Below are 72,089 nucleotides of genomic sequence, written 5' to 3'. Positions count from 1 at the left end.
GTCGGTATATGCCTGACATGGGACACCGTACAAATAGTGTCGCTAAATCTTCAAGGCATGAAAAATAGCTGCCAATTCCAAGTCGTGGACCGAATAGTCCTTCTCATGGGTCCTCAACTGCCGAGACGCGTAGGCAATTACCTTACCATTTTCCATCAACACTGTGCCAAGGTCAACACGTGATACATCACAAGACATAGTGTAAGATCCTGAACCCGTAGGCAACACTAATAGTGGGGCTGTAGTCAAAACAATCTTGAGCTTTTGAAAGCTTGCCTCACACTCCTCGAACCATCCGAAAGGAGCACCCTTCTTGTCAATCTGATCATAGGTGCAATAATAGATGAGAAACCCTCTATGAAATGACGATAATACCCGGCCAAATCAAGGAAACGCTGAATCTCAGTAGCTGGCGACGGTCTGGGCCAACTCTAAACTACTTCAATCTTTTTCAGATCTATCTTGATCCCCTCACTCGACACCACATGACCCAAAAACGAAACTGAATCAAGCCAGAATTCACACTTTGAAAATTTTGCATATAACTTCTTCTCTCTCAAGGTCTGGAGCACAATCTTCAAATGTTGTTCGTGGTCCTCCCGACTACAGAAATACACCAAGATGTCGTTAATAAACACAATGACTAATGAATCAAGATATGGCTAGAATACACTATTCATCAGGTGCATAAATGTTGTTGGGCCGTTGGTCAGCCCAAATGACATCACAAGGAACTCGTAGTGACCAATCTAATGTCTTGCCCCGACCTCGGGGAGGGCGACCAAAGCTAAACTGATATAACCCAGCCAAGCATGCCTGTACAATGCCTTCTACCCAAACTCACCCAAGAATAAAAAGAAGATATATTTGATTAATTATACAATGAGGGGTCATGTTAATAACACCAGTTCATTACCATTAGTTCCGTTGTTAACAAGTTTCAAAATACATACACTTTCATAGTTTGAAGTGGAATATATGATACAAATATAACATATTTAGTTTGACTTTTCCAAAACAATAATACCACCCACACTATGTCTACAGAGTCTATATTAGATACAAAAGAGTAGCATGATGGTGCCAACAACAAGGCTCCGGCTATACCTCAAAATATTATACATAGAGGACAGGAGATACAAGACCACGAAATGAAGTGGGGCTCACCAAGTTAGTTAAGGAGGGGGTGTACTGCTATCACTGATCAACGACTAGTTAGATTTTGGGTCGTGACAGTTTTATTTGAATTACTATTTCCACTTCATATTATGAAAAATGTGTGGAATTAAGACTTTAAAAATGATGAAAACTATTGGTAATGAATTGGTGTTATAGACATGATCATGTTTTTGTATAATAAATGAATCTATGTATTATCTTCATTCGTGGACGAGTTTGGGTAGAAGTAAATCTAACATGCTTGCTCGATCGGGTTCACTCGGTTGAGCGTCGGTCGCGCTCCTTGGATGTAATGCCCCGGCCGATCGTTTCGAGAGTTATAGCCCCATTTTCCCGATTTCTTCTTCCTTTTGTGCTTTTCAGCTATATTATGATATATCGGGTTAGTTGGTATGGGTCCGGAATGGTTTCGGAGTTAATTGAGACACTTAGTCTATAAAGTAAAAGCTTAAGTTGGAAAAGTCAATTGGACATTGACTTATGTGTAATCGACCTCAGATTTGAATTTTGATGGTTCTGTTAGCTTCGTTAGGTGATTTTGTACTTGGGAGCGCGTTCGAAATGAGATTTGGAGGCCCGTGGCAGAATAAGGCTTGAATTGGCGAAAGTTAGAATTTTGGCGATTTTGGTCGGTAGTGAAAATTTTGATATCAGGGTCGGATTGGAATTCCAGAAGTTGGAATAGGTTCGTGGTCTTATTTTTGACTTGTGTGTAAACTTTGAGGTCATTCGGACGTGGTTTAGTGGGTTTCGGCATCGTTGGCGGAATTCGAAAGTTTAGAAGTCCTTAGGCTTGAATCCGAGTGTAATTTTGTGTTTTGATGTTGTTTTGAGTGATTTGATGATTTGTCTAAGTTCGTATGATGTTATAGGATGCGTTGGTATGTTTGGTCTAGGTTCCGAGAGCCTCGAGATGGTTCCAGGTGGTTAATGGGAGGTTTGGAATTTGGAAATGCAGCTGAACTGATGTTGCTGGTGTTTTGCCGCACCTGCGGAGAGGGAACCGCAGGTGTGAGGGCGCAGAAGCGCTTGGGGAAGTCGTAGGTGCGGTCAAGGTTAAGGTGGACTGGAACCGCAGGTGCGAGAAGGTTGTCGCATCTGCGAGCCCTCAAGTGCGAGACCTGGGGCGCAGATGCGGAAGGGAGGAATTTGGCTGGCTTCGCAAAAGCGGAGGGATATGCGCATGCACGCTTCCCTATGTGCGAGACCTGGCTGTAGATGTGGAACCTGGGATCTTAAGTGAGTTCCGCACCTGTGATAGAAATTCTGCAGGTGCGGTGTCGCAGAAGCGGAAAAAGGGACCGCGTGTGCATTTTCGCTGGGCAGAATGTATAAATTGAGGACTTCGTGATTTTTGCACCTTTCCACCATTTTTATCTCGGACGTTGGAGCTTTTGGGGTGATATTTGAAGGGAATTCAAGGGTTTTCACAGAGGTAAGTTGCTTGAGCTCTACTACTCCTAGCTATGGTGCTTTCCCGTTGATTTATCATCTAATTAATGAGGTTTTGAAGTGAAAATTGGGTGTTAGGGCTTGGGATTTTGGAGAGTGTAATTTGAGGATTTGAGGGTCCAAATGATGTCGTATTTTGATGAATTCCATATGGTTAGGCTCGTGAGTGAATGGGATTTCAAGTTTTTTGACTTTTGTCGGATTTTAAGACGTGGGCCCGGGGGTTAGATTTGAGTCGATTCCAGGTTTTGAGTCTAATTTAGTAGTTTTATTGTGGAAATGATTCCTTTAGCATATATTAATGGTATTGTACTGCTTGTGGCTAGATTTGGGACACTAGGAGGCCGATTCGAGAGGCAAGGGCATTGCAGAGTAGAGATCTGCTCGGATTGAGGTAAGTAACGGTTTTAAATCTGGTCCTGAGGGTTTGAAACCCCGTATTTTTGTGTCATATGACTATTTGGAGGTGACGCACATTCTAGGTGATGGGCATGTGGGCGTGCCCTATTGGGTATTTGTGACTTGGTCCGTCCCGTAGCAACTATAAAGTTGAACAACCTGTTGTAGCTATATGCTCTTTATTTTCTTTAGAAAGATTTACTGTAAATCATGCTAGATACCATGTCTAGGCCTTATACCAGTATTGTTTGCACCCTTAGAGATCGTTTCTTGTTGTCCTCTCACTATTTTAGTTGATATCCCGTACTCAGTCATGTTTATGCATTCTTACATCATAGCTCAGTCTCTGTTATTCTATTTGTCACATCATGTAAATGTTGTTTGGACTGATTTCATTGATTTCTGAGAGCCCAAAAGAATAGAGAGGTTTATTATTGAGTGAGGCCGAGGGCCTGTTTGTGAGGTATTGTACCTTAGCACGTGAGCTGTCCGTGTGGATTCTGATATGATATTATAGCATGTGAGTTGTCCATACAGATTATAGCGCTTGGGCTGTAGGATCCCCTCAAAAGTCTAAACACCCCCACTGAGTGCCGGTACCTACTAAGTGCGAGTGCCGAGTGCTGAGTGATTATGAGGCATGAGTGATGGTAAGGTGTGAGTCCTTGTGAGGTTGGAGTGATTGGGATGACTCAGTGATTATAGCCCGAGGGGCAGTATATGATTTCATCATCCATGCTCATAATTTCTTTGAGTCCTTATTTGAGAACTGTTGAAAGATATTTCTAAATGATTTACTTGAACTTGATTTAAACAAGCTGATTTGACTTAAACTCTTGTTACAAAGCATGCCGCACTTTACTAAATTTTTGTGATATGAACGGTACTTGCATTTAGCTCGTCACTACTTCTCAGCCTTTATTTATTTCTGTTACTTACTGAATTAGCGTACTCACGTTACTCCCTGCACCTTGTGTGTAGATCCAGACATTTTTGGTCACGGTAGCGGCTGGTGATATTCCTGTAGCTGATCATTGGAGTTAGCAAGGTAGCTGCCTGGAAATTGCATCCCTGTTTTCTCCTTCTTTATCTCCTCCTTAGTTGTATTTTGAATTTTTCCCAGACTATGTTAGTCTTATTGTTGTTGGACCAGTTTTTAGTAGTTTCTCATGAGTCAGTGGCACCCCGATGTTTGGGGATTTTCATTCCGCATTTCTATTTTTGAGTTCAACCCTTGTTTCTTTAATGAAATTCTGCTATACAATATGCCTTTTGGCATATCTTTGAATGAATTGTTGTAGTATTGTAGGAGTCGGCTGGCCTATTACCATTGATAGGCGCCATCACGACAAGTTTGAGTTTAGGGTCGTGGCAATTTTGGGGTGTGACAATACTTACCTCAAACCACACTCAATCAATTAGAAGGCCTTTCCCTTGATTTCCAACTCCGAACGGCTCGAATCTAGCCAAAATAATTTCATACTATAAATATAACTATAGGAAACTAATTTAAATAATGAAATAATGATCTTAGCTAAGAAATGAAAAATCATTCCAAAAAGTCTACCCGGGCCGCGTCTCGGAACTCGACCAAAATTATAAAAATCGAGCATCCATTCTATATCGAGTCCAACCATACAAGAATTACACAAATCCGATACCAAAATCTAGCTCAAATCCCCAAAATTCGGCCTAAGAACTTTCCTCCATTTTCTCCCAATTTTTCAACCCAAATCACTAATTAAATGAGGAAATCAAACACATAAATATGGATTTAACCAAACCTAAGTAAGAATCACTTACCCCAATCACTCCATTGAAAATATCTCAAAGAATCGCCTCCAACCGAGCTCCCAAAAACAAATTTGTGAAATAAACTCAAACCATCATTTTTGAAATATTTAAGTCTGTCGAGATGTCCTTAATCGCGATCACGAAAATTACTTCGCGATCGCGAAACAAAAATTATACTACCCACAATTTAACCCTACGCGAACGTGGAAAACATCATGTGAATGAGATACACTGACCTTCATACCTACGCGATCGTGAACTATATCACGTGTTCGCGATGAATAATGTGTGCGTGAACCCCAACCATGCCTTTCCTATACGCGAACGCAAAACTAGCTTGCGATCGCAGAGCACCAAGTCCTGCCCCTTTGCGAACGCGTGGCCATCTTCGCGAACGCGAAGGGTAAACTTCCAGCAAATCTCTGAAGACTCTACGCGAACGTGGGAGCATCATCACGAACACGTAGAAGGACACCAGAACTGAGAAAAACCAACAACTTCAGAAATTCTTCAAAGTTCCGAAATGCGCCGAATATGGTCTGAATTATACACGAGGCCCCCGGGACCCCAACCAAATATACCAACAAGTCCTAAAACTTCATACAAACACGCTTGAAGTGTCAAATCACATCAAACAATACTAGAATTATGGATTGCACATCGATTCAAGCCTAAGAACTTATGAACTTCCAAATTGTGAAACCAACGTCGATTCATACCCAAACAACTTCGATTGATACCAAATTTTTTATACAAGTCATAAATGACATTACGGACCTACTCCAACTTCCAAAATTAGAATCTCACCCCGATATGAAAAATTCCACTCCCGTTCAGACTTTTAAAAATCTTCCAACTTTCTTCAATTAACACTAAAATGACCTACGGACCTCCAAATCAACATCCGGATATGCTCATAAGAATAAAATCAACGTACGAAGCTATTGGACTCATCAAAATATTATTTCGGAGTCGTCTACACAAAAGTCAAAACTCCAGTCAACTCTTACCGCTTAATCTTCTAAAATAAGAATCTTTCTTCCAAATTAACCCAGAATCATCCGAAAACTGAACTCGTCCACACACGCAAGTCATAACATATAATATGAAGCTGCTCGAGACCTTTAGATATCGAATGGTATGCTAATTCTCAAAACGACCGGTTGGGTCGTTACAGATATTGTGGAATCGGGTTGCGCGCCACAACGGATTTGAGATATTATTTTTGTTGTGGCTGTAGAGATTGTTCTCGGTATTATGTTATGAGATTTGAGATTTTGTTATTCTGGGGCTCTCTGGTAGTTGACCTACGGGTCCGGTTATATGAGTTTATTGCTTTACTTCTATTTCTGTCTTATGTTATTATTCTTCGTACAAGTTTATTGTGAGTGTCTTGTCATACCCTCATCACTACTTCGTCGAGATTAGGCTCAGCATTTATAGAGTTCATGGGGCCGGTTGTACTCATGTTACACTTCTTATGCAGATACTGGTGTTTGTCCCTACGGCGTTTAGAGTTGCAGGTGTTCGCACTACCCGAAGTCCCCTTCCATTCTGTCTTTACTGTTTATCTTATTTCACCCAGTTGTATTTTTGTTCAGACTTTATCTGTAGTACTCTACATGCTTATGTATTCGTGACTCCAGATTCTGGGATATGGTTAGACTACACTATATTGTATTTATCACATCCATTTCAGTCTATTACAGTTTTGTTTTATTAATGTTCTATTTTAAATTGTTAAAACTTGTTAAGTAAATAGCTAACGTTGGCTTGCCTAGCAAGTGAAATGTTAGGCGCCATCACGGCTCCGATGTTGAGATTCTGGGTCGTGATAATATTATATATATTTATTCGTATATAGTTGCTACTCTGAACTTTGAAATATAACTTTGATGATTTTGAAAAACCCTTGTGTATAATTGAGTCGCTTGGACTGATGTTGATTTCTTTTATGATAAGGTGGAGATTACATATGTGGATGATTTTCAATATGGGAAAGTCTTACCGGAGTTGAATGTAGTAACGAAGATCAACTGAAAGCCAAAGAGGTAATACATTATAGAGTTTTTTTTTTCTTGATTTATTTTTCTTTTTTCAAGGAATTTTTCAATGGAAAGTAAAAATTACATCTTTCAAACAAAGAAAGAATTTATTTTGCAAGTAATTGCAGTAGACAAAGTGTTACCTAGGTTTATGACTTTTCCTAGGTTTATGACTTTAGGTTTATGACTTTTCCTAAGTGTTATCGGAGAAAAGTTACTCTTTTAGTGATTGGCAAGCTGAATTTACAATTATGTCTAAGATCTAATCTTCATGTTACAGTTTTCACATATATTTTGTGAAGATGAGTCTATGACCTATTATAAATATGACTTTAGTAGTATAAAACCTTCTCACTAAAGATTATTAACATATAACACATCAAAAATCTTTATAAGTCATTTTTTTCTATTCAAAGTAATTAATCTTAGGAAATCATTCTAATTACTGTTGTATATTATTAATTTATAGTATGATTTACATCTTTAAGTTCGGCTTAATTGGTATGTGAGAAGTGACAAGAGATATGAGAGTTGGAGAAAAGGGTAGAAGAGAAATAAACTAGACTAAGATTATGTATCATCATATGCATAAATATGTTATGATTCTATCATCAAGAAAAAAAGTATTATAAGGCCATAATATATGAATAATGTGTTCTTAGTACTAAAAATTAAATTTTTTTCCCTCAGCGATTTTATTTATAATTTCTATTGCAAACTTTTCCCTTTATTTATGCTCAAATTCATATATACAGAATATATCAATCTTACTATGGATTATTTTTCTTTTCAACCTATTGATGGATTTACATCCAGAAAACTTATTGAGATGAAAAATCCAAACAAAAAATAAAGAAAATTAATGACCTTCAGTATTTCACTTGGGCATCTCTAATATTCACCCTCTTTGCTTTTCTCTTTCTTTCTTGATAATGATTATCTATTTAAGCGATATGATAAAAATATTCTTTTCACATAAGGGAATTTTAAACGTTGATAGAAAATAATAACAAGTTTTTTTTAATTCTTTTAGTATCATCTTTTATGTATGCAGTTGATTGGGTTAACAAAACAGGGATATGAAATTGGATATAACTTCTTAGCATGACCATGTTACTAAGAAGTACGGCCCCAGAAAGCTGGTCTATTGAAGGTAATTAAGTAGCAATCTGAAATGCAGCTTATTGGGATGGAAGAAAATCTGGGTTTTAAAAAAAACATATTGGATACTAAAACAACGTAAAATCATGTTCACTCAAAAGTACTTAAAATCATACAATGGTCTTTATTTTAAAAATTTTACTTTTTAATCATTTATTAATTTAACATTTCGTTCTTTCGTATAAATAATGGAATTAAAATCTACACTTGTTCTTTTAAAATGGAGGGACTACCGTTGTTTTTGGTAACAGGAGGGGTGCCTAAATCCTATTCCAAATCCAATGCAACAAATCTTCCATGTATATATATTTTATTCAACTAGTATTGGGGTGCGTGCTTCACACTTGTACATATACTAATCGGTACACAATTTTTACAATTGTTTTTTACCTAAATATGATTAGACCATGTGCTTGAGTGATATAAATTATAAAAAAATTAAATATATTTTCCTGAAAATAATGAATATTATTCTAATTTAGCTAACTCATTATGTAAAAATATTCGTCCCATTTAAGTTGTCATACGTTTATTTATGATTTATGAGGGTTATATGGGATTATTTTATGAAACTTTATTCTTTTTTTCTTGAAAACATACTAAAATAATAACGAGAAAATACTTTTATCATGATTCTTCAAACATTTGTCAAATAATATTACAATTAAAAGTTAAATTTGATGGTCTTTTGGAGATTTGGAAATTAAAAGGTCGGCGCAGTACCTCCTAAAAATTTAATAGTGACAATATAAAGTCTAAAAGTGACTAGTGTTGAGTTACTAATTTTTTACGACAAATAACTTAATATACAAAAGAAAATAGTGATACATTGCCATTTATTGGACGGAATGCCAAAAAACAAAATGATAACACATTTCTAATATATTTTTTACTATTTCATTCTTATTGTTCAACTTTGTATATTTATCAAGTTTGCTCTTAATAATAAACTATAGTCGATTTTTGCTTATTTTTTTATTTTTTTCACTACCAATGCCCTTCTTATAAAAATAAATTTATGTACGATGAGTTTTGTCAACTTGACAAGTAATTTTACTTATATGATGTCACGACCAAAAATCCAACTAGTCATGATGGCAGCTAACTCAACCCGCTAGGTAAGCCAATTAATAACTATCCAATTTAATGAGATTTGTTGAGATAAATGAATGATAAAATAATTGAACCTTTATACATTTCACAAGGACTAGTAGTACAAATCATGAGCTTCTAAGATTTAGAATTTACAACGTTGGTATGAAATAAAATACATCATCTGTTTGAAATATACATGAACAAATTTAAAATTCTAAAGCTACCAAGATCAACAGGCAGTTATGACCGGAACGCATGTATATCTTCAAATCCAGCTCCCGCCATACACAGCAACATCAGCATCCAACATCTGCACGCAAGGTGCAGAAGTGTAGTATGAGTACAACCAACCCCATGTTATGTACTCAATAAGTAACAAACCTAACCTTAGGTTGAAAGTAGTGACGAGCTTGGACAAGGGTCAGAGTCCAACACTCAACTCGTTTACAGTTCCGGAAAATACGCATGCTTTTCAATTATAACAGTAAAAAAAGTGAAATCTTTTATCGAAATCACCAAAATATGAGTAAGTTTGTAAAAATATGATTTTTCCGAAAAAAATTTCAATAAGTAAAGGTTTCAATATCGGATGGAATGAGGAAGGTACATCTCTATGCCTACATGTCAATGTGCATGAGAGGTCATGAATGACGTAATACCGTACAACATGAGGAAAATGCAACTCAATGCATGTATATCAAGTGTGCATGTCGAATGCTATGCAACACAGTGATAAAACCATATGCATACTCTTAGAGGATCAATTCACTCAGTCCTCCAAGTTACTCAGTCCTCACATTCACTCAGTTCTCACAGTCACTTAGTCCTCACAGTCACTTAGTCCTCACAGTCACTCAATCATCACAATCACTCAGTACTCGCACTCGGCACTCGTACTCAGTAGGTACCTACGCTCACTGTGGGTGTGCAAACTCCAGAGGGGAAGATCCAGCCCAAGCGCTACAATAAGCCAATCATGGCACGAATCAATAATACATGCTGCGACGTGTAGCCCGATCCCATCAATATCCTCACAATCAGGCCCTCGACCTCACTCAGTCATCAATCTCTCCAGTCTCTCAGGCTCACAATGTCATGAAAATCAGCCCAAAAGAATGATGTGATGTATCAATAAATGGTAACAGAGACTGAGATATGATATGCAAATGTATGTGTATAACTAAGTATGTATTTGCAATGTAAGCAAATAACTCAACATCAGAAATGACCTCAGTGGGCCCCAACAGGATAAGCATATAGCTTAGACATAGTTTCTAACATGTATCACAACTAAATTACTCTAGCACGTAGAGATTTTATAGATACAATTAAGATTAGGTAACTACACAGTACCACAGAAATAACTGATTCACGATTCACACTGTGCACGCCCACACGCCCGTCACCTATCATGTGCGTCACCTCAACACCAAACACATATCACATATATTCAGGGGTTCATACCCCAACACCAAGTTTAGAAGTGTTACTGTCACGACCCAAAATTCGCATGTCGTGATGGCGCCTATCTCAATACTAGGCAAGCGGACAATCTCAATAAACCACAATTTCTCTTAAGTTTGAATACATAATATTTAAATTTAATTAAAAAAACCACACATACTGATTATAAATACACTTCCAAAATCCGGTGTCACTGAGTATATGAGCATCTAAATAGTAACAGAGTCTGAAAGATATGAACACTGTCTGAAAATATAGAACAGTACAATAACTGAAAGGAAAAAGAGTCAAAGTTTGCGGACGCCAAGCAGCTACCTTATCAATCTCCAACAGATAAATCCTCAAATCTCGCAACTGCCGTATCCAGAAGTACCTGGATCTGCACATGAGGTGCAGGGTGTAGTATGAGTACAACCAACTCAATAAGTAATAAGACTAACCTTTGGGCTGAAAGTAGTGAAGAGCTCAACATGTACAGTCTAGTACAGAAATAACAGTACAGAAATGTAGGCATGCTTTTGAGTTCAACAATTAAACTCAATACATGTAAAATAGATAAATTCTGCATGATAAGAGGAATATGACATCTCTATATCTACATGCCAAAATATATGTTGTATGTGATGTACCACAATGGAATCCTCGTGTACTCACACTCTCAGAATACTCAATCACTCAGTACTGTATATATCCATCCCAGGGAACTCCATCCCAGATATATATATATATGTATTAACTGATAATCAGTCACTCAGTACTGTATAAGGCCAATCTAGCCCATGGAACTCCATCCCAAGTATAAGTAAAATAAGGCAACTCTATGCCTAGGGAACTCCATCCCAAATGTAAATAAACAAGGCAACTCTATGCCTAGGGAACTCCATCCCTAATATAAATAAACTGTGCTCATTGTGAGGGGTGCAAACTCTGGAGGGGCTCCTTCAGCCCAAGCGCTATAATAAGTCAGATCCAGGCATAAAAATAAAAGATGATGCGGCATGCAGTCCGATCCCATAAATATCACTGAAAATCTCCAGTCTCTCAGGCTCTCAATGACATGAAAATCAACCTGACATGATGATATGTTGTATCAATGAATGACAACAGAGACTGAGATATGATATGCAAATGATTGATGCGACTGAGTACACAATTACAATTTAAACAAATAATTCCATAGCAACACGACCCATGTGGGTCCCAAAACTATCGTCATGTAACCTGAACATGATCTTCAGTATCAGTCTCAGCTCAATTTCTCTAACACTTGGAGGATATGTGGATAATGAAATTTATTTAATTATGTAACTCCACGAAATCAATTAAATCACAATTTCTACAGTGCATGCCCACACACTTGTCACCTAGCGTGTGCGTTACATCCAAACAATTGATATAACACAAAATTTAGGGACGCATACCCTCATAACCAAGTTTAAAAGTGTTACTTACCTCAAACCATGTAATTCTCTATTCCAATACGCATTTGCCTCATGAATCATCTTCCGAACGCCTCGAATCTAGTCATAATTAATTCGATTCAGTCAATACAAATTATAAGAATTAATTCCATATGAAAATACTAATTTTTCAACAAAATACGAAATTCCACTCAAAAATCGCCAGTAGGGTCCACATCTCGGAACCCGACAAAAGTTAAAAACTATGAACGCCCATTCAACCACGAGTCCAACCATACCAAATTTACCAAATTCCGACATCAACTCGACCTTCAAATCTTAATTTCTTATTTTAAAATCCCTAGGTCTTAATCCTCGAATTACATCTCAAGAACACGTAATCTAGTCGGAATAATTGATGATAATTCAATATTATTGACTAACAATGATCTCAAGTGACTTATCTCAAGTTTTCCCGTGAATTATCTCTGAAATATCGCCTCAACCCGTGTCGGAAATGTCCAAAAATGAGAAAATCTCGGACCCCTTTGTTTTTGTACATTGTCCAGAGGTTCTGCTTCTGTGCAATTTTTAACCACATTTGTGGTTCCTCTTTTTCGGTGAAGCTACCGCTTATGCAATTGACTTCGGTTCTACGAACAAGAAGTTCGCTTCTGCGGGCTCACTTCTGCGAAGAAGCGTCTGCTTCTGCGGTTTTGCCCCGCTTCCCTTTCCTCCGTATTTGCGACCTTGGTGTCGCTTCTGCGGACTTCACGCTTCTGTGATGCTCATCTTGCTTCTACGAGCTCACATATGCGAGCCAATTTCCGCAGGTGCGATTGCATCAGAAGACAGAAAATTTCCATCTTTGTTCTAAGACCAAATTTGATCTTTTAACCATCCGAAGCTCACCCGAGGCCCTCGAGACCTCACCCAATTATAGCAATAAGTCCCAAAAAATTATACGAACTTAGTCGAACCTCTAAATCACATCAAACAACATTAAAAACACGAATCATACCTCAATTCAAGCTTAATGAAACTAAGGAAATTCCAACTTCTGCATTCGATGCCGAAACGTATCAAATCAAGTCTGATTGACCTCAAAGTTTGCACACAAGTCATAAATGACATAACAGACCTATTCCAAATTACATAATCGGATTCTGACCCAGATATCAAAAAGTGAACTCCCCGGTCAAACTTCCAAACTTAATTTAACTACGGACTTCCAAATAACTACTCCGGACATGCTCCTAAGTCCAAAGTCACTATACAGAGCTATTGAAATCATCAAAACTTTATTCCGGAGTCGTTTACACATAAGTCAACATCCGGTAAACTATTTCAACTTATGCTTTAAATCTTGGAACTAAGTGTTTCAAATTCATTCCGAAACCTCCCCGACAAGTCACATATTTATAATTGAACACAAGATGAGCAGTAGGTGGGGGAACGAGGTTGTAATTCTCAAAACGACCGGCCGGGTCATTACATTCTCCCCCTTTTAAACAAACATTCTTTCTCGAATGGGTTTAGAATTATATCTGTAACCTCAATTAGGTATGGATATTTGTTCTGCATCTTCCGCTCAATACCCCAAGTAGCTTCTCCGACTGGCTAGTCTATCCACTGCACTTTCACTGAAGCTATGTTCTTTGATCTCAACTTTCGAACCTGCCGGTCCAAAACGGCCACCGGCTCCACATCATAAGTCAAATTACCATCCAACTGCACTGTACTGAAATCCCAAACATGAGACGAATCTCTGACATACTTCCGGAGCATAGATACGTAAAACACTGGATGAACACATGATAGGCTAGGCGGAAAAGCAAGCTCATAAGCCACCTCTTCAATCTTCCTAGGTATTTCAAAAGGCCCAATATACCTAGGACTCAAGTTGCCCTTCTTTCCAAATCTCATGGCACCCTTCATAAGCGAAACTTAGAGTAGTACCTTCTCTCCTACCATGTAAGCAACATCGCGAACCTTCTGGTCGGTATAACTCTTCTGTCTAGACTGCACCGTGTGAACTCGATCCCGAATCAATTTAAACTTCACCAAAGCATCCTGAACTAAATCAGTACCCAATAGCCTAGCCTCACCCGACTCAAACCAACCTACTGGAGACCGACACCGTCTCCCATATAAAGCCTCATACGGAGCCATCTAAATGCTCGATTGGTAGTTGTTATTATAGGAAAACTCTGCAAGTGGTAGAAACGGATCCCAAGAACCCCCAAAATCTATAACACAAGTACGTAGCATATCTTCCAATATCTAAATAGTGCGCTTGGACTATCCGTCCATATGAGGGTGAAATGTTGTACTCAACTGAACATGTGTGCCTAATTCTCACTGCACTTCTCTCCAAAACTGTGATGTAAACTGTATATCCCGATATGAAATGATAGACACTGGCACACTATGAAAGTGAACAATCTCGCGGATATAAATCTCAGCCAACCGCTCCGAAGAATAAGTAGTACCAACTTGAATAAAATGTGCAGACTTGGTCAACCGATCCACAATCACCCAAATAGCATCAAACTTCCTCAAAGTCTATGGGAGCCCAACTACAAAGTCCATGGTAATACGCTCCCATTTCCATTCCAGAATTTTAAGTCTCTGCAGCAATCTGCCCGGTCTCTGATGTTCGTACTTCACCTGTAAACAATTTAAACACCGAGCAACATACCCAACTATATCTTTCTTCATTTTTCTCCACCAATAGTGTTATCTCAAGTCCTGATACATTTTAGTGGCACCCGGATGAATGGAATACTGCGAACTGTGGGATTCTTCAAGAATTAATTCCCTGCATTCTCACCATCCCATCATCTTCAGTATTAACATCTTTGGAATCACCGTGCTGAATTGTGTCCTTCAGGACAAGCAAATGGGGATCATCATACTGACGCTCTCTAATGCGGTCATATAAGGAAGACCGAGAAACTACACAAGCTAGAACCCGACTGGGCTCCGAAACATCTAATCTCACGAACTAGTTGGCCAAGACCTGAACATCAACTTCAATAGGCCTCTCACCAACAAGAATGAATGCAAGCCTACCCATACTCATCGCATTTCTACTCAAGGCATCGGCCACTACATTGGCCTTCCCGGGATGATACATAATAGCAATATCATAATCCTTTAGCGGCTCCAACCATCTCTGCTGCCTCAAATTTAGATCCTTCTATTTGAATAAGTTTTGAAGACTTCGATGATCTATAAATACCTCACAAGACACACCATAGAGATAGTGTCTCCAAATCTTTAATGCATGAATAATGACTGAAAATTCTAAATCATGAACAAGGTAGTTCTTTTCATGTGTCTTCAACTGGAGCAAAGCATAAGCAGTCACTCTACCCTTCTGCATTAAGACACACCCAATACCAATCCGAGAAGCATCACAATACATTGTATAAGAGCCTAGAGCATACATTGTATAAGAGCCTAAAGCTGAAGGCAAAACTAGAACTTGAGTTGTGGTCAAGGCAGTCTTGAGCTTCTGAAAGCTCTCTTCACACTCATCCGACCACCTGAATGGAGCACCTTACTGGGTAAATTTAGTTATAGGCACCGCAATAAACGAGAAGCCCTCCACAACGCGATGATAATACCCGTCCAAGCCGAGAAAACTAAGAATCTCAGTAGCTGAAGATGGCCTGGGCCAAATATGAACTGCCTCTATCTTCTTAGGATCCACCTGAATCCCCTCACTGGACACCACGTGCCCTAAGAACGCCATCGAAATAAACCAGAACTCACACTTAGAGAATTTGTCATAAAGTTTCTCCTCCATCAGCCTCAATAGTATAATACGCAAATGATGTGCATGTTCTTCCCGGCTACGTGAGTACACCAGGATATCATCAATAAATATTATAACAAATACATCAAGATATAGCTAAAATACACTATTCATCAAGTGCATAAATGTTGCGGGGGCGTTGGTCAGTCCAAAAGACATCACGGGAAATTTATATTGACCATAACGGGTCCTGAATGCCGTCTTTAGAATATCCGAGTCCCAAACTTTCAACTCGTGGTACCCAGATCTCAAATCAATCTTAGAGAACACCCTCGCTCCCTGAAGTTTATCAAATAGTACCATCTTTCGTTTTCACAAATAGAACTGGTGTACCCCAAGGAGACACACTAGGCCTAATAAATTCCTTATCAAGAAGTTCCTGAAGTTGTTCTTTCAATTCTTTCAATTCAGTTGGTGCCATAAATTATGGAGGAATAGAAATGGGCTGAGTGCCCAACACCAAGTCAATACCGAAATCAATATCCCTGTCGGGTGGCATACTCGGCAGGTCTGCAGGAAATACATCTACAAAATCTCACACTACCAGTATAGAATCAATAGTTAGAGTGGTTGCATCAACATCCCTCACAAAGGCCAAATATGACAAACACCCCTTCCCAACCATCCGTTGGGCCTTCAAATAAGAAATTATCTTGTTGGGAACATAATTTAGAGAACCTTTCCACTCGACCTTCGGCAATCCTAGTATCGCCAACGTCACTGTTTTTGCGTAACAGTACATAATAGCATGACATGGAGACAACCAATCCATACCCAAGATTACATAGAAATCAACCATACTAAGCAATAAGATATACACTATAGTCTCAAGTCCCCCAATAGTTACCACACACGCCTGATACACACGGTCCACAATAATAGTATCGCCCACCGACGTAGATGCACGAACAGGTGAAACTAAGAACTCATGGGGCATATCCAAATAACGTACAAAATATGATGAAACATACGAATATGTGGAACCATGGTCAAATAATATAGAAGCTTCCCTGTGGCACACTGAGACAATACCTGTGATCACTGCATCTGAAGCAACAACATCTGGCCTGGTAGGAATAACATATAATCGGGCCTGACCGCCACCTGATCGACCTCCCCCTCTAGAGCGACCTCTAGTTATTTGTGCCCTACCTTGTGCTGGCTGGGCGGGTGGTGAATTAACTGGTGCGGGATCCGCATCCTGACTCCTCTAGTGAGTTAGACCTCCCGAAAAGAGGGGCTATTCCTCTTCAATTGACCCAAATCTCCACACTCGAAACAACCCTTCTCGAACAATGGCGGCAAGTACTAAGGTGGACCTCGAGAACCAGAATAACTACCAGAAGAACCTGGTATAGATGAACCCTGAACCGATGGTGTACAAGATGAACTCTAAGCTGGAAGTGCACTAAGAGAAGGTTGACTTTGTCGAGCACTGTATGAACCATGGCTAGCTGATGCGCCACGATGAGCTGGACGAGCCATTTGAGTAGGCCTATAAGGTCGACCCTTGCTGTGATAGGGCTGTCCTCTAGAAGGAACACTGTTGGAATTACCCGGACCACGAGACCTCTTGCCTCCCTCTCCTCACGCTCCTGAGTATGGACCATTTCTAGCCGTCGAGCACTGTCAACCACCTCATCAAATTTAGCACTTGCTACATTCCCCAGAGTCATAACAAAACGGAACTCATGGTTGAGGCCATTAATGAACATATTGATCTTCTCCCTCTCAGTGGGAACCAACAAAACTACATGACGAGCCAATTCTAAAAACCGCATTTCATACTGAGTCACGGACAATTCCTCCTGACGTAAATATTCAAACTGCCTGCGCAGTTCCTCTCTGCGGGTCTGTGGCACAAACATTTCCAGAAATAATACGGAGAACTCATGCCATGAAAGTGGTGCTACACTAACTGGTCTGCTCCTCTTATAAGTCTCCCACCATCTGAAGGCTGCCCCGGTCAGCTGAAAAGTAGTAAATGAGACCCCACTGGTCTCCAGAATACCTGTTGTACGAAGCATCCGCTGGCATCTGTCCAAGAAATCTTGAGCATCCTCTGACTCAGTTCCACTGAAATTTGGAGGACAGAGTCTCCCAAACCTCTCTAATCTTTTTGCTCCTCGTTATTCATAATAAGACCCACCTGGGCCTGAACAGTTGTAACCGGCTGGACTGGTAGTGCCCCGGTATCAGAAGTCCCTACAATACCTGCTCTAGAGTACGGGCGACATGGGTATGAGTACATCCCCTGGCCGGAGAAGTGGCTAGTGCGGCCTGAGCCTCCTGAAGGCTTGGAATCTCAATAGGCACAACTGGTGCCTGAGTTAGCCCCGCCAGCTCAACTATATCTGGAATTTACTCCTAAGTTGGAGCAACTGGTAGTTCTATCAGTGCTGCTTTAACTGCTGTACGAGCTACACCTCGACCTCTACCACGACCCGACCTATACCACGACCCCATCCTCTCGTGGCCCTAACTAGTGGCATTGGTGGATGACTGTCCGATCTGGTAGTACGTGTTCTCACCATCTATGAGAGAATAGAATAATAGAAATTTAATTTTCGGAATCAACAAATGTGCATGACAGAATACAAGAAAATGAATATTTTCCTAAAGGTTCGGCAACCTCTCGAAGATAAGTACAGACATCTCTGTACCGATCCGCAAGACTCTACTAAACCTGCTCATGACTCGTGAGACCTATGTAACCTAGGCTCTGATACCAACTTGTCATGACCCAAAATTCGCATGTTGTGATGGCGCCTATCTCAACACTAGGCAAGCCAATAATCTCAATAAACCACAATTTCTCTAAAGTTTGAAAACATAATATTTCAATTTAATAGAAAAACCCCATACATACTAATATAAATACACTCCCAAAACTCGGTGTCACTAAGTACATGAGAATCTAAATAGTAACAAAGTCTGACTGATAAGATCATTATCTAAAAATATAGAATAGTACAATAATTGAAAGGAAAGAGAGTCAAGGTCTGCAGACGCCAAGCAGCTACCTTGTTAGTCTCCAATAGATAAATCCTCAAATCTGGAAACCATCATATCCGGAACTACCTGGATCTGCACACGAGGTGCAGACTGTGGGGGGTGCAGACTCCGGAGGGATCCTTCAGCCTAAGCACTATAATAAGCTAGATCCAGGCATAAATAAATAAAATATGTTGCGGCATGTAGCCCGATCCCACAAATATCACTCAAAATCTCAGTCTCTCGGGCTCTCAATGATATAAAAATCAACCCGACGTGATGATAAGATATATCAATAAATGACAACAGAGACTGAGATATGATATGAAAATGATGGATGTGACTGAGTATACAATTACAATTTAAACAAATAATTCCGCAGCAACACGACCCATGTGGGTCCCAAAAATATCGGCACGTAACCTGAACATGATCTTCAATATGAGTCTCATCTCAATTTCTCTAACACGTGGAGGATATGTGGATAATGACATTTATTTAATTATGCAACTACACAAAATCAATTAAATCACAATTTCTATGGTGTACGCACACATGCCCGTTACCTAGCGTGCGTGTCACCTCCAATCAATTGATATAACACAAAATTCAGGAAATCATACCCTCAGAACCAAGTTTAGAAGTGTTACTTACCTCAAACCGTGTAATTCTCTATTTCAGTATGCCTTTGCCTCGCAAATCGGCCTCCGAACGCCTCGAATCTAGTCATAATTAATTCGATTCAGTCAATACAAATTATAGGAATTAATTTCATATGAAAATACTAATTTTCCAACAAAATCCGAAAATTTGCTCAAAAATCGCCGGTGGGGCTCACGTCTCGTAACCCAAAAAATGTTACAAAATATGAACCGCCCATTCAACCACGAGCCCAACCATATATAATTTATCAAATTCCGACACAACTCCACTTTCAAATCTTAATTTCTTATTTTGAAATCCCTAAGCCCAAATCCTCGAATTATACCTTAAAACATGTAATTTAGTTGAAATAATCGATGATAATTCAATATTATTGACTAACAATGATCACAAGTGACTTACCTCTAGTTTTCCCGAGAATTCTCTCTGGAAAATCGCCTCAACCCGTGTTGAAAATGTCCAAAAATGCGAAACTCTCTGACCCCTCTGTTTTTGTACAGTGTCCAGAGGTTCCGTTTCTGCGGAATTATTTAACCACATCTACGGTGAAGCTTTTGCGGTGAAGCTACCGCTTCTGTGATTGCCTTCGCTTCTGCGGACAAGAAGTCTGCTTCTGCGGTTTTTCCCAGCTTCCCTTGCCTCCGCATATGCTACCTTGGTGTCACTTCTGTGGACTCACTTTTGCAAGGTTCTGTCCACTTCTGCGGACTTCACGCTTCTGCGAGCTCGCAATTGCGAGCCAATTTCCGCAGGTGCGATTGCATCAGAAGACAAAATAATTTCCAACTTTGTTCTAAGTCCAAATTTGATCAGTTAGCCATCCAAAACTCACCCGAGGCCCTCAGGACCTCAACCAATTATACCAATAAGTCGCAAAATATCATACGAACTTAGTCGAACCTCTAAATCACATCAAAACAATGCTAAAAATACGAATCATACCCCAATTCAAGCTTAATAAAACTAAGGAAATTTCAACTTCTACATTCGATGCCAAAATCTATCAAATCAAGTCCGATTGATCTCAAAGTTTGCGCACAAGTCATAAATGACATAACTGACCTATTCCAATTTCCAAAAACGGATTCCGACCCTGATATCGAAAAGTCAACTCCTTGGTCAAACTTTCAAACTTAAATTTTAATTTTAGCTATTTCAAGCCTAATTTAACTATGGACTTCCGAATAACTACTTCGGATACATTTCTAAGTCCAAAATCACCATACATAGCTATTAGAATTATCAAAACTCTATTCCTAAGTCGTTTACACATAAGTCGACATCCGGCCAACTATTTAAGATTAAGCTTTAAATCTTGAAACTAAGTGTTCCAAATTCATTCTCAAACCTCCCCGACAAGTCACATATTTATATTTGAACACAGGATAAGCAGTAAATGGGGGAACAGGGCTGTAATACTCAAAATGACCGGCCGGGTCATTACAGTTACTTACCTCGAACAAGCCAAATCTAATACCGAGCAAGCCAAACTATACTCCAAAGATGCCATCCTGTGCGTATTGACCTCCGAACGGCTATAAACTAGCCAAAAACAACTCAAATACATCAAATAATGCCCGAGGAAACAATTCCAAATGATAAAAGTCGAATCTTTAATCAAAAGCCTAAAGTCAGCTAAAAAGTCAAACATGGGCCCACACCTCAGAACCAGACAAAACTCATAAAATTCGACAACTCATTCAATTACGAGTCCAACCATACTAGTTTTACTCAAATCTGACTCTGAATCGATGTTCAAAATCCGAATATTCACTCGATGAAACTTTAGAAAAAAAACCCAAATTTCTCTCTTGAAATCCTCAATCAAATGCCAAAAACGAAGATAGATTCATGAAATATAATAACAAATAGGTAGAGAACACTTATCCTAATCCACATGGTAAAAATTACTTCAAACATTGTCTCAATCCGAGCTCCATAGCTCCAAATATGCAAAAATGGTCGAAACCCCCGAAATTACAGTACTTATAATTAGTGGGCGAATCAATGAATCGCAATCGCGGAAATACCTTTATGGTCGCGAAGAAGAAAGTGCACTGCCCCTAAAAATGCACTACGGGATCGCGCAACAATCTTTACGATCGCGAAGCACAAACTAATCAGCCTCGAAAACAACCTTACGCGATTGCATCCCTCAATCCGTGATCGCGAAGAAACTGGGTGCACAAGACATCTACAGAACCAGCAGTGAGAACGTGAAAAACAAAATAGCCCGAAATCAATCTGAAACGCGCCCGAGCCCCTGGGGCCCTGCCCGAACATTCCGACAAGTCCCATAACCTAACACGGACCTACTCGAGGCCTCAAATCACGCATAACTATATCAAAACAACGAATCGCACCTCAAATTAAATACAATAAACTTTGAATCTTTCAACTTTCAAAATTAGTGCCGAAACATATCAAATCAACCAAGAATGAGCTCAAAATTTTCAAACAAGTCCCAAATGACATAACAAAGCTATTCCAATTCTCGAAATCACAATCCGAATCCGATATCCTCAAAGTCAACTCTCGGTCAAACTTATGAACTTTCCAAACCTTCAAATTTCCAACTTTCGCCAATTAGCGCCGAAACCTTCTATAAATATCCAAATGTAAATTCGGGCATACGCATGTATCCAAAATCACCATCCAGACCTAACGGAATCAACAAAAGTCCAATCTGAGGTCAAATACTAAAAAGTCAAACTTGATCAACTCTTCCACCTTTAATGCTTTAATCATGAAATTCATTCTTCCAAATCAATTCCGAATAACCTAAAAACAAAACCGATGATTTGCACAAGTCAAAATATATCATACGATGTTGCTTAAGATTTCAAATAGCTGAACAAAATGCATATGTTCAAAACGACCGGCTGGATCGTTACATATGATAACTTTGAAAATGAATTGAAATTCTCTAATTAATTAATTTAAAGAGTTATTTTTTTGTTTTCAGCAGTATAAAAAGTAATTTTATTTTATTAATTCGAATTCTTTTGACTTTTTAAAAGAATTAGTAGATACAACTAGGTAAGTCTCAAAGCAAACTCCATACTTGAGACATCGTTATCGAGTCAATTTTTTCATCTTGAATGATCTTACAATTTAATGAATACTTGTATAAATACTTTTAATTTAATGAATTTCCTACAATTTAATGTTTATTCATAACTTTAATTCTACAAAAAAAAATAAAAAATACGGACTGACTTCTCAGTGAAGAAATTCTGGATGAAGTTGAATTGGTTACATGTATTGTGATGACAATTTAATATTTGTTTTTAACTTGGACTAAAAACAAAATACACGGCATTATTGTAATTAAAATAAGAAAGGATTTCAATTCACGTAATTTAGCTGATGTTGAAGTCCTAAACATTAAAAAAAATAATTAAATAATTATTCTTAAATATTAAAAAATTAATTAGATTAACTATTTTGTCTGGTCTGAAAGTATATTTTTAAAAGGCAAAAAAGATGAATGATATTTCGTTAAGGAGTTTCGTGCTTTTAATATATCATAGATAAAGAAAAAAAAGGTGCCGGTAACATTATCGATTTTAGTTAAAATTTCATACTTATTCTTTCTCTATTTTTATTTTTTTATTTTTACTAAGATACTTAAATTATATAAAATTAAGATATTAGCTCACTGAAAATTTAGAAAATCAATTGTAATATCTAATATATAAAACGTTAATGGAAATTATCATTATATCTAATATGGGATGTATATTTATGCTGATATATTTACTTCTCATAATTGTTTAAATATTTACCACTAATAAATTTATTCTAATATAATTTAAATAATTAATTAAATTTTAGGGAAAAAGAAGAAAAAATTAGACTAACCTAATAACGTGTATTGTGTACACATGGAGAAAACTTGAAGAAAAGTTTTTATCGCTGTATTCCTAACATGTACCTTAAATTGATATAATAACATTATTTTTTTATTAATTAAAAAGGTCATAAAATCTAGGAATGATTAGGACTTCTTACCTAATTCAAATAAGAAACAATTTAGAAAATAAAATTTGACTTTGATTTTAAGGTCCTAAATATTAGAAAAGTAATTTAAATTATAACTTTATCCAATACAAGTTTAATTTTTAAAGAGCAAAAAAAGGAAAACGACATTATTATTAAGGCGTTTTGTGCTTTTAATATGGTAATAGATAATAGATATAAGATTCTTAGGTAACTTTGAACATCTTCTTGTTACATTGTTAAATTTTAGTTTGTAACTAAAAAATTATTTTTGATAAAGTTTTATTTAAGAAGTTATTTTCTGCTCTTACTATTTTTCTTTGGGAGAAAATGTTGAATACCACCCAGACCGATCTTTGAATTGTCATAAGTGCTGAGAAGAAGAAGCCAAACTATGTGATTCAAACAAAAAAAATAAAGCTTTGGTGGGTCAATAAATAGACATATGTAAAGATTAGGATAGGAACCAAAAGTGGAAATAAAGATTAGATAGGGACAGAAGTCTAATTCCTTGGGAGGTGGGCAAGTATATTAAATTAAGGAAGTAAACCCTCCACCAACTTCCTCGTTCTTGTAAGTATACATGAACCACACACTTTTCTTCTCTCACTATGTTATTTGGAATACGCTTTAGGGGTATGGGGTAGGACCATAAGTTGCAATTATAATTCTTATTATCCCATATTTATTTTTAGTAGTAACATTTTTGGACTATGGAAAAACTAAGATTTTGTTGTTCTTCACTTTAACATTAAAAGCATGTTTGAACAAGCTTATGAGTGGCCAAAAGTACTTTTTCTTTTGTCAAAAAAATATTTTTTGAAAAATTTAAAATATTTGACCAAGATGAAAAAGTACTTTTGAGGAGTAGCAAAAATAATTTTTTATTTTTGGAAAGAAGCTATAAATTTTAGCTTCTTCTAGGAAGCAGAAGCAGAAAATTAATTTGTTCAAGATAAAAAAATCCTTACAATAAATTTATATTTTCCAAATATCTCTCGTTAACTTAACCTTTTCCTTTTTCTTTTCTTCTACCATACCTTTCTTCTTCTTTTTTATTTTCATCATATTTTTATTCTCTTTCTCCTATTCCTTTTTGAAATTCACTCTACTATAAATAGATCTCTTCTTTTATAGTGATTTATATGAGTAGATTTTTAATTTATATTAAATAATATATTTTGATATATTTAAATCATCATATAAATAATAAGTAATATTAGGTACCCAATTGTGATGACTCGATAGGTCATTTTCAGATTTAGCCTCTATTTCTGTGTTCCGAAACCTCGAATAGCTCCGTTTAGCATTTTTCGATTTTGTGTGCACAATCCGAGTCTTTTTCCGAAAAAAACTTATGTGAAAATTTTAAGAAAATGTGAATTTTTGTCTTTAAAATGACTTGAGTTGACTACAGTCAACATTTTGTTTTGACGAATCCGGATCAATATTTTGACGGTCCCGGTGGGTCCGTATCATGATTTGGGACTTGAATGTTTGCCCTGAATTGAATTCGGAAATCCCTAACTTATTTTGACTCATTTTGCCGAAAACAAGCCTTTTTGAAACCTAAAGAATTATTAAGTTTGACCATAAGTTGACCTTAGATAACAGGCTTGGATTTGATGTTAAAACTTGGAATAGTTATGTATTGCTATTTGAAACTTGTATGCAAAATTTGGTTCAATTCGGAATTGATTTGACATGATTCGAACACTTAAACGTGGTTCTAGTGTTCTTGAGTTTCACTTTGAAAGTTCATTCGTTTTGAGAGTTGATTCGTAGATTTAGATGTTATTTTGGTGATTTGATTGGGCGATCAAGTTCGTATGATGTTATTATACTTGTGTGCATGTTTAGATTGAAGTCCGAGGGGCTCAGGTGAGTTTTGGATATGCTACGAATTAATTTTAGACTTTGAAAGATAGGTGATGCCTTCACTGTTGCTGGTGCGATCTGCAGATCTTGCATTTGCGAGATCTGACTCGCAATTGCAAGCCTTGCTTTTACGAACAAACGTTCACATTTTCGAGCATGGACTGATTGGGTGAAACTCGCATTTGTGAGATTTTGTTCGCATCTGCGAATTGTGGACCTTCACATTTGCGAAGGAGATGGCCGCAATTGCAATCATTGACCACTAATAGTTGCTTCGCATTTGCGAAGTTTATGTACGCATTTGCGACAACTGCTCTTCTGAGACAGGGTTCGCATTTGCGACCCCTTTCTCGCATTTTCGATGTTTGCAATTACGAACAAGACATCGCAATTGCGACATCCGCAGCTGGGTGAAAGAGGGAAAAATGGGATTTAGCTCATTTCTCACAATCTCTCAACCCTAAATTCATTGGTAAGTGACTTAAATCTATTTATTTTCAATTATCCATTACATTTCATGAGATTTTAACATTAAATTTAGGAATTCCATGGTAGAAATTATGGATTTTGGTAGAATTAGGGATTTTGTAAAATTAGGATTTAGACCTCGAATTGAGGTCAGATTTTAAAATAAATCATATATCCGGGCTTAGGGTGAATGGGTAATCAATTTTGGTCCGAATCTCGATTTTGACCATGTGAACTCGGGGTTGACTTTTGTTGACCTTTTCAAAAATGATTTAAATTGAACCTATTTCATTCGTGGGTAGTTTCTAAAGCTTATTTTGAATCATCTAGTCAATAATTTGCTAGATTTGGTTGGTTTGGAGGCTTGTTCGAAAGGCAAGGCCGTGGTTGAGCTTTGAGGTAAGTGTTGGGTCTAACCTTAATTTGAGGGAATTAGGGACCCTTGAACTTCTTGTTATGTGCATTATATGAGAAACAACGTATATGCGAGGTGACGAGTCTATATGCGTTGTTGTATTACTTGTTTCCATGCTTTCGTTTCTTCATTGTATATCTTGTTACATGCCTTAATTGTTACATGCTTATTTGACTTCCACGCCATAATTGCTACATGTCATTTAGTATTCCTTGTATTAAATTGTCCATTTCTTCCATAATTCCATGCTTATTTACTACTTGTATCTATATACTTTCTTGCATATCTATATTGTCTTAGTCCTTGTTTGTCTTATAGTTACGTATCATTTGTTGCCTTCAATATTGTAGTATCATTTGTATGAATTGTTATTTGGTAGATACCGTTGAGTTGGTAAAGTTGAGACCTCCGAGTTGTTCGAGATTCCTTGATGATCATGTTATTATTCATTGCTCGTACATTTGTTCTCTTGATGTAGAACTTCTTGTAAATCTTGGTTGTTGAACTGCTATTGTTGATTGAAATTGTTTGGGGAGCATGTTGCACGCCGTAACGAAAATTGAAAGGTAATGAATTAAAATGGAGGAATAAGGATGGATTATGACATTAACAGATGATGATATGGTGGGATCGGGTTACGCACCGCAGCGAATTATTTAAAGTTGATATTGTGGGATCATGTTGCATGCCGCAACATATTGATTAAATTTATATTTGTTTGTGATTGTTTGATTGGCATCGGTAATCGAGAAAGAGCTTATATGACTGATTATTCTGGGCTCTCTGTTAGTTGGATTTGAGTTCATTCTTAAGGATTAACTGCTTTACTTCCTTTCATATCTTTTTCGTTATTGTTATTATTGCGTAAAAGTTAATATGAGTCATCCGCCTTAGCCTCGTCACTACTTCATCGAGGTTAGGCTCGACACTTACAGAGTACATAAGGTCAGTTGTACTCATACTACACTCTGCACTTCTTGTGCAGATATCGGAGCTGGTCCCAATGGCATTCAGTAAACTTGCTCGGATCCAGATATTCACTGGAGACTTGAGGTATAGTTGCACGGCGTCCGCAGCCTGAAGTCCTCTTCAACTTTATATTCAGCTGTTTACTTTGATTCATACAATTATGCTTATTTTAGACTTTTATCTGTAGTATTCTAGACGCTCATATACACATGACACCAGATCTGGGATTTGGATTTCGTCACATATTAGTTTATTACCATATTTCAGACTATTCAGTTTCATTATTGTCATTTAATTTTAAAATATTTAAAAATGGTTACTGTCTTTATCTAATGTTGGCTTTCCTAGCAAGTAAACTATTAGGCGCCATCACCATCTCGAGGGTGGAAATTCTGGATCGTGACAAGTTGGTATCATAGCACTAGGATGCCTAGGTCTCATGAGTCATCAACAAGCTTAGTATAGTCTAGAGGATCGATACGGAGACGTCTGTACTTATCTTTCAAAGGCTATGGAGTTTAGGAAAAATTTCACTTCTTTCTTTCTCTATCATGCTATTTCATTCTATCATTGATGATTGAACCATTCTACCCATGTTCTCTCACAGATGGCGAGAACACGTATAACATCAGCAGTCGGACAGGAGTCGGAGCCCTCTATGGCAGCTACTACCAGGGGCAGAGGTCGAGGCCGAGGTCAAGCTAGAGGCAGAGGCAGAGGCAGAGGCAGAGCTCAGCCTAGATCTCGGGAAGCAGCACCGCCCAGTGGAGCTTCATATTGATCACGAGGAGGAGGTCCCAACTCAGATTGTGCCCGTCAGACCAGCTCAGGTCCTGGGGGAGGAGCATGAACTCCCACTACTCACACTCCGGAACAGGTGGATCCCCTATATCATACTCCAACAACCCAGCCAGTTGGGTTGGTTCAGCCGGTTGTTGCGGCACGAGCCGGTGACAGGCCTGCTATGTCTTCTGAGGCCTTGTTGAGGCTGGATAAGTTTACCAAGCTCTTTCTTGTTCATTTCAGCGGTGCACCTTATGAGGACCCACATGATTACCTGGATCGTTGCCATGAGATGTTGCGCAACATGGGTATAGTGGAGACCAATGGGGTTGACTTTGCAGTGTTTCAGATGACTGGTTCTACCAAGAGATGGTAGAGAGATTACATGTTGACTAGATTAGCTGGTTCACCTACACTTACTTGGGATTAGTTTTTACAGCTATTTCTAGAGAAACTCATTCCTTTCACTCTAAGAGAGGATTACCGCAGGTAGTTTGAGTGTCTTCAGCAAGGCAACATGACTGCCACCCAGTATGAGACTCGATTTGTGGACCTAGCTCGCCATGCCATTGTTTTACTTCCTAATAAGAGGGAGAGAGGGAGGAGATTCATTGATGGACTCACCTTTAGTATTAGGCTACAGATGGCCAAGGAGACCGGGGATGATATTTTCTACCAGAGGGTCATAGATATTGTTAGGAGAGGGGACCGGTGTCGATAAGAGGCCTCGTCATTTCGGTGGTTTCAGTGGTGCCTCATCTGGAGGTAGGGGTTCTTTTGGTAAAAACCATCCTCCTAGTACAATTCAGTCAGCTGTATAAGTAGACCACAGTACTTCGGGTGGTCGTGGTTCGTATGGGGCTTATCTTGAGTAGTCAGTATTTAGTGCACATTCAGCTCCTATCTGTGAACCACCGCTTCAGAGTTACTACAACAGCTATTCGAACCATCAGGAGCAGCCTTCGTAGCCGAGAGAGTGCTTTGAGTGTGAGGGCATAGGTCACATCAGGAGGTATTTCCCTAGATTATCGAGCAGCATATCTCATCATAGTTCTCATGCCATCATACCGGCACCGGTTTCTCCACCGCTCGCACATCCAGCTAGAGGTAGGTATCAGATCATTAGAGGTAGAGGTAAGGCCATTAGAGGTGGAGACCAGTTAGCTAGGGGTCGCCCGAGGAGTGGAGGTCAGAGTGGTGGGGCCCAGCCCCATTTCTATGCATTCCTAGCTAGACCTAAGGCCGATTCATCTGACGACGTCATCACATGTATTGTTCCAGTTTGCCATAGTGATGCTTCAGTTCTAATTTATATGGGCTCTACTTATTCCTATATATCATCCTATTTTGTTTCATATCTGATTGTATCTCGCAATTCTTTGAGTGCTCCTGTATATGTGTCCATGCTTGTGGAAGATTCTATTGTGTAGATTGTGTTTATCTCTCGTGTGTGATTACTATTGGGTGTCTTGAGACTAGTGTAGATCTTCTAATTCTTGTCATGGTTGACTTTGATATTATTTTAGGCATGGATTGGCTGTCACCTTATCATGCTATATTGGATTGTCATGCCAAGACAGTGACCTTAGCTATGCCGGGGTTGCCCCGATTATAGTGGATGGGGATTCCTGGCCATTCCACTAGCAAGGTTATTTCTTATGTGAAGGCCTGACATATGGCCGAGAAGGGATGTCTAGCATATTTGGCCTATGTTCGTGATTCTAGTGCGGGGATTCCTTCCATGGATTCAGTACCTATTGTGCTTGAGTTTCCAGAGGTGTTTCCCACAAACCTTTCGGGGATGCTACCCGACAGGGATATTGACTTCTATATTGATTTTACTCCGGGCACTCAGCCCATTTCTATTCCGCCATACCGTATGGCTCCACCTGAGTTGAAGGAACTGAAGGAGAAGTTGTAGTAATTACTTGATAAGGGATTCATTAGACCTAGTGTCTCCCCTTGGGGTGCGTCCGTGTTGTTCGTGAAAAAGAAGTATGGTTCGATGAGGATGTGTATAGACTACCGACAGTTGAACAAAGTCACTATCAAGAACAAGTATCTATTGCTGAGGATTGATGACTTTTTTTATCAGCTTCAGGGTGCCATGGTGTTTTTGAAGATTGATTTGAGGTTTGGCTACCATCAGTTAAAGATTAGGCATCGGATGTCCCTAAGACAGCTTTCCGGACTCGGTATATGCATTATGAGTTCGTAGTGATGTCAATTGTGTTGACAAATGCCCTAGTATCATTCATGGCTTTGATGAACCGGGTATTCAAGCCCTGCTTGGATTTTCTTATGATCGTATTCATTGATGATATCCTGATCTACTCCCGCAGTCGAGATGAGCATAAGCAACATCATCGGATTGTACTTCAGACTTTGAGAGATAGTCAGTTATATTCTAAGTTTTCAAAGTGTGAGTTTTGGTTGGGCTAAATCGCCTTTTTGGGGCATGTTGTATCAGCCGAAGGTATAAAAGTGGATCCTAAGAAGATTGAGGCAATTCAGAACTAGCTTAGACCTACTTTAACAACAAAGATTCGGAGCTTCCTAGGTTTGGCAGGTTATTATCGCCGGTTCGTGGAGGGGTTTTCATCTATAGCAACCTCATTGACTAGATTGACCCAAAAGGGTACCCTATTCAGGTGGTCAGATGAGTGTGAGTTGAGCTTTCATAAGCTCTAGACTACATTGACTACATATTCGGTGTTGGTGTTACCTACATGTTCATGATCTTACATGGTGTATTGTGATGTATCTCGTATTGGGCTCGGTGTAGTATTGATGCATGATGGAAGGGTAATTTCATACGCGTCACGGCAGTTGAAGGTTCATGAGAAGAATTACCTTGTTCACGGCCTAGAGTTGGTAGCCATTGTTCATGCGCTAAAGATTTGGAGGCATTATCTCTACGACATGTCGTGTGAGGTGTTCATGGATCATCAGATTCTATAGTATTTGTTCAAGCAATAGGATATCAACTTGAGGCAGAGGAGGTGGTTGGAGTTGTTGAAAGACTATGATATCACCATTTTGTATCATCCCGGGAAGGCCAATGTTGTGGCCGATGCCTTGAGTAGAAAGGCTGTGAGTATGAGTAGCCTTGCGTATATTCCAGTTGGGGAGAGGCCGCTGGCATCAAATGTTAAGGCTTTGGCCAATTAGTTCGTGAGGTTAGATGATTCAGAGCCCAGTCGTGTTCTAGCTTGCACGGTCTCTTGGTCTTTTTTGTACGAGCGCATTAGAGAGAGTATCCCCATTTGCTTGTCCTTAAGGACATGGTGCGGCACGGTGATGCCAAGCAGGTTACCATTGGAGATGATCGGGTTTTGAGGATGCAAGGTTGTATTTGTATGCCCAATATGGATGTGCTTCGTGAGTTGATTCTTGAGGAGGCCCACAATTCGCGGTATTCCATTCATCCGGGTGCCGCCAAGATGCACCAGGATTTGTCATAACACTATTGGTGGAGAATGATGAAAAAGTATATTATTGTATATGTAGCTCGGTGTCTGAATTGCTAGGATGTAAAGTACGAGCATCAGAGGCCTGGTGGCTTACTTCATAGGCTTGAGATTCTTGAGTGGAAGTGGGAGCGTATTATTATGGATTTTGTTGTTGGGCTCCCATGGACTCAGAAGAAGTTCGACGCGGTATGGACAAGTTGACAAAGTCGGTATATTTCATTCTAGTAGCAGTTACCTATTCTTCAGAGCGGTTAGTTGAGATATATATCTGCAAGATCGTCCGTCTTCACGTGTACCCGTGTCCATCATTTCTGATTGAGGTACATAGTTCACCTTGCACTTTTAGAGGGCCGTACATTGTGAGTTAGGTACACGAGTTGAGTTGAGTACAATATTTCATCCCTAGACAGACGGGCAATCTGAGAGCACCATTCAGATATTGGAGGATATGCTTCGTGCTTGCGTTATGGATTTCGGGAGGTTCTTGGGATAAGTTCTTGCCTCTTACGGTGTTTGCCTACAATAACAACTACCAGTCGAGTATTCAGATGGCTCCCTATGAGGCATTATATGGGAGGCGGTTCCGTTTTCTAGCTGGTTAATTCGAGCCGGGAGAGGCTCAGTTATTGGGTACCGATTTGGTTCAGAATGACTTGGAAAAGGTCAAGATGATTTAGGATCGATTTCGCACATCTCAGTCTAGGAAGAAGAGTTATGCCGACCGAAGAGTTCGTGATGTTGCATTCATGGTTGGAGAGAGGGTATTACTCCGGGTTTCACCCATGAAGAGTGTGATGAAGTTCGGGAAGAAGAGCAAGTTGAGACTTAGGTATATCGGACCCTTTGAGATTCTTGAGAGAGTGGGTGAGGTGGCCTATAGGACTGCCCTGCCACCTAGCTTATCAGCAGTTCATCGGTGTTCTATGTCTCCATGCTCCAGAAGTATCATGATGATCCGTCTCATGTGTTAGATTTTAGCTCAGTCCAATTGCACAAGGATTTGACTTATGAGGAGGATCCGGTGGCCATTCTAACCCGTCAAGTCCGAAAATTGAGGTCTAAGAGTAATCCTTCAGTTTGAGTGTTGTGGAGAGGTCAGTCGGTCGAGGCAGCTACGTTGGTGTCCGAGTCAGACATGAGGAGTAGATACCCACACCTTTTCACCAGCCTCTATTTTCGCTTAGCCGGTCGAGGCAACTACATTGAGATTTAGCCTCTATTTTCGTGATCCGAGACCTCGAATAGCTCTGTTTAGTATCTCGATTTGCGTACGCAATCCGAGTCTTTTTCCAAAAAAGTATATGTGAAAAATTTAAGAAAATATGAATTTTTGTCTTTAAAATGACTTGAGTAGAATACGGTCAATTTTTTGTGTAAACGGATCCGTATCAGTATTTTGACGATCCCGATAGGTTCGTATTGTGATTTGGGACTTGGGCATATGCCCGAAATCGAATTCAGAAGTCCCTAACTTATTTTCACTCATTTTACCGAAAACTAGCATTTTTGAAAGTTGAAGAATTACTAAGTTTGACCATAAGTGGATTTCTTCGCTAACATGCTCTAATTTTTTATGTTAAAACTTGGAATAGTTCCATATTGCTATTTAAAACTTGTATGCAAAATTTGGTTCTATTCGGAATTGATATGACATGATTTGGACACTTAAACATGATTCTAGTGTTCTTGAGTTTCACTTTGAAAGTTCATTCGTTTGTAGGGTTGATTCATAGATTTAGATGTTATTTTAGTAATTTGATTACACGAACAAGTTCATATGATGTTATTATACTTGTGTGCATGTTTGATTTGGAGCCCGAGAAGCTTGGGTGAGTTTCAAATAGGCTACGGATTGATTTTAGACTTTGGGAGATAGCTGATGCCTTCACTGTTGATGGTGTGATCTGCAGAGCTCGCATTTGCGAACAAACGTTCGCATTTGCGAGCATGGGCTGGATTGGGTGAAACTCACATTTGCGAGATTCTGTTCGCATTTGCGAACTGTGGACCTTCATATTTGCGAAGGAGGTGGCCGCAATTGCGATCATTGACCACTATTGACTGTTTCGCATTTGCGAAGTTTATGCTCGCATTTGCGAAGGATGGAAGCTTGCATTTGCGAGCCAAAATATCGCATTTGTGACAACTGCTCTTCTGAGACAGTGTTCGCATTTGCGACCCCTTTCTCACATTTCCGATGTTCGCAGTTGCGAACAAGACATCGCAATTGCGGCATCCGCAGCTGGGTAAAAGAGGAGAAAAATGGAATTTAGCTCATTTCTCATAATCCCTCAACCCTAAACACTATGTAGGCGATTTCCCAAGAGATTGTTGTTCCTAAGTTCATTGGTAAGTGACTTTAATCTATTTCTTTTCAATTACCCATAACATTTCATGAGATTTCAACATCAAATTTAGGAATTTCATGGTAGAAATTACGGATTTGGGTTGAATTAGGAATTTTTGTAAAATTGAGATTTAGACCTCAAATTGAGGTCGGATTTCATAACAAATCACTATCCGGTCTCGGGGGTGATGGGTAATTGGTTTTTTTGTCCGAAACTTATCTCTATATGCTTTCTAGCATATCTATGCTGTCTTAGGCCTTGTTTGTCTTATAGTTTCGTATCATTTGTTGCCTTCAATATTGTAGTATCATTTATACGCATTGTTAATTAGTAGATACCGTCGAGCTGGTAAAGTTGAGACCTCCGAGTTGTTCGAGATTCCTTAATGGTAATGTTATTCTCCATTGCTCGTAATGTTGTTCTCTTGATGTAGAAATTCTTGTAAATCTTGGTTGTTGAATTGCTATTGTTGATTGAAATTCTTTAGGGAGAGGATTGCACGCCGCAATAGAAATTAAAAAGGTAATGAATTAAAATGGCGGAATAAGGAGGATTATGATATGGACAGATGATGATATGGTGGGATCGGGTTGCGCGCTGTAACGTATTGTTTAAAGTTGATATTGTGGGATCGGGTTGCACGCCACAAAATATTGATTAAAATTATATTTGTTTGTGATTGTTGGATTGGCATCGGTAATCGAAAAAGAGCTTATATGATTGGTTATTCTGGGATCTCTTATAGTTGGATTTGAGTTCATTGTTAAGGATTAACTGCTTTACTTCCTTTCATGTCTTTTCTGTTATTATTATTATTGAGTACAAGTTAATGTAAGTGACTCACCTTAGCCTCATCAATACGTCGTCGAGGTTAGGATCAACACTTATAGAGTACATGGGGTCGGTTGCACTCATACTACACTTTGCATTTCTTGTGCAGATACCGGAGTTGGTCCCAGCGGTGTTTAATAGACTTGCTCGGATCCAACTATTCAGTGGAGACTTGAGGTATAGTTGCACAGCATCCGCTGCCCTGAAGTCCTATTTTACTTCATTTTCAGTTGTTTACTTTGATTTAAACAGTTATTCTTAATTTAGACTTTTATCTGTAGTATTCTAGATTGTCATGTACACGTGACACCAGATCCAAGATTTGTTGCACAGTCACTTGTTTGTTTATTACCTTATTTCAGACTATTCAGTTTTATTATTGTCATTTAATTTAAAAATTATTTAAAATGGTTAATATCTATATCTAACATTGGCTTGCCTAGCAAATAAAATGTTAGGCACCATCACGGTCTCGAGGGTGGGAATTTCGGGTCGTGACACCAATACTATTACTATATTTTATATTAATTAAAATAAAGGAATATATATATATATATTGTACGCAGTTAAGATCTTTATATTATGTTGTATATTTTAATAGAATTATTTTATAATAAATATTTAAATTCATAACTCTTTATTAAACAATATTAATCGCAAACTGAACTTTTATTGTCTCTTTTTATAATTTGATACTCAAAAGTACTTTTAAAAAAATTTGGTAAAATAAAATTTTCTTGCAAAAAGCACTACTCAAATAAATTGGCGAAATACAAATTGTTGTTGTTGTAAAAGTACTTTGGAGCAACAATACTTCTCAAAATAAGCAATTTTTGAAAGCTTGACAAAATGGACTCTAAGTCAATGTCACGATCCGAAATTTCAACTACGGGGTCGTGATGGTGCCTAACATCCACTTGTTAGGCAAGCCAATGTTAGCTAAAGAATTAACCAATTTTAACAATTTAAAAGAAGAATATTAATAATTAACGACTAAAATGCTGTGAAATATATATATATATATATATAAATTCATAAGTAATGCTGTCTATACTAATCCCAGAAATCCGGAGTCACAAGTACATGAGCGACTAGAATGCTATTAATAAAGTTTGAAATGAAATACAATTGTTCGAACAAGATGAACATTAAATCAAAATGAGAAGGGGACTTCAAGGACTGCGAACACGGTGCAGTTCAACCTCAAGTCTCTGGGATAGATCTTGCCTGAGCAATCTCCTTTATGCGCCGCTAAGACCAACATCGGGATCTGCACAAGAAGTGTAAAAGTGTAGTATGAGTACAACCGACCCCATGTACTCTGTAAGTATCGAGCCGAACCTCGACGAAGTAGTGACGAGGCTATGACAAGACACTCACTATAAACCTATACGAATAATAAATAAAGGCAACATAAATATAGAGAGAATGAATAAACTCGTAGGAACGGGACCTTAAGGTCAACTAACAAAGGACCTCAGAATAACATCATCTCATAATACTCATATCACAGTACATAAATTGAACACCACAACTATAAACAGATACAATACATCACACCCTATTTGCGGCAACCCGATCCCAATATCTTTTAAATATTTGTTGCGGTGTGCAAGCTGATATCAATATCAATCAATATCTGTTGATGCTTACAACCTGTTTCCTTTATCAATTTATTTCTATTCTGTTGCGGCGTGCAACCCGTTCCCAATATCATATCGCTATCATTAATAATACAACACAACCAAATCCGAAATACCTACACAAAAAATATTTAAGCGTATAAAACACCAAAGAACTATAAGTATGGGGAAGGCAATAAAGGCAAGTTCACTTGAAGTTAATGTTACTCTTTTGATTAAACGTTAAATTCTGTAATTATTCCAATTGAAGCACGGTAAATAATTGTAACGAATAAAATGATGGTTATGATCTAAAGGGTAACTTCTCATGAATATTTCCTTATTTGCTAGTTCGATTAATAATTCAAGAGGCTCTTTCAATTACCTATTTGAATCACAAATTTAAACTAGAGCATAAGATGTAAAGATATTCAATACCAAGCTCCTCTTTCGATTAAGCAAAATAAGAAATAATTTCACAATACAAATTAAAACTCCATTAATTAATTCCAACAATTATCAAGAATCGAATCCCTAATCAAGTTATCAAAACACCGTATATATCAACATCCTAATAGAAATTACTCCATAGCAATGGAAAACGTCATCTCAATAAGGTTTAAAAATATAGAAAATATCAATGCTAATGATTCGATACAAACTTCCGTATTGCACCCCTTGTTGGTTGAAATCTTGATGAATTTTTGTGTCTTCTTGCCTTAGTTGATTCTCCAATCTTTCGTAGGTCAAAAGTCCCTTTAAAAACGTATTTTCGGTGTATTTATACCGTGTAGAAGTGGGTGTGGACACAACTACCCATTCCAAGCCGAAACAGGAATTACTCTAACCCAAAAGGCACAGACGCGGCGCAGGGCGGAGCGCCCCATGCGGATGGCGCACCTGTGGAGTTTATCAGCAACCTTGAATTTTTTTCTGTCAGACAGGTTTTTCACTGCCACGTCGCACGGCTGTGTATTTTTCTTAGAGTAAATTGTTTCATCCACTTTTTGACATCCAGACTTGGTGCAGACTTCCGAACACGATTTCGGCTTAATTTCTTGGGCTTTTACTCAGACTTCAAAGCTCCAAATTGATCAATTCAGCTCCAAATTAACTTTTTAAGTCTGAATCACTTCCTGCACGGCATAAAACACGTAATAAGTATAATTCACTATCATTTAAGCTCAAACACATGTAAAATGTGGTAATTAGAGTGAAAACTACGATTAAAATACGATTTTCTAGCCTACCATCATAAGTCAAGGTTAAACACAATACTTGCCTCCTTATGGAAATAAATCAACAATCAATCACGGCCTTTTCTTTAGAACAAGCCTCCAAACAAACCGAATATAGCCAATTATAAATCACACAATCTAAAATAAGCTTTAGAAACTACCCACGAATAAAAAAGGTTCGATTTTATCAGTTTTGAAAATTCAACAAAAGTCTACCCCGGTCTCGCTTGGTCGAAATTCGAGATTTGGACTAAAATCTGATTATCCATTCACCCTCGAGCCCGATTATATGATTTGTTTCGAATCTCAATTTTTGGTCTAAATTGAATTTCTAAATTGCGATCCCGACATCGTAAATATGAGGCTCGCAATTGCGATTAGGTCTTCACAAATGCGAGACCTGCAAGTTTGCACCCGCAACTGCTGAGCACTAGCATTCCCAAACTCATCCGCAATGCATCCGAAATTCACCCGAGCCCCTCGGACTCCAAACCGAATATGCACATAAGTGTAATAATATTATTCAAACTTTCTTGCTACCTCAAATCATCAAAATAACATTAAATAATAAGGATCAATCATCAAAACTCAAGATTTCAAATTAAAAGTCATATTCACAATTATTTTCACATAATGTGTCGAAACACGCTCGGGTCACCTGGGACCCCAATCAAGTGTACGTACAAGTCCAAAAATATCATACAAAGCTACCGAAATCATCAAAATACTGATCCGAGGTAATTTACCAAAAATATTGATTGTGGTCAACTTTAGCCTCATTTCACGTCAAATATTTCATTTTCTTCAAAAGTTCATATAAAAGCTATTCGAAAAGTGACACAGACCATGCACACAAATAAATAAAAATCAAATGAAGCTATTAAAAGTCTCGAAACACAGAAATTAAGTCTAGTACTCAAAACAACCTATCGGTTTGTCACATTCTATACCTCTAAAAAAACGTTCGTCCTCAAGAGGACATAAAAGTATACCTGGACTGGTAAAAAGGTGGGAGTATTTACTCCGTGTGTTATACCCCGTGTTTTCGTACGTGAAAGTACGCTATAAGTAAATTGATGGAAGATCGGAAATGAGATGTTACATCCCGCATTTTTGTATGTTAAAGTTCCGTCGTAAGTTAATCCACGTAAGTTCGGGGATGAGATTATTTTGAGATTATAAGCATTATGCTATTTCAAACAAATCGAAGGTGAGGGGGTAAGAAATTCGAAGAGAATGAATTTTGTCGAAGTTTGACATTTTAAGATAAAATACGGTCCAAGCTATAATACCCGGTATTTATGGACTTGTGCCATTCAAGGTACCACATGACCATGATAGTGAGGTGTATAAGGTATGTTAAAAGTGAGTAGTATTTTAATTAATTTGACATAATTCTTAATTATGTGGGTAATTAATTAATTATTGGTTAATGGAAGATTAATTAGTTAATTAAGGAATTAGAGTATAATAAATTAAGATCTTGGATGAAGCCAAAAAGGCCCCAACGTGGCAGCACCCCCTTTCCCATTTAATGACTCTTAAAAGAGATTGAAAGGTGGCCCATTTAAAAGGATTATGTGACACCAAGCCTTGAAATGTGGGCCCCACACCCATTAAAGCATAAGACCTCTCCAATTCAAAGAGAGTTGCTTATATCAAAATGGTAAGCAACAGATCTGCAACAAGAATTCAAACAAAACTTCCTTAGCATCTTAGCAACGTGACATTTTTGTAATTCTAAGGAAGCCCGGTATAATCTTTTTTAAGAATATCATACGAATTGTTTCCTACTCCGATCTTGCCGTTACAGGTTTTCGCAAAAGATATGTGTTAGAGGGATTGTCAAAAAAATCGGTTCAGGTATGTTAAGGCTATCCCTTCTTTCCTTTTGGCATGATCCAAATTAAACGAGCAAAATACGCAACTTTCATAAATAACTCTATTCATAGAAATACTAGGGGTGTCTATATTCTTGATTCCCCATGTGTCTTATTATTCTATCATTTGTTCATGGGTCTCAGAAAATACGTAAGTTGATAAAGTTTATTTCATGAGATCAATCAAAGGCATAATGGTCTTATGACGTTCCGAGAGATTTTATTGGCGTACTTCTCATGAAATGCATTCATTTACATTGACCCATGACTAGATGGCGTTATATGCACATATATGTATGTAGATATATGTATATAGGATATGGTAAAAGGTTACAACGTTATATACGCACCACCACTTGATCAGCTGGTATACATTGATGATTTGCCCACAGTGGCCGAGATGATATGATAGGATGCCCTCAGAGGCTTGATGATGTTATGTACTCATATACCTATGCATGGTATGATATTTATATGCATATGCATGGCATTGTAAATATTATTGATTCACAGAGTTATTCAGACTTACATGTTGAGTCTTTTACTCCATGTATCTCATGTCTACTATTTACTGATTTTTATTCCTTACATACTCGGTACATTATTTGTATTGATGTCCCTTTTGCCTGGGGACGCTGTATTTCATGCCCGCAGGTCTCGAGAGACAGGTCTAGAGTCCTCCAAGTAGGCTATCAGCTCAGCGGAAGGTGTTGGTGCACTCTATTTGCTCCGGAGTTGCTATTTGGTCAGTATGATTAAGATATGTATTGATTAGTATGGCAGGGCTCTATCCCGACCTTTATGATAATTATGTATTCTTAGAGGCTTGTAGATATATGTCATGTATATGAAAGATTGTATGGACTTATCGGCCTATGTTCAGTATACGAGTGATCACTTTGGTCTTATAGGCAGTATGTCTTATGTATAAGTTGGTATTACATGTTTTATTCTAGTTATCTCACGACAGCCTTTCCGTCTCATTTTCCTATGATAGTATGATACGAAAAGATAAGTTATGTTGGTACTCGGTTGAGTAAGATACCGGGTGCCCGTTGCGGCCCATCGGTTTCGGTCATGACAAAAAGTGGTATCATAGAAATTCTATCCCAGGGAGTCTACAAGCCGTGTCTAGTAGAGTCTTGTTTATGAGTGTGTTGTGCACCACACTTATAAGCAGGAGGCTACAGGGCATTTAGGATTGTCACTCTTTCTTCTTACTCTAGATCGTGTGGTAGAGCTCAGTTGTAAGAACTTAATTTCCTAAACTCTATCTTATTCATAATACGGTGATGCCTACATCCAAAAAGACGGTTGGTAAGAGATATAGTTGTGGAAGAGTTGAGTTAGAGGAACTCAATTTTTGCATCATGCTTATGATGGATAAATATGAGGTATTCAGCAGATCATGTGTGTACTAAGATGTGAAAGCTTCTTGATAAGGATCCCTAAGACAAGAATGTCTATCCACTCTTACGGTATAAAGGAATAAGAGAATCGGAAAGAAGACACAAGTTTCAGCAAGGAAAAGAAGCAAGTTGAAAAAGGGTACGAGCTACCCAGCTAATGAAGATTATCGCATAGGAATATAAGCAATCCGAGTTACTTTCAATAGTAACGGAGATATATACAATTAGCTACACCCATCCCAATTATTCCCTATGGGAGCTAACGGAAGTAGTATAAGAGAAGGCGGGATATAGCTGGGGTTAGGGTAACAAAAAATGGTGGATGGAATGTTAGCGTTATCTGATATTTCCGAAGGATATTTCAAATGTGCTAATAGATCTCCTTGTGAGACACCCAGATGGTGCACTCTAAAATAGTACATCTAGATATGAGTACTACAAAGATAGGCACTAGAAGCCTTGAAGGGATAAATATTACCTTAGTGTGGCTCTCGTCCCTAGTAGAGAGAGAATGTTAGGCAACCCGAAGAGCCAGTAGATGGAGCAAGGGGAGCTAAAGGAAAAAGAATGTCTTGTTCGAGTTTTTAGAATAAAGTGATAGATAGAAATGTTACCATGGAAATAAGAAGAGAGTTAATGAACCATTATGAGTAAGATGTGATACATGGATAACAATGGTAGATAAACAAAAATGATAGTATTGCAGAATCTATAGTCAAGGGAAGGAAAAGATGAGAGGTGACAGGCCTTGAGACAACAAAAGAGTATAGGCCATAAAGCCGTATCCTCATTTCGAGAAATAAGTTCGTGACTCTAACGTGATTACCAGAAGGAAAAGTTAGACCCAGAGCAATAGAAATCAGTGTGGGATGATGAACAAGATAAACTAAACATGAATTAAGGACTGAGTGATTTGATAATAGTCAGCATCACAAGAATTTCATATTGCGTTCCGGCGATAATAGAATGGACGATAGAAGAATAATCTTTAAAGGTCATTCAGGAAGATTCTTCCATAAAGCAAGCAATGTGAGCAAAGTTAAGCTTAAGGGACTGTATGTGACAGTTACACTAAGTGTCACTCTCGTGGGTAAGGAATTTTGTTATCCTTGGTACAGAAAGATTACCGCAAGGTGAGTAAGGATCATTGATGATGTGAAAAGATGCCTATGAGGAAGAGGTAAAACATCTATAGGTAGCTCGTCGTAACACTAAATCTTAGTATTCCCCTAAAGGGGGAATATGGAGTGATATGGCATTAAGTCAGAATTTAGTAGTTCTAGTAACTACGGAATGGTAAAGGAAGAATGCGATAAAAATGAGAAAGGAATGAGATTGCACTTATCTGAATCCTACATATATGCTACGATTCCAGAACAGTATGCAAGCACGACGTCAAGGAGAGAAGGTAAGGGTTCTTCCATGAGATGTTATTAATAGAGAAGGAGCCTGTGCGAGACGTAAGTTAAGACAAAGGAGATAACCCAAGAAAGATTACGCGAAATATTGATATGAGAATGGGCCAACGAGTAGTTAGTAGTTGATCCAGGAAGATCCTAGTTATGGCTAAACAAGAGGACACAGACAAATCAACAGGTTGTGTAAGATAAACATAGTGAACCCTAACATGGAGAATTCAGTCTCGTAGATATGACATCGTGATCCTTGAGATATATTCAGATAGGAGTTGGGGAAGTTAAAGGTAAATAAAAGAGAATGCCACTAGGAAGATAGTCAAAATATTAGTTCAGAAGCAACCCTACAAGCACAAGTGCGTGGAGGTATGTAACTACGGATAATTATAGGCAAGAAAGGACATAAAAAAAATCCGTCGATTATACGATGTAATAAGATCACAGCCTTACAAGAGTCAGAGGGTCCTCCCTAAGACTACAATGAAAGATTAGCTGAGGAAATAAGGAAGAAGGCTTCAACTTAAACATAGTAACTTGGAAGAGGAAATGGTCTTGTAACAACAGTCTCACCATAACAATGTATGCACTCCATAAGAAAGTAGCAGCTATCGTGGCAAATGAACGGGAAGAAGAAAAAAATTCAAAAGGTGATATTCAAGATCATATGGGTTGTATGTAATTCCAATATGTGTGGGAACTAAGATAAGCCAAGTATTCATGCAACAAGTGGAAGAATGACCAGGAAAAGTAATTTCTTACATTTAAAGAAAGTTGAGGAGGAACGAAAGGAAGTATTCGATCAATGATTCAGAGTTAGTTACGTTATGAACGCACTTAAGATTTCGGAGTATTATCCATGCAACATATATGTTGGCAATCATATAGCCGTAGAAGATTCCGCTATAAGTTAAAAGAAAATAATCGAGCCCAGGTCATAGGGAAAGGATTGAATTGTTAGAAGATTGTATCATGGATATTTCATAGCGTCCACGAAAGTCTAAAGTAATAACTAATACCAGGAGCCGCAGATCGAAAGATAGCTTAAACCTACATAAAGGCTGATCAGAAAGAAGAGGAAACTAAAGAGTTACATCAACTAAGTAAATCAGGAGTCTGATTATTAGACCCAAATGCAGAAGGTTGTGAATAGTCCGTACTTTGGATAGAAGGCTAGAATCACTGGAATTTAGTATCCAGGAATGATAGCAGTGTCATTAGTGGCTTATCTTCCAGCCTATTGTTTCAAGGTACCAAGAGGTCTAATTAAGAGAGTAAAGAAGAGTTAGAGACGATGTGATGTCTCGCTTGCTGATCCAGAATAACACAAGGAAATCTATGGTGAAAGCAAGTTGAAGGAAGGTTGCGAGTAGTATAAATGGATATGTGTAGGTTGCAAGCTAAAGTATGGTAGAGAGACAAGGTTAGGAAGACATGAGTAAGGATAGGAAAAGGCGAGTGAGAAGGTGACGAAAATGGATAAGTCCTCGGGATTAAGCCTAAGAAAACAAGAGAGCTGATAGTTTCTCTAAGATATAGAAAGCTCAGTATAGCCTTAATGAACTCAAAGGAATCTTAGATTAGTAGTATTTAGAATAGATGGAATGCTGACCTGGTAGTAGGATGAGGGTGTAATTGTGATAGATAAAGGATGACGTTTTGGCCTTCAATTGAGTAATGGTTTGAAAAAAAAAGGATTTCATGAATTGTACAGGATTAAAATATCCACGTAATGTGAATCACATTGGGATGCTATGAAAGGCGGTTATAGAAGTATAGTATCATCCCTAGGTGGACCAGTCTAATTACTTCAAATATTCCTTTATGCAACGTAAGCCCTAGTGGCAAGGTATTACGTAAGAAGTTTCAAGTTATCAAAGGTAGATTGTAGATCAACATTGAGGTGAATCAACAATGGATGGATAAAAGTTACAACAATATGAGATGAGATCAGGTTGCCAATCTTAAGATGAACAGTAACGAAGAAGCATTAAAGGACTTAGATTTATACATATAGGATAAGCAACAAAAGTAACTTGGAGTTTGGTAAGCAGACCTCAGTAACGATAAATAGAAGTAAGAATTATGGTATAGTATGACCTACTTAGATTCAGTAAGTCATGCGAATACATAATCGGGTCTATGAAATAAGATATAACAATATTGGTAAGTTCGACAAAGTACCGAGTGAAGAACTTCAGTATACCCATAGATGCCCAGAGGGACATCTTGTTAAGCTCTGTATATTTTTACAAAGTGAGGCCTAGAGATTGGCTAAAAATTGGGGGGAAAAGGAAAAAAGAGTCGCATAGGCACATTTACAAGGTTAGAGTCGTACATGCTGCATGATAGAAGGTAGCAACAATTACGAGATTGGTAGGATTCCGACCATAAGTCGTGGTGTGAGGAAGAAGCCTAAAGGGGGGAATGCCTTGGCCTTTGGAATTATTCATAGAACAATTGCTTAGATGGAAAGGAGAGTACTAAAGTACTCGAAAGACATAAGTTATGAAAATGATAAGTGCATCAGTCAACATTCAAGGACGAACGTTCCAAAGGGGGGAATGATATTACACCCCATATTTTCATACGTGAAAGTACGCCATAAGTAAATTGATGGAGGCTAAAAAATGAGATGTTACATCCCACATTTTCGTATGTTAAAGTTTCGCCGTAAGTTAATCGACGTAAGTTCAGGGATGAGATTATAAGTATTATGCTATTTCAAACAAGTGATGAGTAAATTTGTGAAGGTGAGGGGGTAAGCAAATCAAAGAGAATGAATTTCGTCGAAGTTTGACATTTTGAGATAAAATACGGTCCAAGCTATAATACCTGGTATTTATGGACTTGTGCCATACAAGGTACCACATGACCATAATAGTGAGGTGTATAAGGTATGTTAAAAGTGAGTAGTGTTTTAAGTAATTTGAGATAATTCTTAATTATGTGGGTAATTGTTTAATTATTGATTAATGGGAAATTAATTAGTTAATTAAGGAATTAGAGTATAATAAATTAAGATTTTGGATGAAGCCAAAAGGGCCCCAACATGGTAGCATCCCCTTTCCCATTTAATGACTCTTAAAAGAGATTGAAAGGTGGCCCATTTAAAAGGATTATGTGACACCAAGCCTTGAAATGTGAGGCCCATATCCATTAAAGCATAAGACCTCTCTAATTCAAAGAGAGGTGCTTATATCAAAATGGTAAGCATCAGATCTGCAATAAGAATTCAAACAAAACTTCCTTAGCATCTTAGCAACGTGACACTTTTGCAATTCTAAGGAAGCTCGGTATAATCTTTCTCAAGAATATCTTACGGATATTTACCTACTCCGATCTTGCCGTTACACGTTTTCACAAAAGACATGTGTTAGAGGGATTGTCAAGAGAATCGGTTTAGGTATGTTAAGGCTATCCTTTCTTTCTTTTTAGCATGATCCAAATGTTACAAATGAAACAGGTAAAATACTCAACTTTCATAAATTACTCTATTCATAAAAATACTAGGGGTGTCTATGTTATTGATTCCTCATGTGTCTTATTGTTCTATCATTTGTTCATGGGTCTCATAAAATACATAGGTTGATAAAGTTAATTTCATGACATCAATCAAAGGCATAATGGTCTTATGACGTTCCGAGAGATGTTATTGACATGCTTCTCATGCATTGCTTTCATTTATATTGACCCATGACCAGATGGTATTATATACGCGTATATATATATATATATATATATATATATATATATATATATATATATGGTATATGAGAAAAGGTTACGGCGTTATATACGCACCACCACCTGATCAGCTGGTATACGTTGAAGATTTGCCCACAGTGGCCGAGATAATATGATGGGATGCCCTGAGAGGCTTGATGATGTTATGTATGCATATACCTATGCATGGTATGCCATTGATACACATATGCATGGCATTGTAAATATTATTGATTCACAGAGTTATTCAGACTTAAATGTTGAGTCTTTTACTCCATGTTTCTTATGTCTATTATTTACTGATTTTTATTCCTAACATACTCGGTACAATATTTATACTGGCGTCCCTTTTGCCTGGGGACACTGTATTTCATGCCCGTAGGTCCTGATAGACAGGCCGAGAGTCGTCTAAGTAGGCTATCAGCTCAGCGGAAGGTATTGGTGCTCTCTATTTGCTTCGGAGTTGTTATTTGGTTAGTATGATTAAGATATGTATTGATTGGTATGGCGGGGCTCTATCCCGACCTTTATGACAATTATGTATTCTTAGAGGCTTGTAGACAGATGTCATGTATATGAAATATTGTATGGCCTTATCGGACTATGTTCAGGATACGAGTGATCACTTTTGTCTTATAGGCAGTATGTCTTATGTATAAGTTGGTATTACATGTTTTATTCTAGTTATCTCACGACTAGCTTTCCGTCTCATTTTCCTATGATAGTATGATACGAAAAGATACATTATGCTGGTACTCAGTTAAGTAAGATACCGGGTGCCCGTCGCGGCCCATCGGTTTAGGTCGTGACACTCCGTATCAGACTCGAACTCCCACGTGGCCTCCTGAATTGGCTGACCTCTCTATTGCACTGTCATAGAAGAAAAACTCTTAGATCACAGCTTTCGAACCTACCAGTCTAGAATAGCCACCGACTCTTCCTCATAGGTCAATTTCTTATCAAGATGAACCGTGTTGAGGTCCTGTCCTCATGGTACTTCCAAAGCATGGAAACGTGAAATACCAGATGTACCCTTGCTAGGCTAGGAGGTAATTCAAGCCTATAGGAACCTCTCCAACTCTCTCCAAGATATCAAACGGGCCATTAAACCTCGGCCTCAACTTGCCCTTCTTCCCAAACCACATCACGCCCTTCATAGGCGAAACTCGAAGAAGAACCTTATCACCCGCCATATATGCCACACCTCGAATCTTACGATCTGCATAACTCCTTTGCCTGGACTGAGTTGTACGAAGTAGCTCCCGAATCACCTTAACCTTTAGCAAAGCATCACAAACCAAATTAGTGCCCAATAATCTAGCCTCACCGGGCTCATACCAACCAACCGGCGAATGACATTGCCTCTCATACAAGGCCTCATATGGAGCCATCTGGATACTCGACTGATAGCTATTGTTGTAGGCGAACTCCATTGAGGGAAACACTGGTCCCACTGACCCCCGAAATTCATAGAGCATGCCTGCAACATGTTCTCCAATATCCAAATAGTGCACTCGTATTGTCCGTCTGTCTAAGGATGAAATGCAGTACTCATCTCAACCTACATGCCCAAATCAAGATGCCCGGCTCTCCAAAATTGTGTGCCTTGATCAGAAATGATGGAAATGGGCACGCCGTGCAGACGGATAATCTTCCAAAGTAAATCTGAGCCAACCACTCTGAAGAATAAGAAGTCATCACCGGAATGAAGTGTGCAAACTTAGTCAACCGATCCATAATAACCCAGACTGCGTCATAATACCTCAAAGTCTGTGGTAAGCCTACCACAAAATTCATAGTGATGCGCTCCCACTTTCACTCCGGTATCTCCAATTTCTAAGTCATCCCATCCAGATTTTGATGCTCATACTTTAGCTGTTGACAATTCAAACACCGAGAGACATAATCAACAATAACTTTCTTCAACCTCTGTCACTGATAGTGTTGTTTAAAGTCATGGTACATCTTTGTGACACCTCGGTGAATAGAGCCTCCTCAAGGATCAACTCTTTCAACCAATCAACATTTGGAACACAAATCCGGCCTTGAAGCCTCATAACACCATCATCTCTAATCATAACCTCCTTGGAACCACCCCTATGCATTATGTCCTTCAACACAAATAAGTGAGGATCATCAAACTGGTGAGCCTTGGAATGATCCAACAACGATGACTGTGCCACAATACAAGCAAGAACCCGGCTAGGCTCCGAAACTTCCAATCTCACAAACTGGTTGGCCAAAGCCTGAACATCCATGGCTAGTGGCCTCTCCACTACCGGTAAATATGCCAAACTGTCCATGCTCTTAGCCTTCCTACTCAATACATTAGACACTACATTGGACTTCTCCTAATGGTATAATATAAAAATATCGTAGTCTTTCAAGAACTTTAACCATATCCTCTACCACAAATTAAGGCCCTTCTGCTTGAATACGTGTTGGATACTGTGATGGTTGGTATACACCTCACATGGAATGCCGTACAAATAGTGCTCTAAATCTTCAGCGCGTTAACAATGACTACCAACTCTAAATTATGCATATGTGTAATTCTTCTCATGAACCTTCAACTGCCGAGATGCATAGGTGGTGGTAGGATATAATCTTGTATTTTAGTCACTTATTACACTCTAATTCACTGCACTTTACCTGTGTTTAAGCTTTAATTGATAGCATTTTGCACTTATTGTGTGTTTTATGCCTTGTAGAAGTGATTTCGAGCTATATAGATGTTATAGAACTAATTCGAGCTATCTGGATCTTTGAAGTCTACGGAAAAGCCCAAGGGATTATGCAGGGATCGTGTTCGGGGGTCGTGAACCAAGTCTGGATGTCAAAAATTAAAGTTTCACCATACTCTGAGAAAATCCTACAACCGCGGCGCGTGGGGTGCTGCTGCTGACCAAATCCTGTTGTCTGTCAAATTGTTAGCTCTCTAGATTTTCCCACTAATGACCCACATGGCGCGTCACCCCATGCGGTGCGCCTGTGTAATATTTACATAGCCAATGTCCTATTTCGGCTAGGAGAAGGTGGTTTCGTTTGGGCCCGACCCTACTTGGTATAAATACATGGAAAATATTATTTTCTGGACTTTTGACATACATTCAACTTACGGATGCTAAGGAAGAGTTGGAAGAACACGAGCACAAGGATTTCATCATTCTTTCTTCACTCAAGACCCGAGTTTGGATTAAATTTATGTTTCCCTATACTTTAATTTTATTTGTGATGAATTGCTCCATATCCATAGAGTAGTTCGCTTTAGGGTTTGATGGATTTGGTGTATTGATGATTATTTGTAGATTATAACTCTAGTTTTATGTATTGAATTATTTTTTGGATAAATTAATTGTTGTATCTATATTCACTTGTTCATATAATCGAGAGAGGCATAACTTGTGATATCTTAGAATTATATTTTTGGTTGAGTTCATAGATTCTTCTTAGTAATCGAAAGAGGCTAGTTGAATCATTGATTAAACCTAGTTAGGAGAATAATCGAAAGAGGGTTTCCTAAAGACCAATCCACTACACATTCTTGCATATCTTTCCGTGCTTAAATTGGATCATCTTCTGAGGTTAAGACTTAATCGAGAGAGGAGTTTTTGCCTAACATTTGAACTAATAATTGAGTGGATTCGTGAGACTCGAACATTAGAAGTGAATTATCTAGAGTTATATCCTGAACAATTATCTTGCACATATCCTATCAAAACCCTATCTTCTCCCATTGATAGCTTTCTTTGCTTATTCCTTGTTTCTATTGTCATTAGTCAATAGCTTTAGATTCTTAGTAAATTTTATTTATTAATCACATAAATCTAAACCGTTGATTCTCCTCGATAGCAACTAAGCTAGAAACTACGAGAATAATGTTTAAATCCAATCCCTGTGGATACGATATTATACTATACTATATTTGATTAGCGAGCATAATTTAAGTGTGTGTTATGCGCTCATCAAATTTTGGTTTCGTTGCCGGAGATTGGCAATCAATAGTGTTTGAAATAGTTTGTAGTGCTAATTTAGGAATTTTTTTCTTTTTATTTTATTTTATTTGTTCCTTTTTACGTTTGGTGTTATTGACTGTGCGCAAGTTACAGGTTTAGATTGGTACATGGCTCAAGCTTCTGCGAAAGAAGTGCTACCATACGAGCCCGAGATAGAAAAAAAAACTACGACAGTTGAGGAAGAAAAGAAATCTCACCGAGACGTTAGGAAAGGTTGAGCAATCCTCAACCAAAGAACTTATGGCTGGAAACAGTGATGATAATGTAGATTTCGATACAAGAAAGGCAGCCCAAAAATGAGAAAAAACTGCATGGGATGTTGGGGAGGTAGCTATTAGAGATGCACATATTATCTACGAAGAAGAGAGGGGTCGTAGATTTGTTCAAAATCAACACTTGGCTGCAGACCAGTTCAGAAATATAGCTCCCATGCCTGGGAGATCATTGGGCAATTATGCTAGACCAGTCTACAATCAAGGCTTATCAAGTGTGAGGCCACCTGCAATTGTAGCTAGCAATTTCGAATTGAAGAAACGGTTGCTTCAAACCCTTCAAAATTGTTGTGTTTTCAAATGGAAGATGAACAAAGATCTAAATACACATCTAACGGACTTCGAGATTATAAAAATCTTTCAAAACAATGGTTTTTCACAAGATGCAGTATACTTAAGGGCATTCCCCTTCACACTCAAAGATGATGCAAAGTAGGCCTTAAAGCTTGCCTACAGGGATCAATTAGAACATGGGAGGAGATGACTAGAAAATTCCTTGATAAATATTTCTCCTTAGCTAAAATGGGCAAGTTTAGAAGAGAAATCCATAACTTCTACCAAAAAGAGACCGGAACTATTTTTGAAGCATGTGAGAGGTTTAAGGAGATAGGTAGAAAGTGTCAACATAGTGGAATTGAACTCCGGATGCAACTCCAGGACTTTTGGGATGGATTGACACCGGCCTCACATAGAACATTGAGCAATGCAGCTGGAGGCCCATTGATGAAGAAGACTCCAAAGGAGATAGTTATAATTCTTGATGAGCTATCTAAAGATACAAATCAGTAGACTTTTGAGAGTGCTGAAAGAAGAAGATCAACTGGTGTTCATCAAGTTGATGCTAATACATTTGTGCAGGTACAGTTTGATGTTATGGCTAAAGAAATAAGGAAGTTGACCTTGGTTATAATACAAAGTGAGCCTCATGCAGCGTGTGATATATGTAGAAGAGGACAACCTACTCATGAGTGTCAAGCATCAATTGAGGAAGTAAATGTTGTGAAAAATTACAACTTTAATGCAATAGGTCAGAAGCACCCCGGTTTTTCATGGAGTTCACCTGGGGGTACCACAAATGTATGGTAACAAAACAACACCAGATTTCATGGACAAGGAGCCCATGGTCTTATGAATCAGCCAAGGCAGCAGTTTCAGCCTCAACAATCAAATCAACCTAATCTAGAAGAGCTCATGAAGACCATCATTGTGAAAACTGATGAAAGATTTGAAGTACAAGGGGCAACAATTCGAAATTTAGAGACGAAAGTGGGATAGAGTGCAACAATATTATTTGAGAGGGTTCCAGGAACTCTCTCTGCTGATACTGAGAGAAATCCCAAAATGAGGTAAAACTTGAAAAAGAAAGTGGGGAGCAGCTGAAGAATGATGTTGATAAAAAGAAGAAGGGCCAGATGAAAGCTGAGAAAAAGAAGAAGGAAGAAAAATTGAGAAGGGAGGAACCTGAGGAGAGCAAGCATATGCATGCGCTACCTTTCCCTCAAAAGCTATATAGAGAAAAGATGGACAAGCAGTCTGAGAGATTTCTGGATATGCTGAAATAGGTTCATGTGAACCTACCATTCACAAAAGTGCTCTCACAAATGCTTGCTTATGCAAAATTCTTGAAGGGGATCCTTACAAAGAAGAAGAAGAAGAAGATAGAAGAGACCTCAGTGGTCAAGCTCATAGAGCATTGCAACGGAATATTGCAAAATAAACTACTACAAAAATGTGGAGATCCAGAAAATTTTACTATACCTTGCTCTTTAGGCTCTATTAATTTTAATAAGTCTTTATGTGATTCTGGTGCCTCAATTAATTTAATGCCTCTATCTATTTACAGAAAATTAGAGAAAGAGATTGGAGAGATAAGGTCTGCACCAATATCTTTACAGCTGGCAGACCAAATGGTTTTGATACCCGAGGGGATAGAGGAAGATGTGTTAGTTCGGGTGGATAAGTTCGTATTTCCTATAGATTTTATAGTGGTGAAAATGGAGGAAAACAAGAAGGTCCCCCTGATCCTAGGAAGACCATTCTTAATGATAGGCAGAGTGATATTAGATATACATGAGAGAAAACTCATGCTTAGAGTAGGTGAGAAGATTGTGACTTTCAATATAGATGTAGAAAAGGGGGTGCCAAAAGGAAAACCAGCTGCAAGTGTTGAGTGGAAAGTGAAGGGCTCAAAAAAGAAGGATGTGGTAAGCGAGAAAGAGAAGTGTGGGGTGTACCCCAAGAAGACTGAGAAGAATCTTTCTGCATTGATGTGTGCATTAGTTTGGGCATGAGGAATGAAGCCCAACTTTGACTCACACCCCGACTAGATATTCAGGGAAGTTTCCTCTACCTTACGCCTTTTAATTGTGTGTCATGGGGATATGCCACAACTTAAAGTATGGGGTGGGGGATATGTTGTATGTATGTATGTATGTATGTATATTAGTATTAGTTTTAGTAGTTAGAGATAGAAAAAAATTGAAAAACAAAACATAAAAAATTTAAAATTTTTGATTTTTTTCGACGATGGATATCATTCGATAGGTTTCTTGAGGGGTTAAAGTAGAAAGGAAAAAGGCAAAAATCTTTTCGTTTGTAGGTAGTGTAATAATTCCCCCTTGGTTTTTCTATGTGCCGCGGTTCTTTTTCAAGGTTTTTGTTTGAACCGGGTGTAGTTAGCTTTTATTATTTTTTAGGAGTAGGAAATCATGTGATGTGATTTAAATTGAAGGCAATATATCATAACTGTATTATACCTTGAGAATAGTGAGTGCTTTAGTTGTGATGCTTAGGCTCAGTTTTTGACTCTTGTATAAGTACCTTAATTTGTATGATCTTAACTTTGTTTAACTGCTTTGACTAAAGTGTCTTGATAGTCCGATCCTGAGTGAGTTATGTGCCATGTGTGTGTGAGATTTTGTGTATTCTGTGCATTGCATTTGATGTCTAGAACTTGCCTCGTGTGTTTGCAAAGAGAAATAGTAGTTTTATTCATTCTTGGAAGTGATATAGGAAATTCTTTGTTGAGCCAGTTATGTGCTTTTACCCACCTAATTGTTATGTATCTTAGTTAACCCCGTTGAGCATGTATTCCTGTTTCTTTGGCAACAACATTACAAGCCTTACCCATTTGTCTGAATGGACCATCTATTTGAATTTGTTATAAACTTTGTAAAAGTTGAAGTGTGGGGTGGTTGGGTTGGCTTTCGAGTGGAACTATTGAAATAAGGAGAAAGGTGCAATGTTTTGGAAAAATTAAGAGCCACTTAAATTGAAAAAGAAAGAAAAAAAATTAAGTGTATGATTGTGAAATATCTTCCTTGATAGTGGTAACTCTTGATGTAATTATACTTAAAGTAGTAGAGAGTTAATGTATATTGATGTGAAGGTGGAGTTATGGTTTGACATAAGTGTGGGATTTTGAATGGTTAATTGTATGTATTAAAGTGCTTAGGGAGATGTAGTCACTCTTATATCTAAATGTATCCTACCCATCTTCCAACCTACATTACAATCAATTAAAGTCCTACTTGATCCTTGACTGAATGAGCTCAATTAGTAGAGTAGTACACTACAGGCAAGCCTATGGTACGTCTTTTGTGGCATATGAATGTTGTTTCTCAGAGTGAGTAAATTCTTTCTATCTTGAGTTCCTAATTGCTCTTAAATTTTATTGTGTGTGGAACTACTCTCTATTGTTGTGTGAGGGCACTTGATTCATGAAGGAAAGGTAATTTAGTTGACCTCTGTGTTATAGTAAGTGGGTGGGTTGTGAAAAAAAGCATCGTGCTTTTGAGTCAAATCTTGAGGCGAGGATGTTACGGTATTGTGCTTAATCTGTTTTAAATATTCTTGGTATGATGAGTTATGAGAATTGTTGAAAAAGGTCGTGTCTATATGAAGTGTAGTTTGATTGCTTGAGGACGAGCAACGGTTTAAGTGTGGCGTGTTGATGGTAGGCTATAATCTCGTATTTTAGTCTCTTATTACACTCTAACTCTAGTTTTATGTATTGAAGCGTGTTTAGATGATTTAATTGTTGCATTTATATTCACTTGTTCATGTAATCTAGAGAGGCATAACTTGTGATATCTTTGCATTATTTTGTTGGTTGAGTTCATATATTCTTCTTAGTAACCGAAAGAGGCTAGTTGAATCGTCGATTAAATCGTTGGTTGCCTAATGTTTGAACTAATAATTGAGTGAATTCGAGAGACTCACTTGAACATTAGAAGTGAATTATCTAGAGTTAGATCCCGAACAATTATCTTGCACATATCCTATGAATACCCTATCTTCTCCCATTGATAACTTTCTTTTCTTATTCCTTGTTTCGATTGTCATTAGTCAATAGCTTTAGATTCTTTGTAAATTTTAGTTATTAATCACATAAATCTCAACTGTTGATTCTCCTAGATAGTGACCAAGCTAGAAACTACGAGAATATTATTTAAATCCAATCCCTGTCGATACGATATTATACTATACTATATTTGATTAGCGAGTATAATTTAAGTGTGCGTTTTGCGCTCGTCAGTAGGAAATCACCCTATCGTCCTGCATCAATATCACACCGAGCCTAATACGTGATGCATCACAATACATAGTGTAAGATATCGAACCTGTAGGTAACACCAATATTGGAGTTGTAGTCAATGTAGTTTTTAGCTTCATAAAGCTCACCTCACACTCATTGGACCATCTGAAAAGAGCACCATTCTGGGTCAAGTTGGTCAATAGGACTGAGATGGATGAAAATCCCTCCACGAACCGTACAATAATAACCTGCCAAACCCAAGAAGCTCCGAATCTCTGTAGCTAAAGTAGGTCTAGGCAAGTTCTGCACTGCCTCAATTTTCATAAGATCCACCTTGATGCCCTTGGAAGATACAACATTGCCCAAAAAGGCAACCGAGTCCAACCACAACTCACATTTTAAAATCTTGGCATATAACTGTCAATCCTTAGAGTCTGAAGTACGATCTGTAGATGTTGCTCATGCTCCTCTCGACTGCGGGAGTAAACCAAATCAATGAAAATGATCATGAATGAATTCAGATAAGGCTTGAACACCTGGTTTGTCAAATCCATAAAGGTTGTTGGGGAATTAGTCAAGCCAAATGACATCACCCAAATATCGTAGTGAGCATACCTAGTTGGAAAATCTATCTTAAGGACATCCAATGCCTTAATCTTCACTTGATGGTAGCCAGACATCAAATCCATCTTTGAAAACACCTTGAAACTGGTCAAATAAGTTAATAATCCCCGACAACGGATACTTATTCTTGATAGTGACTTTGTTCAACTGCCGATAGTCTATGCACATCCACAATGACCCGTTCTTTTTAATCACAAACAATATCGATTCACCCCAAGGTGAGGCACTAGGTCTAATGAATCCCTTGACAAGTAAATCTTGCAACTGCTCCTTCAATTATTTCTACTCAACTGGAGCCATGCTATATGGTGGAATAGAAATAGGCTGAGTGCCCGGAACCAAGTCAATGCAAAACTCGATATCTCTATTAAGTGGCCTGACAAGTCTGTAGGGAACACCTATGGGAACTCACACACAACCGTAACTAAATCCATGGAAGGAACCCCCGTACTAGAATCACAGATATATGCCAAATACTCCAAGCACCCCTTCTCCACCATACGCCAAGCCTTCACATATGAAATGATCCTGCTTGTGGAATGACCAGGAGTCCCTCTCCATTACAATGGAGGCAACCCCATCATAACTAACATCACAGTCTTGGCGTGATAATCCAAAATAGCATGATACGGTGACAACCTATTCATGCCTAGAATCACATTGAAATCTACCATATAAAGTAACAGAAGGTGAACCCTAGTCTCATAACTCCCGATAGTGATCAAATAAGAACGATAGAACCGGTCCACCATAATAGAATCCCCAACGGGTGTAGACACATAAACAGGAGCACTTAGAGAGTCTCGAGACATATCCAAATATACAGCAAAATAGGATGACACATACGGATAAGTGGAACTCGGATCAAATAAAACTGATGCATCTCTATGGTAAACTGGAATAATACCTGTAATGACTACATCAGACGACTCCGCCTCAGGTATAGCTGGGAATGCATAGAAATGGGGTTGAGCCCCACAAATCTGACCTCCACCTCTCGGACATCCTCTCATTGACTGGCCTCCACCTCTAGCTATCTGACCTCCACCTTTGGCTGCCTGACCGGTGCTGGAATCATGGCACAAGTAACCTGATGTGGTCTCTTGCTCCTCAATCTAGGACAGTACATCATGATATGACCTACATCATCGCACTTAAAACAACCCCTCAGCTGACGCAACTGTTGAGCCTGAGACTATCCCTAATAACCCGAAAGACCACCATAGTAACTCTGTAGCAACGGTGCACTGATAAAAGATGAAGGATCACTGAATAATGGAGACTCGGAACGAGACCCATACGCATTGTGACCACCTGAAGGACCATGAGACACCTGTAGTGTTGACTGAACTAGCCTGGTAGGATGACCTCTGCCAAATGAACCTCTACCTCTAGATGAGACATCAATGAAACCACAAAAATAATGAGGCCTCTTCTTAGATGTATCCTCTCTACCCTGACCACGAATCCTCTCGATTCATCTAGAAATCTCTACAACTCAAGTGAAAGAAATATCATCATCAATCTCTCTGACCATATGTATCCTGATGCGATAAGTAAGGCCATCTATGAATCTCCTCACCCTCTCAGTAGAGATCAAGATAGCTCCATGGTGTGATAGATCCACAACTCTGGTCTCATCCTGAGTAACGGTCATGCTGCCCTACCGAAGGCACTCAAGCTGACTACGGAGATCCTCTCTCTGAGTGAAGGGTATGAACTTATCCAAAAATAACTGTGAGAACTAAGCCCAAGTAAGAGAAGGTGAACCTGCTGGCCTACCCCGAACATACTGGTTCCACCATCTCTTGGCAGAACCAGTAATCTAAAACACTATGAAATCAACTCCATTGGTCTCCACTATACCCATGTTGTGCAATATCTCATGGAAACGGTCTAAAAGACCCTGGGGGTCCTCAAAAGGTGAACCACTAAATTAAGGGAGAAATAAGTTGGTTAAATTGTCCAACCTATGCAACCCCTCAGTTGATATCGCGGGTCCCTCCCCGGGATGTGTAGCCACAACTGGATGAGCTTCCCCAATTGGTAGAATCGTTGGGGTCTGATATCCGTGAGCCATATACTCTAGAGTGTGAGTAGCAGGAGTCTTGGCTCCTCCTCCAGCCTGAGAGACAGCTGGGGCTACCGGAAATACATCTGCTTGAGCCACGCTCTCCATAAGACCGACTAATCGGACTAGGGTGTCTTGAAACATGGGGGGGGGGTAGCAATGAACCCCTCCAGGACCTGAGTTGGTCAACTGGCGTGGCCAGAACAAGGATCTTCTTCTCCTGCTCGATCTGAGGCTCTGCAAAAGTTGCTACTGCAGGTGCCGTAGGCTGAGGTTTGCCTCGGCCTTTGGCCCTACCTCGGCCCCAACCCCTACCCTTGGTGGTGGCTGCAAAGTGGGGCTACGGCTCTTGATCCGCAGTAGATATTGTACGTGTCTTCACCATCTGTGAGAGAACAAGAATGTGATGAGTCAAACTCAGGGATAGAATAAAGCTACACGATAGTGCAAAAAAGTAGTGATATATTCCTAATGCCTTATAGCCTCCAGAAGATAAGTACAGACGTCTCCGTACCAATCCTCCAGACTCTACTAAGCTTGTTCATGACTAATGAGACCTTGGCAACCTAGTGCTTTGATACCAACTTGTCACGACCCGAAATCCCAACCACGGGACTGTGATGGCAGCTAACATTCACTTTCTAGGCAAGCCAACATTAGCTAAAAATTAACTAATTTTAACAATTTAAAAGCAAAATATTAATAATTAACAATTGAAATGCTCTGAAAAAAAAAAAAATATATATATATATATATATATAAATAACCATAAGTAATGCGGTCTACACTAATCCCAGAAATTCATAATCACAAGTACCTGAGTGACTAGAATGCTACAAATAAGGTCTAAGATTAAATACAACTATTCGAAACAAGATAAATAGTAAATTAAAATGAGAAGGGGACATCAGGGACTACGAACGTCATGCAGCTCTACCTCAAGTATCTGAAATAGATCTGGGCCAAACAATCTTTTCTATGCGCCACTAGGACCAATACCGGGATCTGCACAAGAAGTGCAGAAATGTAGTATAAGTACAATCGATCCCATGTACTCCGTAAGTGCCGATCCTAACCTCGAGTAAGTAGTGACGAGGCTATGAAAAGACACTCACTATAAACCAATACAAATAATAAATAAAGACACCGGAATATAGAGAGAACGAATAAACTCGTAGGAACAGGACCCAAATGTCAACTAACAGAGCACGCCAAAATAACATCATCTCATAATCCTATAATCAACAACAACAACAATAACCCAGTATAATCCCATTAACGGGGTATGGGGAGGGTAGTTTGTACGCAGACCTTACCCCTACCTTGGGGTAGAGAGGGTATTTTCAATAGACCCTCGGCTCCCTCCCTCTAAGAAATCCCCACCTTGCTCTTGGGGTGACTCGAACTCACAACCTCTTAGTTGAAAGTAGAGGGTGCTCACCACTAAAGCAATCCACTCTTGTCCCTCATAATCCTCATATCATAGTACATAAATAGAACAGCACAACAACAAACAGCTATAATGTATCACACCCCGTTGCGGCGCGCAACCCGATCCTAATATCATTTCAATATCTGTTATGGCGTGCAATCCGATCCCAATATCATTTCAATATATGTTGCGTTTTGCAACCCGATACCAAAATTAATTAATATCTATTGCAGCGTGCAACTCCTTCCCTTTATCAATTCATTTCCATTCTGTTGTGGCGCGCAACCCGTTGCCAATATCATATCGCTACCATTAATAATTCAACACAACCAAATCCAAAATACCAACACAAAAGACACTAAAATGTATAAAACATCAAGGAACTACAAGTACAACGTAGAACCACCAACACCTCGTATTCACAATCTTCGACAAATCATTAACACAAGAATAGCCAAGGGCTCACAAAATTGGATATAACTCAATAAAGTGCAACAACTAAGGTGAAGCCAACAAAGGCAAGTAAAAACATGAAACAATGAAGCTGTTCAATTAATACATGTGAGAGTATATAGCAAGTAAGCAAATATTGATCAATGAATAAATAAATAAATAGAAACATATAACAATTAAAAGACAGTTAACAATTAAGGCATGAATAACAAGTAAGAGCATGTAACAATCAAAGCATGTAACGAGATATAACATAGAATAAATGATGACATAAAGTAAATAGTCCACCCCGCATGCTTTAACATGTGACAATGCATGTACAGTCATCACCTTGCACATACATCGTCCCCACACATAAAATCAAGTTGCAAGTAGACCAATCATGCCTCAAGTCAAGGTTAAACACAATATTTACCTCGTTCCGAAATCAAATCAACAATCAATCACGATCTTTCCTTTAGAACAGGCCTCCAAATTAATCGAATCTAGCAAATTATCAATCAAACAGTCCAAAATAAACTTTAGAAACTACCCACGAATAAAAAATGTTCAATTTGATCATTTTTAAAAAAATCAACAAAAGTGAACCCCAGGATCGCTTGGTCGAAATCCGTGATTCAGACCAAAACCCGATTATCCATTCACCCCGAGACCAATTATGTGATTTGTTTCGAAAAGTTGACCTCAATTTGAGGTCCAACTCTCAATTTTATAAATCCTTAAATTCTACCCAAAACCCCCTAATTTCTACCTTGAAATTCATAAATTTGATATTACAAATTCATGAAAAGTAGTTGAAATTAATTGAAAACTAGTTAAAGGTGCTTAAAAATGAATTTGGGAAGAAACTCCTCTTCAAAAAGCGCCTCTAGAGTGTTTAAGGATGAAAAATACTGTAAAATGAGATAAGCCCCCACTTTCTTATCTTTTGCCCAGTTGCAAATATCACAATTGCAAAAGCTTGTTCGCAATTACGAACCACTGATCGCAAATGCAATCAGTGTCTCAGCCCTATAGCAGTCGGAAATGCAACATCATGTTCACATTTGTGAAGCACACCCATAACTGTTGAGCACCAGCAATCTCAGACTCATCCGCAATGCATCCGAAACTCACCTGAGCCCCTCCGGCTCCAAACCGAATATGCACACAAATGTAATAACATCATACAAATTTGCTCGCTACCTCAAATCATGATAATAACATCAAATAAACAAGAATCTCAAAACTCAAAATTTCAACTTAAAACTCATTTTTCACAATACTTTCACATAATGCGCCGAAACGCGCTCAGGTCACCTAGGACCCCAACCAAGCATACATACAATTTCAAAAATATCATTCAAACTTACCGTAATCATCAAAATAATAATCTGAGGCCGTTTACTAAAAATATTGATCGTGGTCAACTCTAACCTCATTTTACATCAAAAAATTTATTTTCTTCAAAATTTCACATAAATATTTTTCGAAAAGCGATACAGACTGTGCACGCAGTTCAATAAATATCAAATGAAGTTATGAAAGATCTTGTAACACAAAAGTTAAGGCTAGTAAGCAAAACGATCTATCAAATCGTCGTAGTCAAAAAACAAAAAACATTGACTAAATATGGTAGATTAATGAGAACTTAAAGAATTGCTTAAATTCGATACAAATGAAAGGACGAAATGGACCGGTGAAGACTAAATTCATAGAGATTTTAAATATTATAACCATTTTAAAGTCCACTTGTCAAACTAACTAAATTCCATGAGAGCAACATTGTGCACTGTGGCTGATACCTTGTATACTACTATTATCTAATACTGTCAACTTGTCAAGTTTCGAGCAACGTACACATTTTAAAACTATCAAAATCTAAAGAAAGCTACGTATATATTTGACCATTAGCCACAAAATCTGCAAAGACCACAAACATGTACAGTTAATAGGGGAAGGGGTGTAGATTAGTGATTGATAGAGATAGAATAGATAGAGAACTAATAATAGTGTCACATCCATATCTAATCTACATGACTTATTGAGTAAGAAATAGATACTAATTGGAGATACAGACTCATAGCTCGCTTCATTTTCCAAAGACCATTGAATATTTGGATAGAAAATGGTACCACATACTTTACTAGTAGTATTTACTATCAGGCTATGTAAATGGATTACTTTTCATCTATCTGATTGAACAGCCTGTTTGGCTAAAGCTTATCTTAAGCAAGAAACACTTTTCTACCCTTTTTTTTTAAAACAAAATTTTAAGTGCTTGACCAAACTTTTAGAGGAGGAAAAAATTATTTTTGAATAGAAGCATAAATAATTATGGAGAAATAGAAAAAAATAGTTTCTTTTTCAAAGCACTTTTTGAAAAAATAGTTTTGAGCCAATACACTTAGAAACATTTTTTAAAAACTTGGTCAAACACTAATTCCTGCTCAAAAGTGTTTTTCAAATTAATTAGTCAAATACAAATTAATTCTCACCAAAAATATATTTTTTTAAAAAGTACTTTTAAGAAAAACACTTATCAAAATAAACTAATTTTTTAAGCTCGGCAAAAAAGCTATTAAGTGGATTACTATTTTTCCTGGTTTAATTCGATTGGAATGAAATTAGAAATAATTCGATCGGAATGAAATTAGAAATAAGGTAGATATGTGAATGTGATGTAAAATTTAGAAGTGGAAAATAAAAGGAAATAAGGTAGGTTTAATTACATCAGGGAAAGGGGAGAGGAAGGTAAAGAAGATGTTATATCAATAATAAGATACCTTACCTTAACATGTCGTTTAGTAATATGCACTAGATAAAATAATATATGCATTAATTTTGTGTATTAATTATATTTTATTTGAGATATTTTTTGAATTCAGGCATTAATTATGCAAGTATTAGTTATACACCTTACTTGATATTATCCTATGCATAACTAATGCATAAGAAACTATGACATTAACAATGGGTGAGTTTTAGTACATGCATTAGCTTAGTTAAAGATAAAATTTTCCTTTTATGCTTGATTAAAATATAATATTATATTAATGCAAGTTTGAAATAATCTAAAAAAGTGAGAAATAAAATTATATTCCTAATAAATAATAAATGCTTAGCATATTTTTTTTTTTATAAATAAATATTCAGTTCTATACTACAATACATGTAGACAAATCAAATAATTTTATAAAATATTTTCATATAAAAACATTCCTCAACATATGTTTCTTTTAAAAAAATAAAATGTTGGATTGGTCATGAGGGTATTTTTGTAAACAAATAATTGCTTTAGAAATTGTGCAATGCTTTAACATATCCAACCAAACAATTGATAAGAAATATGTCATCATAATTAATACCATCATTACTAATACACCATATTCAATATTATTCTTATATACTCTACTAAATGAGCCCTAACCGTAGAAGGTAGGAAGTTCACTAACCACGAGAATAAAGATGTTTAATCCTAGCAATTTCTTTTTCTTTATTTATCTTTTTTCTTTTTTGTTGGTCACGGTGCAGTTTTCACTAAACATTTTGAAGGAAAAAAATATAGTAACTATTTTTATTCCATCCAATTCTAGATATTAAGTCATGACCAAGTATTGAATTTCGACAGTTGGAAACTGTTCTTTTTGATTGCTGTGTAATATCATTTTACCACACGATTTAAGAGTTAAAGACCAAAGTGCTTTCATGTCCTTTCTTGTGGTCAAATAGTGGGGCTCTTGGTAAGCTTTGTTACGACAGTATATTTTAATTCGCCACTACAATATTAACCACTTGGATATAGCTAGTGCATAAAGCGGCAGATATGTGTTAGCTCGTATAACAAAATATGTAGTAAGTAGTACAGCTGTATAATTATCAAAACTGGTGAAAAATAATTATCATTCTTTTCCATAACATTTAAGATGGAAAACTAGAACAATATCGCAGAATTCTGTGTTAAAACAACAATCTTACTTGCTTATTTATATCAAATCGACAATTTCATGCAATAATTCTTTACATGACTTTTAAGCTAATTATAGTTAATGAATATGTATTTTTACTTTTATTTGTAAATAATATACTTTGACGAGTATATTAACTTGATAATAGAGGCGGATTTAAGAATTGAAGTTAATTACAGATGTACGACAACCTTAAATTAATTCCATAATAATAACTGAGTTCATATTTAAATATTTATAAATTTCACGTAAAAAAAAGTAACTCACCCTTTAGATTTGCCCCTGCCTGATGAACAAATACATGACGTGAATAAGTTATACATAGTATATAATTCAATTTTTATTATTCTATTTCATCAATCCCACTTTTCAGTTAAAAAAAAGTGCTCCAACAGAGATGAATAACTAGCCCTTAAAATTATAGAGTAAATAGGGACGAAAATGAGAAAAGAAAGAGGAAAGCCTTTAATTTACGAGTATATAATCCGATTATTATTAATATTATTCTATTTCGTCAATCCTCGACATTTGTTAGTTAAAACGAAGTGCTCAAACGGGGATATGAATAACTAGCCCTTAAAATTACAAAGTTAATAGGGAAGAAAATGGGTAAAGAAAGAGGAAAGCTTTTAATTTTACGAAACTCAGAGAATTGAAAAATAAAAGGAACAAAAATTAGAGGTAAGAAAAGTTAGCAATAATGCAATACATGAATGTATGTCATTGACCTTAACACAGGGACAGAATGATGGTAAAGACATTGTTTAAATAAGTGGCTGCGAGTCTAGAGAGAGAATGAAATAGCTAGCTGTGGATACTATTTTTTTGTTTTAGGGCAATAGCACGTGTCCGTACGCCGCCGGTTAAGGAGGAGCACTGTGCAACGTTGGTGTCTTTTTCTGCAGGATTTTTCTAGGTAAGCTTTGAATTGGCAAAAAATAAAAAGTAAACGTGTCGAATGGGCCGGCCGAGTTAATAAGTGGCTGGTAGCCCAATGGTGCGGATCAAATTAGATGAGGAACTCAGGAGTAAGAGATTAAATTAAAAAATAGCCAGATTTACAAGTGATAATTGAAAAATAGCCACAGTTTCAAAAGTAATAGAAATTTAGCCACTTTGCATGTAAAGATAAATCTGAACGAAAATACTGTTCTAAATCCAGAAAATATTCCAGCATAATAATATATTGGAGTTCCAGCATAATATACTGGAGTTCCAACATAATATACTGGTCCAACATAATATGCTGGAAGTTCATACACATGTGCTCCAATCTCTAATATATTATGATGAAACTTTCTGTGTGCTGGAGTTCCAGCATAATATGCTGGAAGTTCATATACAAGTGTACCAATCTCCAGTATATTATGCTGGAACTTTCCGTATTGCAATAAAATAATAACTATTTTTCAATGACTTTACAAACGCTGATTATTTTTTAATTAACAGTTCGAAAACTGACTAGCTCGCGCTATTTTCACGAAGTAAAGTTGTCAAATAGACTGCTGCAATAAAGAAGTGGGCCTGTAGGTTGGATAAAAAACGGCCCATATTGTTAAGCGGTTAGCCTGTAAAAATGATACCAAGTAACCACCTTTATGCCTGCTAATCTTTTGTACTCCCTCCATTTTAATTTATATGAACCTATTTCTTTTTTAGTTCGTGCCATAAAGAATGATCTTTTTCATATTTGAAAATAATTTACCTTTATGCAATGATTTGTAGCCACACAAAATATATGTGTCTCATTTTACACCACAAGTTTAAAAGTCTTCTATCTTTTCTTAAACTCTGTAACTAGTCAAATGAGTTCACATAAATTAAAACAGAGGGAGTATATTATAAAAGAGTAGGCATGGGCATTTTTGAAAAGAGAGAATTATACATAAATACAATTCACACACATACATTGCAATCAGACACTTATATTCAACTTTATAATGTTGTACCTCAAAATTAATAGGCTAAGATTCAACATTTAACTTCAAATAGATTCTCAAAATCGCTATTCAATTCTTTAAAAACAATATTCAAGCTTCTAATCCAATCTTCAAATTAATAACTGTGACTCAAATATTAGTTCAACAAACCAAATTCATTTGAGTGATGAAAATTATATTTTAAAGGTAATCCATCATTATTGAACAAACTTAAATGAGTGAGTTTAAATTTTGAATCTGATTTGTCATAAATTTTGAGTGAGTATTATTTAAAATTGTTAAAAATAATATAAGGAGATTGTATACAAAATTTGATGTCCTTTAATGGAGTTTTGGACTGATTTCGAATAAGAATTACAACTGAAAATTGTGTAAGAATTTCGTTTACAGATGCTTGTATAAAGATGTATAAAAGTGTATAACAGTGTATAAGAGGTGTTTATACACCCATATACACTATTATACAATATTATATACTATTATATAAAATCTGACTTCGTCTTCTTCCTTGATTCTCTTATGAAATTTAACTCAAATTTAGTTCAAGTCTATTCCAAATCACTTAATATTTAAGTTTTGAACTATTCTTGATGTTTCCAACCAATTGCAATAACACTCAATTTAAACAACTAACAAACTCGAAAAATCAAGATCTGAAATTTAACTCAAGTCTATTCCAAATTAGAGGGAGTATATTATAAAAGAGTAGGCATGGGCATTTTTGAAAAGAGAGAATTATACATAAATACAATTCACACACATACATTGCAATCAGACACTTATATTCAACTTTATAATGTTGTAGCCCAAAAATAATAGGCTAAGATTCAACATTTAACTTCAAATAGATTCTCGAAATAGCTATTCAATTCTTTAAAAAAAATGCTCAAGCTTGTAATCCAATCTTCAAATTAATAACTGTGACTCAAACATTAGTTCAACAAACCAAATTTATTTGAGTGATGAAAATTATATTTTTAAGGTAATCCATCATTATTGAACAAACTTAAATGAGTGGGTTTAAATTTTGAATCTGATTTGTCATAAATTTGGAGTGAGTATTATTTAAAATTGTTAGAAATAATATAAGGATATTGTATACAAAATTTGATGTCCTTTAATGGAGTTTTGGACTGATTTTGAATAAGAATTACAACTGAAAATTGTGCAAGAATTTCGTTTACAGATGCTTGTATAAAGATGTATAAAAGTGTATAACCCTGTATAAGAGGTGTTTATACACCCATATACAATATTATACAATATTATATACTATTATATAAAATCTGACTTCGTCTTCTTCCTTGATTCTCTTATGAAATTTAACTCAAATTTAGTTCAAGTCTATTCCAAATCACTTAAAATTTAAGTTTTGAACTCTTTTTGATGTTTCCACTTAATTGGAATAACACTCGATCTAAACAACTAACAAACTCGAAAATCAAGATCTGAAATTTAACTCAAGTCTACTCCAAATCACTTCAAATTTTAATTTTAAACTCCTCTTATTTTTTTCAATCGATTGATATAACACCCAATCCAAACACCTACAATACGTAAAAACAATTAAAACCAATTTAAAAAATTTGAAGATATTTACGCACGTAAAAAAGGAGGAACAAATAGTGCATGCCCGATCACGGGATTTGCCACCAATCATGACAAACATAGAACGTTATTGGTCTAATGATAACTTAATCACTCATAAGTAAATTTGTTATTCGTGGACAATAGTTTAAAATTTTGCTCGTTTTAATTGGAAAGATGAGTATAAAGATGACCATGACATATAAATATGATAGTTTCTAGTATTAATCCTACAATGACATACCCCTATTCTTCTGTATCATTTTAATTTTTGAATATGACTGGGTAATTAAGGCTACAATACTTGTGTGGTTATTTGGAGTCAAAGTGGATTAAATTTCAAGTTAGATACAAAGTGGATTAAGGTTAAGAAATAAAAATAAGAGCCAATTTTGATAACATTATTGCCACAACTGATAAAGAGAGTAATTTTTTCTTTTGAAAATGGGATAAGGCGCTTCCTCTTTCGAGTATTGTATGATAATCTGTTGGAGTTTTTATTTTATTTATTTATTTATTTTTATTTGTAATTAGAGGGAAGTGGTTTGGTTTTGCGGGTAACACTTTGGTGATTAGCCTTGCTTTCGGACTTCCTATTTGTGAACCCTATTTACACGTATCTAGTTGTGATTTTAGCACGGTCATATATATATATATATATATATATATATATATATATATATATATATGTAAGAGTGTTAATAATAAATAATTTGTCACGACCAAAAAATTTCAAACCGTCGTGATGGCGCCTAACACACTTGGTAGGCAAACCGAATATAACAATAATGAACCACGATAACAGAAATGGCAGAATCAACATAAGTCTAAAACCTTAACATAGCATAATAATATAAATACATGATAAAATCCCCCAGAACTGGTAAATACAGAATTATGAGCTCTAATACAAAAATACAAGTCTGAAATGACCAAATACAATACTATCTGAAATAAAGACAATAATACGTAAGAAAAGAGACACGAGTTAGAGAATGTAGAGTGTAGCATGAGTACAACCGACTCAATGTACTTAGTGTTGCACCATATATTGCACGAGTCAAAATAAGATTTAACTAGTGGTTTCCCTGTTGACGATAAAGAGAGTCGCCACCTAATATTTAGAGGTATACTAGGGTACCTTGTTAATTACTAAAGTCATTTCTCTATTAGTCTGCTAACTAGTGACATTTGTGTAAGGGTTCTTATTCTTCTAAGGGGAAGATGTTAGTGACACGACCCAAAACTAACCCCTGTCGTGATGGCGCCTATCGTGGAACTAGGCAAACCGACTCATTTCCAAAACAAAACGATATTTTCATTTCAAAGATAATTTCAAGGTTATTTAACATAAAACCTCCATTTAAAGAGTTCAAATCAAAGAAAAATAGAAGTGCGGAAAAGAAAAGCCCGACATCGGGGTGTCACTAGTCATGAGCATATACCACAATCTATCTAACAATATCAAGGTTAACTCAGCCCAAAAAATAGCTAAATATAACTAGAGGAAGATAAGAGGGAGAAGAGCAGGGGCTACAATCGCCAAACAGTTACCTTACTATTTCCAAGAAAATCTGCAACCAGAACACTCAATAACCGCTACCGTGTCCAGCTACACCTGGATCTGCACACAAGGTGCAGGGAGTAACGTGAGTACACCAACTCAGTAAGTAACAACAATAAATAAAGACTAAGAAGTAGTGACGAGCAATAAAGCATATAACGTTCATATCAGGAAATCTCAGTAAAGTACCACATGCTCTAAAAAAATCAGGATTTGAATCAAACATCTCGTTTAAACCCAGTTCCAGTAAAAATCATTTTAAAGACATTTTTCCAACAGCTTTTCAAACAAAGGCTCAATGCAAAGGTGAGCAAAAATGATGAAATCATAAACAACCCCTCGGGCAAACCTCACAGTCACTCGTGCCACTCGGGCATACCTCACAATCACTCTTCCCACTCGGGCATACCTTACAATCACTCTTGCCACTCGGGTATACCTCACAATCACTCTTGCCTCCAAGTCACTCAGCACTCGGCACTCGCACTCAGTAGGTACCTGCGCTCACTGGGGGGTGTGTACAGACTCCGGAGGGGCTCCTTCAGCCCAAGCGCTATAATCTGCACGGACAACTCACATGCGATAATAATAAAGTATGCTGCAGGCGGGCAACCCCGATCCACACTCATCCTCACAAATCAGGCCATCGGCCTCACTCAGTCACAAGTATGCTGCAGGCGGGCAACCCCGATCTACACTCATCCTCACAAATCAAGCCACTCGGGCATTTCAGTAAAATAGGGCATTCTGCCCAAAACATTTATATGCATCAAAATAGAGTCATAAAACTGAGTTATGCAGTAAACAAGTATAAACATGATTGAGTATAGATTTTCAATCGAAAACCGTGAGAGGATGATACGAAACAGCCCCTAAGGGTCTAAACAGCATTGGCGCAAGGCCCAAACATGGCATTCAGCCCAATTTACAGAAAATCTTTCTAAATCATATAAGTATCAATGGTTTCAACAAAGTATGCAACTTTACAGTTGCTACGGGGTGGACCAAGTCACAAATCCCCAACAGTGCACACCCACACGCCCGTCACCTAGCATGTGCGTCACTAAAAATAGTAGAATGATACAAAATTCTGGGTTTCATACCCTCAGGACTAGATTTACAATCGTTACTTACCTCAAACCGGTCAAGTCTCTACCCCGCAATGCTCTTGCCTCTGGAATCTGCCTCCAAATGCTCCAAATCTATTCACAATCAGTATAATACTATCAATATACGCTAATGGAATGAATTCCACAAGAAAAGCTTCAAAATTAGACCATAACCCGAAATTGGCTCAAAAGTCGCCTGTGGGGCCCACGACTCGGAACCCGACAAAAGTTATAAAATCTGAAAGCTCATCCAACCACGAGTCTACCCATACCAATTTTACAAAAATCCGACCTCAACTCGACCCTCAAATTTACAAATCTTATTTCCAAATTTCTAAGTTTCAATCTTTGATTTACACCTCAAAATCATGTAATCTAGTCGGATTACTCGATGATAATTCAATATTATCGAGTAGAAATGATCAAAAGGGACTTACCTCAAGTTTTCCTTGAAAATATATCAAAAATTGCCTCTCCTCAAGTTCCAATTTGTCAAAAATGGCAAATGGGACGAAGTCCCTATTTTTATAATTCTGCCTAGACATCCTCGGTTCTGCCTCGATCTTGGCCCTCGATCTTGGCCTTCGATCGAGGTCCTCGATCCTTGTCCTCGATCCTGTCCCTCGATCCTGATTCTCAATCCTGGCCCTCGATTATGGCTTCGATCGTGGCCCTCGACCTGAGCTCGATCTGGGCTTCGATCATGGCCCTCGACCCTTAGCTCGATCTGGGCTTCGATTGTGGCCCTCGACCCTGAGCTCGATCTGGGCTTCGATCGTGGCCCTCGACCCTGATCTCGATCTGGGCTCACATCGTGGGCTCGATTTCTTGGCAGAAGCAATTTCCAAAAGAAGGAAATTGCAGCAGCTGTTCTAGTTCAATTTTTGATCCGTTAATCATACGAAACTCACCCGAGGCCCTCAGGACCTCAACCAAATATACCAACAAGTCCTAAAGCATCATACGAAACTTAGTCGAATCCTCAAATCACCTCAAACAACGCTAAAATAATAAATTACACCCCAATTCAAGCCTAATGAACGTTGGAATTTCTAATTTCTACAAACAACTCCGGAACCTATCAAATCACGTCCGATTGACCTCAAATTTTGCACACAAGTCCTAAATGACATAATAGAGATATTCCAATTTTCAGAATCGGATTCCGACCCCGATATCAAAAAGTCAACCCCCGGTCAAACTTCTCAAATATAAAACTTTCGGCATTTCAAGCCTAATTCCTCTACGGACTTTCAAATAATATTCCGGACACGCTTCTAAGCCCAAAATTACCATACGGAGCTATTGGAATCATCAAAATTCAAATCCGTGGTCGTTTACATATAGGTCTATATCCGGTCCACTTTTCTAACTTAAAATTTTTAATTATGACACTAAGTGTCTCATTTCACTCCGAGTTTCTTCCGGACTTGAACCAACTAACCCGATATAACATAATATAGCTGAATAACACAAAAAGAAGTAGGAATGGGGAAAACAGGGTTATAACTCTCGAAACGACCGGCCGGGTCGTTACATCCTCCCTCTCTTAAACATCTGTTCGTCCTCGAACGGGTCTAGAAACATACCTGGAGTCTCGAATAGGCGTGGATATCTGCTCCGCATCTCCCGCTCAGTCTCCCAGGTGGCCTCCTGCACAGCACCTTCACTGAAGCTATATCCTTTGACATCAACCTTCAAATATGCCGATCCAAAATAGCCACCGGCTCCACATCATAAGTCATATCACCCTCCAACTGAACCGTGATGAAATCCAAAACATGGTATGGATCTCCAATATACTTCCGGAGCATGGAAACATGAAACACTGGATGCACACTCGACAAGCTGGGTGGCAAGGCAAGCTTATAAGCCACCTCCCCTATTCTCTACAGCACTTCAAAAGGCCCAATGAACCGGGGGCTCAACTTACCCCTCTTCCCAAACCTCATAACACCCTTCATGGGTGATACCTTAAGAAAAACCTTTTCCCCAACCATAAAAGACACATCACGGACCTTCCTATCCGCGTAGCTCTTCTGCCTAGACTGCGCCGTGCGAAGCCACTCCTGAATCAATTTCACCTTATCTAATGCATCCTCGACCAAGTATGTACCTAAGAGCTTAGCCTCACCCGACTCAAACCATCCAACCGGAGACCTACACCTCCTCCCATACAAAGCCTCGTACGGAGCCATCTGAATACTCGACTGATAGCTGTTGTTATATGCAAACTCCGCGAGTGGCAGAAACTGGTCCCATGAACCCCCAAATTCAATGACACAAGCACGCAACATGTCCTCCAATATCTAAATAGTGCGCTCGGAGTGCCCGTCCGTCTAAGGGTGGAAAGTTGTGCTTAACTCAACCTGAGTACCCAACTCTCGCTGCACGGCCCTCCAAAACTACGATGTGAACTGAGTACCCCTATCTGAAATGATGGAAATTGGGACACCATGCAGGAGAACGATCTCTCGAATGTAAATTTCAGCCAACCGCTCTGAAGAATAAGTAGTACCAAATGGAATGAAGTGCGCGGACATGGTCAGCCGATCCACAATAACCCAAATAGCGTCAAACTTCCTCGAAGTCCGTGGGAGCCCAACTACAAAGT

General features: G+C 37.8%; 2 protein-coding genes and 1 non-coding gene across 3 annotated transcripts; all 3 read right to left on the bottom strand.

The window, feature by feature from the left end:
• Nucleotides 1–14,554: 14,554 nt before the first annotated feature.
• LOC138898754 (uncharacterized) lies at nt 14,555–47,314 on the bottom strand. Its single transcript, XM_070184851.1, has 7 exons — nt 47,102–47,314; nt 46,838–46,905; nt 17,162–17,888; nt 15,234–15,371; nt 15,012–15,191; nt 14,823–14,876; nt 14,555–14,659 (listed from the first exon to the last, which is right to left on the bottom strand). The coding sequence occupies exons 1-7, from the start codon at nt 47,312–47,314 to the stop codon at nt 14,555–14,557; spliced, it is 1,485 nt and encodes a 494-aa protein (XP_070040952.1).
• A 531-nt stretch (nt 47,315–47,845) lies between these two features.
• Nucleotides 47,846–48,226, bottom strand: LOC138898753 (uncharacterized). The gene has a single exon (XM_070184850.1). It carries the CDS (start codon nt 48,224–48,226, stop codon nt 47,846–47,848), a length of 381 nt encoding a protein of 126 aa, XP_070040951.1.
• A 2,513-nt stretch (nt 48,227–50,739) lies between these two features.
• Nucleotides 50,740–50,846, bottom strand: LOC117279614 (small nucleolar RNA R71). The gene has a single exon (XR_004510022.1). It is a non-coding gene; the product is annotated as a small nucleolar RNA R71 (small nucleolar RNA).
• Between the last annotated feature and the right edge of the window lie 21,243 nt (nt 50,847–72,089).

The sequence above is a fragment of the Nicotiana tomentosiformis genome, chromosome 9, assembly GCF_000390325.3.
Source record: "Nicotiana tomentosiformis chromosome 9, ASM39032v3, whole genome shotgun sequence".
In the NCBI taxonomy this organism is placed as follows: domain Eukaryota; kingdom Viridiplantae; phylum Streptophyta; class Magnoliopsida; order Solanales; family Solanaceae; genus Nicotiana; species Nicotiana tomentosiformis.
This window is presented reverse-complemented; position numbering and strand designations above follow the sequence as displayed.

Coding starts and splice junctions, on each gene's coding strand:
- LOC138898754 (XM_070184851.1), bottom strand. CDS start 47,314: ATGGCTCCATATGAGGCCTTGTATGAGAGGCAATGTCATTCGCCGGTT. Junction 15,372..17,161: donor TCAGGGTTCATCTATACCAG/GTTCTTCTGGTA, acceptor GTCTTAATGCAG/AAGGGTAGAGTGACTGCTTA. Junction 15,192..15,233: donor TCTATGGTGTGTCTTGTGAG/GTATTTATAGAT, acceptor TTATTCAAATAG/AAGGATCTAAATTTGAGGCA.
- LOC138898753 (XM_070184850.1), bottom strand. CDS start 48,226: ATGGACAGTTTGGCATATTTACCGGTAGTGGAGAGGCCACTAGCCATG.